General features: G+C 31.3%; 2 protein-coding genes across 2 annotated transcripts; both read right to left on the bottom strand.

The window, feature by feature from the left end:
- Nucleotides 1-243: 243 nt before the first annotated feature.
- Nucleotides 244-9,590, bottom strand: LOC139517230 (lysophospholipase-like protein 1). Its single transcript, XM_071308010.1, has 5 exons — nt 9,457-9,590; nt 8,296-8,395; nt 7,529-7,695; nt 5,731-5,846; nt 244-650 (listed from the first exon to the last, which is right to left on the bottom strand). The coding sequence occupies exons 1-5, from the start codon at nt 9,536-9,538 to the stop codon at nt 414-416; spliced, it is 702 nt and encodes a 233-aa protein (XP_071164111.1). The 5' UTR covers nt 9,539-9,590; the 3' UTR covers nt 244-413.
- A 1,999-nt stretch (nt 9,591-11,589) lies between these two features.
- On the bottom strand, nt 11,590-46,010 carry LOC139517231 (outer kinetochore KNL1 complex subunit KNL1-like). The gene is made up of 24 exons (XM_071308012.1): nt 45,935-46,010; nt 43,819-43,917; nt 42,793-42,840; nt 42,172-42,251; nt 41,385-41,437; nt 40,955-40,979; nt 39,804-39,847; nt 38,386-38,444; nt 33,814-34,046; nt 30,101-33,189; nt 28,113-28,333; nt 27,125-27,247; nt 26,661-26,770; nt 26,256-26,346; nt 25,290-25,406; nt 24,859-24,946; nt 24,156-24,269; nt 22,808-22,847; nt 20,627-20,767; nt 19,969-20,120; nt 15,137-15,243; nt 14,543-14,643; nt 14,115-14,237; nt 11,590-13,244 (listed from the first exon to the last, which is right to left on the bottom strand). The coding sequence occupies exons 2-24, from the start codon at nt 43,879-43,881 to the stop codon at nt 13,130-13,132; spliced, it is 5,337 nt and encodes a 1,778-aa protein (XP_071164113.1). The 5' UTR covers nt 43,882-43,917; nt 45,935-46,010; the 3' UTR covers nt 11,590-13,129.
- Between the last annotated feature and the right edge of the window lie 5,297 nt (nt 46,011-51,307).

Here is a 51,307-nt window from a genome sequence, read left to right on the forward strand (position 1 = left end):
TGGTCTCATTGGCAATCATACAACATCTTCTTAGTTTTATATGGAAATCGTGGAATTCATATTAGTGGTATATGTTCTTTATTTACAAATTATCTTATAAAATCAATTCAATTTTTTAATAAAATCCAATCACATTTTTGTATCACTTGTTTACTGTCTACGCTCTTAACCATAGCTCAAATTAAATTTAAAAAACTTATATTTGGTTTTGGTATTAAAGACTTTTAAAGAATAATACCATAAATGCTCTGATCATTTTTCTTTATTTCAGAGAGATAAGATTTTTTTTGTGCTCAACCTAACTACAACAAATTAAACCCATCTGTTATAATAAGGCTTAAAATCAATCACTCCTGCATAAAACATTCTCAATATATTTTACAGTACTTAAGACACAACACAATTAATTCATATCACAATTGACTTGAATTTTCTGGTATTAATTTCAAAATCCATTCTCTCAACATGCTGATTTCCTTAAAGTTCATTTCATGATAAAAATTAAATTTATGAAACTCTGTTGATATTCCAATGTCTTGTAACTGTTTGCTTGTATTCAGTCCCCATTCTGGTAAAACAAGTTGGTCCAGATCACCATGACAACAAAATAACTTGGGTAATTTTGATTTGTCACTTACAGTTTCTAATGCCTGAAAAGAAAATTTAGAGTCATGTGAGGGATAGCATTTTCTATCTTACAAATGTAATGTGTAACAACAAAATGTGTGTTACTGCTTGTTACACACATTCTACAACTTAGACTGTGTTCACATTGACCTAAACTTGGTGTTGTGGCAGTGTAACTCACACATAAACTAAACATAATTACGTTCCCATTCAGAACTTTAATTTCCCCCATGTATATTTAAACCAGATGCTCCGCAGGGCGCAGCTTTATACGACTGCAGAGGTTGAACCCTGAACGGTTGGGGCAAGCATGGACACAACATTCAAGCTGGATTCAGCTCTAAATTTGGATTGTGATTAAATAGAAGACACAGCATAGGTTTCTGACGCAGAATGAATGTGGTCTAATGAACTTAAAATATTTTTTTTGCCTTTGAGCAATTCACTATGCTGTTGAATATTAATCCTCTCAAAAAAATGTTTGAAGAAATTTTCTTTTTATTTATGAAATCTGAAATGAGAAAAATTTAACCCCCCACACCCATTTGTTTTCACATCCCCCTTTCCCTTTTTCCAAAACTGATCTCAATTCAAATTTCTAATGGAGTTTGCAACAATAACTACTCATTTAAATACATCATAAAATATTAAAATGTAAAATAAAGTGCTTGTTATCACTGAATGGTAAAGATTGTTTTAATTTATCAGTTGGTAGAAAAAGTGAATATACATTTTATATTGTATAAAACAATGATTTAAGTTGATTCAACTACTATTCTGGACAAAGAAAGATAACTCCAATTGAAATATTAATTATATATCTGTATTGTATAAAACAAAGATTTAAGTTGATTCAACTACTATTCTGGACAAAGAAAGATAACTCCAATTGAAATTGCAATTAGATATTTCTTGCTATTGTGCAATACCGAGTAATTGAAAATATTTGCTATTGCACAATACTGTGCAATTGAAGATTTCTTGCTATTGCGCAATACTGTGCAATTGAAAATTTCTTGCTATTGCACAATACTGTGCAATTGAAGATTTCTTGCTATTGGTGAATACTGTGCAATTGACAATTTCTTGCTATTGCACAAAACTTAATATAATAATTTTGGATCCTGATTTGAACCAACTTGAAAACTGGGCCCATAATCAAAAATCTAAGTACATGTTTAGATTCAGCAAATCAAAAAAGCCCAAGAATTCAATTTTTGTTAAAATCAAACTTAGTTTAATTTTGGACCCTTTGGACTTTAATGTAGACCAATTTGATAACGGGACCAAAAATTAAGAATCTACATACACAGTAAGATTTGGCATATCAAATAACCCCAATTATTCAATTTTTGATGAAATCAAACAAAGTTTAATTTTGGACCCCCAATTTGGACCAACTTGAAAACTGGGCCAATAATAAAAAATCTGAGTACATTTTTAGATTCAGCATATCAAAAAACCCCAAGGATTCAATTTTTGTTAAAATCAAACTAAGTTTAATTTTGGACCCTTTGGACCTTAATGTAGACCAATTTGAAAACGAGACCAAAAATTAAGAATCTACATACACAGTTAGATTCGGCATATCAAAGAACCCCAATTATTCAATTTTTGATGAAATCAAACAAAATTCAATTTTGGACCCTTTGGGCCCCTTATTCCTAAACTGTTGGGACCAAAACTCCCAAAATCAAACCCAACCTTCCCTTTATGGTCATAAACCTTGTGTTTAAATTTCATAGATTTCTATTTACTTATACTAAAGTTATTGTGCGAAAACCAAGAATAATGCTTATTTGGGCCCTTTTTGACCCCTAATTCCTAAACTGTAGGAACCAAAACTCCCAAAATCAATCCCAACCTTCCTTTTGTGGTCATAAACCTTGTGTCAAAATTTCATAGATTTCTATTCACTTAAACTAAAGTTATAGTGTGAAAACCAAGAATAATGCTTATTTGGGCCCTTTTTGGCCCCTAATTCCTAAACTGTAGGAACCAAAACTCCCAAAATCAATCCCAACCTTCCTTTTGTGGTCATAAACCTTGTGTTAAAATTTCATTGATTTCTATTCACTTTTACTAAAGTTAGAGTGCGAAAACTAAAAGTATTCGGACGACGACGCAAGACGACGCAGGACGACGACGCCAACGTGATAGCAATATACGACGAAAAATTAAAATTTTTGCGGTCGTATAAAAAGAACCGATTTTTATATAAAATTGATACTTATAACACTTATTAATAAAGTTCTTTACAGAAATATTTGTCTAAACTTGATATATTTATTTGTTATAAAAAATTTACGTAGCCTTATTAACCCCTTATCAAGACTCATCCATCATCTTTGCCGACAACATAATTCATTTGAAAAGGTCTTCCCGAATCGACTGGATGTACACACTGACAGAAATATTTGCCACTGATCTGTACTCAAACAACGATTCACTCATAAATGCATTACTGAACCAGATGCTCCGCAGGGCGCAGCTTTATACGACCGCAGAGGTTGAACCCTCAACGGTTGGGGCAAGTATGGACACAACATTCAAGCTGGATTCAGCTCTAAATTTGGATTGTGATTAAATAGTTGACACAGCATAGGTTTCTGACACAGAATGAATGTGGTCTAATGAACTTAAAAAAAAATTTTTGCCTTTGAGCAATTCACTATGCTGTTGAATATTAATCCTCTCAAAAAAATGTTTGAAAAAATTTCCTTTTATTTATGAAATCTGAAATGAAAAAAATTGATCCCCCAATTTTTTTTTCACATCCCCCTTTCCCTTATTTCAAAACTGATCTCAATTCAAATTTCTAATGAAGTTTGCAACAATAACTACTCATTTAAATACATCATAAAATATTAAAATGTAAAAAAGTGCTTGTTATCACTGAATGGTAAAGATTGTTTTAATCTATCAGTTGGTAGTAAAAGTGAATATACATTGTATATTGTATAAAACAATGTTTTAAGTTGATTCAACTACTATTCTGGACAAAGAAAGATAACTCCAATTGAAATCCAATTGGAATTTCTTGCTATTGCACAATATTGTGCAATTAGATATTTCTTGCTATTGTGCAATACTGTGCAATTGAAAATATTTGCTATTGCACAATACTGTGCAATTGAAGATTTCTTGCTATTGCACAATACTTAATATAATAATTTTGGATCCTGATTTGGACCAACTTGAAAACTGGGCCCATAATCAAAAATCTAAGTACATGTTTAGATTCAGCATATCAAAGAGGCCCAAGAATTCAATTTTTGTTAAAATCAAACTTAGTTTAATTTGGACCCTTTGGACTTTAATGTAGACCAATTTTAAAACTGGACCAAAAATTAAGAATCTACATACACAGTTAGATTTGGCATATCAAAGAACCCCAATTATTCAATTTTTGATGAAATCAAACAAAGTTTAATTTTGGACCCCGATTTGGACCAACTTGAAAACTGGGCCAATAATAAAAAATCTAAGTACATTTTTAGATTCAGCATATCAAAGAACCCCAAAGATTCAATTTTTGTTAAAATCAAACTAAGTTTAATTTTGGACCCTCTGGGCCCTTTATTCCTAAACTGTTGGGACCAAAACTCCCAAAATCAATACCAACCTTCCTTTTATGGTCATAAACCTTGTGTTTAAATTTCATAGATTTCTATTTACTTATACTAAAGTTATGGTGCGAAAACCAAGAAAAATGCTTATTTGGGTCCCTTTTTGGCCCCTAATTCCTAAACTGTTGGAACCTAAACTCCCAAAATCAATACCAACCTTCCTTTTGTGGTCATAAACATTGTGTTTAAATTTCATTGATTTCTATTGACTTAAAATAAAGTTATTGTGCGAAAACCAAGAATAATGCTTATTTGGGCCCTTTTTTGGCCCCTAATTCCTAAACTGGTATAACCAAAACTCCCAAAATCAATCCCAACCTTTCTTTTGTGGCATAAACCTTGTGTCAAAATTTCATAGATTTCTATTAACTTAAACTAAAGTTATAGTGCGAAAACCAAGAAAATGCTTATTTGGGCCCTTTTTGGCCCCTAATTCCTAAAATGTTGGGACCAAAACTCCCAAAATCAATCCCAACTTTCCTTTTGTGGTCATAAACCTTGTGTTAAAATTTCATAGACTTCTATTCACTTTTACTAAAGTTAGAGTGCGAAAACTAAAAGTATTCGGACGACGACGCCAACGTGATAGCAATATACGACGAAAAATTTTTCAAATTTTGCGGTCGTATAAAAAGGGTGAGGTCAGAATTTTTTCTTGCACGAAAGTTTATATTTAGTTGTTTTTTTCGATGGTACCGATTCAATATTTAACACTATAATGTATGGGGAAACTTTGGATTCAGAATATTTGTTCATTCTAATCATCTGCATGAAATTGTGGAAAAATCCATCCCCCCTTTTTTTTTAAAAGTCAAATGGTCGTTCCCTAACTGCTAGAAAAGTTGTTCGAAAATTTGGTTCTACGTAATGAACATTTAAATGACATATAGTTTACAAGTGTGAGCAAATCTAATGTACAGGTAGCTAAACAAGGTGTATAGATGTGAACAAATTTAATGTGAAACTAGTGTACATTACATTAAACCAAAGGTAAACATGTTTACTGTACACATCATTTGGTGCGAACACGGCCTTAGACTTCTTTCTAATGTGATCAGCTGCATGATCATTTTTAAAACAAAAATACAGAGTCTTCCCATAAAAAAGCAACATAAAAAATGTTTATCTTATAACTTCTCAGTCATAATAACTTTTTTGTAATAAGCCAATGAATATTTTACATTTGAGTTGTCTTTTTATTAAGATTTGTTTCTAAGTTTAATATAAGTGATATTGTTTATTTATATACCTATTTTGGTACTTCTTTTTACCAATTCTTCAAATTAGGACAGGTCCATAACAACATGCATGAGACCCAGGGAAATCAATTTGAAACCTTAACTATGGGTTCTTTGAATGTTTTGAACTTTTAAAATAAAAGTTTAATTTTATATTTGACATATATGTCTGACTTGAGTTTCGATGGGGATGCCATGAAGTGCTGTAAAAATTACATGCAGTTAGGGAAACACACCTTAAACACCGAGGATCCATTATTTAGAAAACTGGACAGAGCAAACACTCCTGGAACTTGTGGAAAATATCTGTATGCCATGTGATATGACATAGCACCTCCCATAGAAAATCCACCTAAAAGAATAAAGTTAGAAATCTGTATTTAGACCAGGATGTCAGTTAAATAATGCACTTTATACAATTGACATACCAATAGTACTATATATATCTCTTGTCTAAAATTTAGCCCAACAATGATAGATCTGAAAATTATTAGTAACAAACTTTTTTCTTTTCCTTATCAGGATTTTTATCCTATGCTTCTGTCTCAAGAACACTGTTATTTTGTAATGCATTTCTTGAAGACATAGAAATAAATAAATTTGGAAAGTTTATTAAAAGAATTTGCAAGTTATACTCTGTCCACAATAGGGACAATATTTGTAGACAACAAAAATCAAAGGACAATAACTGTGTCCTCAGACCGTCAGTGACATTGTGATATCTACTCCCTGTACTGGGGTCACTGACCTAGATAACTCGGCCAACTTAGTTATATAAGAACACATATTTCTGTCGTTAATAATGCTTTCCTCAATGACTATATTTAGGTGATGTAAAATGGCATCAAGATAGAGTATCTTACAAATCTGCTGTTTTTGTAAGTTGTGGGGATGGAAAATACATACTGTGCAGTCACATCAATTGTTCATTATATATCTTATATGTTTAAATATATGACAATTCTACCACTAACATTTTCCATATTTAAACAAAGGGATACATGAACCAAAGAAAGAAATTCAAATTCTTGTAAGGTTTTATGTAACATTCTATTACATGCAGATGTAAATGGTAAAATTATCCCATTTGATTTCTTTCACTAAGTACTTTAAGGGTGCAGTTAACAGGATTACTAAGCACTGCCTTCCCACAAAAACATTCTTTTGAATAACACAACAACATCTTAAATTCTTAAAAGGCTTTATTTGACATTTCTATTTTATATAAATAACAATGGTTGAACTTTGATATGTTTGTCTTTTAACTATTCCTTTAATAAAACTCTTTGAGTGTGCAGTTTACCTATATGCTAAGTTCCATCTACTCAGGTAGGAATACTATTGATTGATGGTTTGAAAACACAATAAACTAACAACAGCTGTATGGACTATTATTCTAAGCTCTGCCGACTCAAGTGGATTAACTATTGACAGTTCAAACACACTATAAGGCAACAGAAAGCTTCTTTTAAAATACTTTATTCTGGCTGTTTTCCAAAATAAAGCATATATTTCATTTATTTAATAAAGAAAGTTTTGTTGAGCTTTTGATTTTGCCGTTTCATTAGGGACATTCTGTTTTGATTTTCCTCAGAGTTCTCTGTATTTTTGTTATTTTACTTTTTGTTAATGTCTTGGTGGTGTTGTGGAAGCATTCATGCCTCAAACGCAGGAGGTGGTGGTTCAAATCCCAGTTGGGTCAAACCATAAGACTTAAAAATTGGTATTTGCTCTTCTTCACTAAGCAAGCAACATTGTATATGTGAAGTAGGACTCACAGTAAGACTGATTGGATCAGAGTGAGAACAATGTGCCCCAGTAGGGTAATATGTCATCCTGTGGAGTGTACCCTTATAAACTAACACTTTAAAAATCTGGCTTAGCAGGTTGGTCTAGTACTAAGTAGGGTCTATATTTTTATATTCATATCACATTATCATGTTCTCGTCCTAAATATGTATTTATTTTACCACCCATCAGTATCAATGAATATTCTTACAGAGAGTTTAATAATATACATGTAAGTCTTTTTACCTATAATAATTCTGGATAAAGGAATGCCACCATCTACTTCAGTCTGTATCAACTGAGATAAACTCTTAGCTGTTTCATCTAAAGTTTCATGTTCAGATACAAATGGTGAAATATTTTTCCTGTCAAACCATACATAGCTTTTCCCTCCATTATTAGGTGTGTAAGGTCTAGAAATGACAAAATATTGGTGAAAAAAATAATCTTGCAAATTTTCTAATTAACAATTGATTTTAAACTGAATTTTTTTGGCAAACGAATAGTTCAGTTAATTCCAATATTAAACGTTGGATGTGCTAAATATGAACCATTGCTCATTTTGGAAAGCTGTTACTGTAAATTCATTATTTGTGGGATACCAATTTTCACAGATTAATAGGATATTTATACAGGTCAACCACAAATTTAAGTTTTCAATAAAGCACTAGTTTTCTATAAGCTTTTTGTAAAATTATGAAATCAAATTACCTGGAAATGGTAATTTTCCTTAAACTACAAAGTAGATACCAACAAAAATAAATGAAACCACAGAAGTTGCTAAAATCTACATCATTTGGTCTCTGGTGGACAGTTATATCATTGATAATGATACCACATCTTCTTATTTCCACATTTATATAGTCAATGAAGTGCACTGACAAAAATTAACTTATACAGCTCGATCAAAATTCATAATGGTGCAACATTGTAACCTGCACTTTTGAGTGTTGTTAATAGGTTATGTTACTTTTTTTTATGTTTAACAACTGTCAAATTTTTATCAATATTACCTTAAAGGAGCAGTAGGAAAGATAACCTTTAAATGAGGGAATTTAAAGTCATCATCTAGAATTGACCTCAACCAGTCTTGTACTCCTATACCAGTGTCACCTGCAATAAAAGTTTGATATATAGATTATACTAAAAATGTGACTGGTTGTTGTTTATTTAAAGGTCAGAATGTATATTATATCTTTATTCATGCTAAATATGTATTCAGTATGTCAAAAAATTTATTATTGTATAATGTGTATTCAATCAACTAAAACTAATAGAAAGTAAGTTAAACTGTAAGCTATTGCTAACTTATGATACCCTTATAATTAGGAAGTTGATGAATGATGAATGTATAAAACACATTACATGGTATAATTTGATAAGAATAAGCTTGCTTCTAAATTTCAATATCTTATTTCCTATTCTTCCTACCAATATTGTAAACTTACTAATATAAACAAAATCTAGAGTTGTTTTTTTTTTTTGCAGAATTGTTTTTTTTGTTTTATTTAATAGTGTGTCTTGGTGTATTTCCAATAGAACTAGACAAACAGTAAAGGAGTAGGTCCAGTACGGGCCGATTTTGGTCTAAAATTTCAGGTTCATCTGACAAAAGATTTTGGACACTTTTTGAACAGTTAAGTGTCTATTTCAGTTAATTCAATTAGTTTATGTAAAATATTTTATCTGATTTAGTCATTATAAACGCTCCGATTTAAGCTTACTAGTACATATGAAAAATCTATCACATATGCCAAAAAATGTAAATTTTCAGATGGTTTTTGTCAAAAATGAAAGTGGCCGCATCCCTGTTCATCCTCAACCTTTGTATATGTTATGTATTATCATCAAATACAATTTGTATTTCAATATTAAGAATGAACACAAATGCGGCTACTTTCATTTAAGACGGAAGTTGGAACCGTCTAAAATTTACCTAAAATGCTAAAATTGTGAAGATTTTAGTAATTTAGCATGACTTGATGATGGTAATATCCGATATATGTGCATTGTATTGTCAAAAACTGCCCATATTTATGTAGCAGAATCATTCTTCTTTCCAATAAATAACTAACAGTTTATAGTAACAGTTTACATTTTAACAATTTTGTAAAACTGCTATATTTTGGGGTCAAAAGGGGATCTTACTGGACCTACTCCTTTGTATAACAAACCTGATCCATGTAGAAAGAAAACTGCTCCTTTACAAACATCTTTTGTTTGGGGAACAATTCTTGGCATTAATGATAATGCCATGTCCTAAAAATTGATGTGCTAGATTTTGACACCAGACTAGAGTTATCTCCCATCTATTCTTTTTGAATGCTCTCCCCTAGCAAAGTTCTAAATGTCAATTTATTTGAAACTGGATTATTTTCATTTTCATAGCATATAAATGTTATTCAATGATTACTATTATAGTTCCATTTCATTAACAAGAATGGCTTCACCCCAAATTGTTACTATTGACGAAATCATCTATATACAGATCTATTATTAATGTCTTTTATTCTGTGACATGCGTCCCCAACACCATAAAAAAAAAAAATATTTTGAGATAGAAATGCCAACACAATCTTACTTTAAGTAATGTTCTATTATGCTTATTTGCAGACCTATGATTTTGAAAAGGAGGGGGCCTACAGCTTGGCAATATATGATATGGGACATATAAAAAGTCCTGCAGTAAACATGAATGTAGCTACATAAGGGAGGAGTGACCAACCAGATTTGTGTTCCTAACACTTGCTGTATTATTGTTATAATAAATTGTTAAAAACAATCAATAATACCTTTACTACTGGTATTGAATCATCAAAATCCTTTCTGGAAATAGGAACAAACTGCAGCAGACATCTCAAGACTAAGTCACTATTTACTGGGAAAGGTGTTTTTTTTGCATTTTGTCATTTGTATGAAATCTAACGTAATAACATTATGCCACTATCTTCTAAATTCCATCCAAGAAAATTTTGATCTGATTAAAAATGTTGTCAAACAGTTGTTATAAAACACTACAAAGTTAAATATCATTTAGATTCTGAGAGTTCTAAGGAAAGCAATCTAACCAAGTGACTCATGCATGATATGTAGGTTATATTATTCCAGATGTTACTCAGTAGCAGTTTACTGTTCAAAGAGATTGTAGTTTTGAAATAGATTCAGATTCAAGTCATTGATTAGTTGCCCAATAAAGCAAATTAAACAATTGCATTGAAAAATTAAATTAATACATTAATTAGTTAATGTGAACCAAACACTAAGATTTCTTCAATAAACCTTGAGAAAACTATCATTAATATACATCTGAACAAGAATGTGTCCAAAGTACACGGATGCCCCACTTGCACTATCATTTTTCATGTTCAATGGACTGTGAAATTGGGTAAAAAATCTAATTTGGCATTAAAATTATAAATATCATTTGGAACATGTGTACTAAGTTTCAAGTTGATTGGACTTCAACTTCATCAAAAACTACCTTGACCAAAAACTTTAACCTGAAACTCCCACTTTTATTTATTATGTTCAGTGGACCGTGAAATTGGGGTCAAAAGACTAATTTGGCTTTAAAATTAAAAAGGTCATATCATAAGCAACAAGTGTACTAAGTTTCAAGTTGATTGGACTTCAGCTTCATCAAAAACTACCTTGACCAAAACCTTTAACCTGAACGGACGGACGCACAGACGGATGCACAGACGAACGGAGCCACAGACCAGAAAACATAATGCCCCTCTACTATCGTAGGTGGGGCATAAAAACTTAACATTATCAATAAACATGCACATGTTCATTTCACTTATTTGTTGAAAACAGTAGATATTGCACATCCTTACTAGAATATACAGCAATACTCTTTATAGATTATTAGGCGGTGTTAAACTAGCCTTTTAAATTGCAAACTGTATTGTATAGCAACCCATCCATTTGTTTCTTTGTTCCATGAAGAAATTGACAGCCTTGTATATGTTATCAACTCATTTATTTATACTGGTATTTTTATTCAGACACACTTGTAAGAAAGGTCACTTTTACCTATGATCCATTCAGAAAATTTGGCAGTTTGTTTTCTCTTTTCAAATCTTTCCCATTTTGTCATTCTGTTGCCTATTATAGCTAACTATACTATATGGATCTTTTCTGATTGTTGAAAGACATACAGTGACCTTTAATTGTACACATACTTGTCTTTTAGTCTTAAGGGATAGGTAACGTTGACAATCATACCACATCTACTCATTTTATAATGTATGGTAAGATTTACAAAGTTGTATACATATAGATTGTCTAATTAAAACTGAAGCTTTATTTTCTTTATAAGATTTATTTCAAATTTAGTCTTCAGGTCAAAATTTGACAAAAAAAGAAGATAAATTAAAAAGAATTATACATATTACAATATATGTATGCATTTCAAGACATGCTTTATATACTGCCATATAAAAACAAAAGCTCTATACATTTTTGAATATCAAACTTTACATAGATAGATTTTGATATCAATGATATAAAACTTTATTAAATGCACAACACAGAATAAAATATCTTAACATATCAATGTACTCCCTCATAACTTAAAAATCATTAACATAATTTCAAATCAGAAACTCTTATGAAAATGAAAAAATTGATTACAAAGCATTTACATTTTGCACTAAACATATTGGTCTTAAAATACATAGGATATAAGCAAGACTCAAAAAACCTTCAAAAGTATTTCTTAAATGGGTATTTACTGTGAAGTGTAACTTTAAACAAACCACTATTGTAAATGAATCAGATATTTCTCAAATCTATTTATCTCATCATGAAATAACATTATCATGGTAGCTATAAGACATATTTTTTTCTAAAAAAAAAATGTATTAGAGGAGATATATTTTTCATATTCAAATTAATGAAAAAGGACAGGGTAATAATTGTCTCCTCAGTTGCTCACTCCTAGTTACAAAAGGATGGTTTGATAAATATTATCTTTATTTTGGCAAAATGTTCAATTATGGAAAAGTGTACTGTAAATTCAGAAATTATTGTGTGTCGTTATAATTGCGATTTTTAAAGAACAGATAAATTTGGGAGATAAACTATTGTGATTTTATGAAAATCTGTATATACAGATATCAGAATGAGAGATCTTATTATTTCAATACTAAACCAGTCATACTATCTGCATGGGATAATGTATTCCAAACATATTAATTCATAAAAAAACTTTTTAGTATTATAAGTATGGAAAAGTGATCTCAAAACATTTTAATGTGAAACAAGACAGACGGATGAAGAACCAATGGACACACAGACAGAAAAACATAATGCCCCATGGTGGGGAATATGATTAAGTATGGAATAGTGTAATCAAATCATTTGATTTATAAGTATATACTCAAAAACATTTTAATAAAAAAAACTTGGAATGGTGTACTCAAAATGTGTTAATTTATTAAGTAAGGAATAGTGAACTCCAACATTTTGATTTATTAAGCATAGAATAATGTACTCAAAAAATCTGAATTTATTATAAAGTATGGAATAAGGTACTCAAAGCATTTAATACCATAAGAACGTAATAATGTACTCAAAAATTTGTAAGACTCATATTGAATTGTACACTTAAAAATTTGCACTCAAAAGCTTGTTCGACTTACAAAACACTACTATAAATAATCAATTCATACTGATACAAAAATATACTACAAATTCTAATTTAAAACCAAATATATTAGATTTGATCCACAAATTGGAACAATAATATCATATGAGCTTTCTATGTAGTAATTTATAGTTTCCTCTCAAAAACAGCTGCCCTTAAAATTGCACATTGAGGATATCTTTACTTGGCTGCTGTCATGAAAACTTGGTGCTATCAGGTAGAACATCAAGATCAACAGAATCACAAAGTTTAACAAGATAATTGTGTCCTCTAGACACACTACGCATCTGGTCCTGTACATCTTCTGCTCTGTAAAATAAAAAGAATGCATGTTTTACATAAGTGTGTACATGTATTGTTGTATACATACTTATTGTGTTGCTTTTTTTTTACAGGCACTCATAATAATATATCAAACAGTTTAATTTAAGGTTGTTCGTGTATTTTTTGCAAATATAATAATCACCTTATTTTATGTAACTTATAACTGGCTCCAATGCAACAACAAACAGATTTTTTTTTAGACTCATCTCCATTTTATACTTATTTGCATCTTATATACTTGTATTATTAAGTCCATACATTTATTATTCTTTGGTGTGTTACATTCAAAGTTGTATATATATTTATATATAAAATTGTTTCACCAGCCTTTTTAGAAATGTACTATGTCATTACTGACTTCTTTTTACCCAGACTAATGCATTATTGTGCTTGTCAAGTAAAAATTATTTTATTTCATAAAAACACTGATGTTTTTATCAATAGCAAGATAAGTTAGCCGGCCTTTTTAAATGCACTTTTCTACAATACTATACATTTGTTTTGTCTACTAATTTTTGAGACAATCCACCATTCGTTTGTATTTTGCACCTTGTTGGTATTCATCATGAGTGCATTCCTCAGGATATAAATATGTTTTTCATCTAACTAGTAAACTGTATAAGCAATTATGGTTAGATTATCCAAAAACATTCAAATTTTGTTTTTTAATTCATGAACTTGTATCTAAGTTAACTATGCCAGATGAGTTTTAGCATCACAGCCAACAACTTTGACATTTCTCAGTATGTATTTTCCATGCCTACTCTAGTATCTAAAATTTCAACCTACCACATATAGGATATTTATTCTACATTCAACAACAATAACAGATATATTATTACTACGAATATTTACCTTATTCTACCCATCTTTACAGTAACTTCATGCAATATGTTACAGCAAGCATCCTCCACACTAAATGTTAATTTAATATTAACTTTCCTTAAAGATTTAAGTGACCACTTCTCAACCACAATACTGAAAAACAGATATTTTAAAAATATTTAATTATGGCAATTCCTGAAATAACAAAAATGAGCAAATTATAACCTTATTCTTTATCAGTTATACAAATTTATGTTCTGTGGGTAAAATAAAAATTCAAATGATTTGTCAAAGAAAGGAGGCACAGACTCCCAGTCAGATCAGAAAATCACCTACACAGTATAACTTTACATAATTAAGTCAAATGCAGGTGGCACACCAATTAAAAAATCATTTCACAATAACAGAATGAAAACATTTATTTTTTCAATAAAATCACTGCAACATAAGATACTTACAAGTCGTTATATACTGTCACAATATAGTTTAAACTTAGAGACGTAATTTGTCGTTTTAGGCACCTAGCATTCAGAACAATCATGGACAGCTTCTGCAACAACTGAAAAAGAAACTACTTACAATTGTAAACATAATCTAGATTTTTCCATCGATATAAAGTTCACATAAAAGGTTATTAAGACAGTATGTTTTGTACCTTTATATCCGTTTCTTTAATTTCCTAGAAAATCTTTTATCCTCTCAACAAATTGTTAAATTTTCTGATTAAATAAGTTCTCTTATGGTTGTTGCTTGTCATCTATTACTCAGAAGAACAATTTATAAGAGTAAATCTAATATTATTGGCTGATCCATCATCATGAGACAAGGTTGCGACATTTCAGCTATTTGCTAGGTCATTGATAAATTTCAAAGGTTAAGAACATGTACATTTCACCCATGGCAACAGAGATATGTTATATCGTCAATAATATACAATTCACTAAAACATTTTCTTTTTATAACAATTCTCACAGTAAAAGATCCTTTTACTTTTCTAGACATTGATAAAAGCCAAAAAGTAAACTTTTGAAATAACGTTACTTTCACTTTACCTCTGGTAAATCTGATATATATCTGAAGGTTTGGTGTAAAGAATCTCCATTATTTATTTGTTGTAATATCATAGCCTGTATCAACTTCATGCAAGGACTGGCAGAATCTGAAAAAATATAAGGATAATCACCACCAAGCTTACATATATACCAAAAGCAAAATCAATTATTTTTTTAACTTTTCTGATATTTAAACAACCATGGTTCATTTACACTTAAAGGGTATTTGGCATGAAATAAGGTACTATCTAGGCAACAAAATTAATTATGAAGGTAGAATTCCAAAGTTAAGACCATTTGCAATTTATAGATGACTTTGTTTTTTGTGTTTTTGAATGCTGTGTCATTAAAATTGAGAAAGGAAATGGTGAATATGTCAAAGCGACAACCACCCGACCATAGAGCAAACAACAGCCGAAGGCAACCAATGGGTCTTCAATGTAGCGAGAATTCCCGCACCCGTAGGTGTCCTTCAGCTGGCCCCTAAAATATGCATAATAGTACAGTGATAATGGACGTCATACTAAACTCCGAATTATACACAAGAAACTAAAATTTAAAATCATACAAGACTAACAAAGGCCAGAGGCTCCTGACTTGGGACAGGCGCAAAATTGCGGCGGGGTTAAACATGTTTATGAGATCTCAACCCTCCCCCTATACCTCTAGCCAATGTAGAAAAGTAAAAGAATAACAATACGCACATTAAAATTCAGTTCAAGAGAAGTCCGAGTCTGATGTCAAAAGATGTAACAAAAGAAAATAAATAAAATGACAATAATACATAAATAACAACAGACTACTAGCAGTTAACTGACATGCCAGCTCCAGACCTCAATTAAACTGATTGAAAGATTATGTATTCATCATATGAATATCAGGTACAATCCCTCCCGTTAGGGGTTTAGTATCATACTATCATAAAATATATGAGAAGAACATAACCCGTGTCATGCCAACAACTGTTTTTTTAGAAATAAATGTGTTTAGTTCCGATGCAAAGACCCTATCAGTGAATCAATGTTAAATCCAAAATATGCAATCTTTAATGACCTGACAACAGTATCGTAACTATATCCCCTTTTAATAAGTCTATTTAAAGGTTTTGTTAGTTTCTGAGGAGAATACTGACATTTTTGTGCTTTATAAAGAATATTTCCATAAAATTTTGGATGTGAAATACCTGAACGTATAAGATGTCTGCATGTTGAGTTATATTTACGAATTATTTCCTTATACCGGTGATAAAATTTAGTAAATGTTTTGACCAGTTTGTGATATATATATTAGCATATATATATCCTTTCATTCACATCAACATTGAAATTACCTTGAAATCATTGGATCATTAATAGAGATAAACATGAAGGCTTCACAATTTTTTGACAATTAGATATTCAGATACACATACAATAGCATTCCAAGTATCAATGGTATATCATAAAACACCGACATTCTTCATAAATATGTCTCAGGGGTCACCACACTTCAAAATTGTAGGGAGAAGTCACTTCGCTTTGGCAGCCAAACAGGGAGAAGTGAAGACTCAACAGGGAGACTTCAGGGAGAAGTGAAGGCCCAACAGGGAGACTTCAGGGAAAATCCACAGATCGCGTTTATACTTTTTATGAATAAATTTTTTTAAGAATCTATACCTTTTTGTTACTTTTCTAATCATTTTTGCATGACAATTGCTAAGGAAGTACATTCTGTAAGTCCTAGTTTTCCCATGCTTTGTAGTCTGAAATACTTTTTTATTTATACCTATGCAAATTGTCAAAAAATATCATGACATAAGGACCATAAGTTAATGGCATAAGAGCTATGTTTATTCTGGTAGGTCTGAATGAATTGAAGATTTGACATGGATCAAATTATGCTGCATTTCAAAGATTTTAAAATTAAACCAAGTCCAAGAACCTTTTAAAACAAAAATAATAATCAATTAAGAAAAGTTAAAATACGGTTTCACTGAGAGAGCCGTGGCATAGTGGTTAGTGCATCCGACTACTAACACAAAGGTTCCTGGTTCGATTCCCGTTTGGGATGAAAATTTCAGGAACTCAATTTTCAGCTCTCCCTTTACACCATCTGCGAGTATGGTCTTGAGGAAACAATGATAGTCCGTCAGAAGGGGACGATAAATGGCTGACCCGTGTTAAGAGAGAGACATATCTCTTGCACGTTAAAGACACCCTTGTAGATTTCGAAAAAGAGTAGGCTAATGCCGCTACAAAGCAGCACTTGCACCCGCAAAGTGGAAAGGGATTAATATAAGTTGCAAAACTTGTTTCCCAATCCACTATAAATAAATATGTTTAAACTAAAACTGTCTTTCATAGCTTAAATTATGATTAAAAAATGTACTTGTTCTTAAAATAATATTTATTCAGAGAGAAATCTGTTTGACATGTGTTGAAAACGTAAAGTAAAACTGTTAATTTCAAATCATGAACATGTAAACGCACACGTTTGCAGTATTTTCATGGAAATGCCGATTTCCAAAGTCAAGTTGCTGTTAGAAATGTATGTAATTGAATCTAAAACACTTCACAAGTGTTTAAATATATATGACTAAATCACAAAAAGTAACATCGGAAAAGTCTGGAATTGAAAAGGTACTTGTAAATCAAAAACAAATACGATTCGATCCGCGTCAAAATTCTTACTTTATATTTTTCAAAAATATATGACTTTAGAAGTAAATATTGTCGTTCCTAATCAAATAAATGAGCAGATATTCATTGAAATATTGTTTAAAGGACCTTTAGCTGAAATAAAGCAAAGCACATGTATCAGTCTGTAAAACAAAATCCTGAAAGAAAAACCGACTACGTTTTGTAGTTTATAATCGTTGTGCTGGTTCCCAGCAGTGTACTAAACTACGTACGTAGTAATAATACAAGCGTATACCAGTTGATAATATTTCGTGTTTAAAAAGAAATCTGATTTTTTTTTAGGGGCATCACATATTGTCAGTAAATATAAGAAAATTAAAATTAAAAGTCCATATCAATATGGATAAGTTAAATGATGAGAGTTGAAAAGATAAAATGGCACCATCTACAATTTTCAATAACAAAGATGGTGGACAATAAACAACAAAATCGAGATTTTTCTTTTTTCTTGCTTTTAGTACAACTGGGCAAGCAATTTTTATCTTGAAGTATGATACTATCCCAGAGAAATCAGTTCTGAATTTGGGGAAAACATGCTTTGTATTTCAATACATAATGGTCGTTAACGTTTGAATCGAGAATTTCTCAGTAAACATGAGGCGACATTGGGGAATTTTACTGAAAATCGAGGGTGACATAAACTTCTCCCTGGAGCTTCTCTAGAGAGAAGTAGGAACCTAGAGCGACAAATCACTTAGCCTGGTGTGGTGACCCCTGTAGTCTAATCAGGAATCTTTAAATAAAAGTGTAAAAAAGCAGAAAGAACTGAATTTAACTAACCAGTATACTGTTTATATCTGGCATCAATATGTACAGATGCAACATTGGTGTACAGATGCAACATTGGTGCACCAACTACTTATGATCTATTGTAAGTACTTATACATTAACCCATCTAAAAATTTTAATTGATGCATGACAAACCAACAGACCGATGCCAGGGCCGTAAATTGTCTTCCCTATAAGGGGAGGCAGTTGAGGTGCGCCAAGCAGAGTTAGGCGAAAAATTTTGTGGACCTTTTTATGCAGAAAATGCAATGTACTTCCCCAGAATTCACCTCTTGTTAAATTTATGTAATATTTCAATAAATAAGCGCCTGGAATATATTGGAAATATTTATTATCCAAAGTTAGATAACGTGTGCGGTTAAAGTAAGATCTTTTTTATCCTTTGTCCTGCTTAATGACTATTCAAAAGCTATTATTACTAAGTTTTAGGGAACCAATATTGAGGTGCGCCAAGCAGAGCTAGGCGAAAAATTTTGTGGACCTTTTTATGCAGAAAATGCAATGTACTTCCCCAGAATTCACCTCTTGTTAAATTTATGTAATATTTCAATAAATAAGCGCCTGGAATATATTGGAAATATTTATTATCCAAAGTTAGATTACGTGTGCGGTTAAAGTAAGATCTTTTTTATCCTTTGTCCTGCTTAATGACTATTCAAAAGCTATTATTACTAAGTTTTAGGGAACCAATATGCGTACTTAAAATGAAATGCCCCCTGAAGTTGAATTTTTTTTTTTATGGTTTATAAGGTTTTTTGACTGTCCAAATGGAGCTATTTTACATCATTTCAGACACACAACTTTCAAACCTTAAAATGAAAATGCATACTTAACAAAACTTTAATTATCAAATTCAAATCATTATAGCATAACTCAGTTTGTTTACACTGAAAGTTTTATTCGGTTAGGCTTTGTCAAATGCTAAAGGAATTTTTCTGTGCCTGGTCGAATCCCATCTCTTTAGCACTTATATGCATTCAATATTGCAACATTGTGACTTCTATGTAGATGTATGTGTTGCATAGAGAGACTACACAATCTGCTTTCCGTCATTGTTCACCTGTTCCATGTTTTAATTGCGTGACATTGCTTTCCAATGCTTGCTCTATCGAATATTTTTACTCAACCTCCTTAATAAGCGTAAGAGTAACAACAAGTACTATTAAAATAAAGTATGATTTTAACCATTTGTTTGTTTTTCAGTGTTTTTTTCTACATTTTTTCTCTTTTTTTATCTCGGTTTGCAATAGGAGGCAACTGCCTACATGCTTCTATGTAATTTACGGCCCTGGATGCACAGACTGGAAAACATAATGACCCTTACTATCATTGGCGAAGAATAAAAATTAGAATAATAAAACTGACCTTGTAATAATGATTGCACATGGGCTGAAGCTATTTTTGATTGTCCATTATCTGGTTCTCTTTGTTTATTAATTGACAGTCGCAAGGTATCATCGTAAAATAAAAATGTAATGAAATCATCTTCATAACTTTCAATAATCCATTCTGTCAAACTGAAATAAATGTAAAAATTACCGGTATGATTTAAAATAAACAAGTGAATCTGTGAGCTACTGCTGTGAAGCTGCCTTCCTCAGAGTATGAGGTAAACAAGAAGTTGTTGAGTGATAAATCTGAAAACATTTCACACTGTATAGTAAAACCAAGCAAAACTGATTAAAAATACAAACTATTCAAATGAAATTCCTCATTTCTGTTGTGAGGACTTATCAATTTTATGTATTAAGTAAAATACTTTGAAGACCTGTTGGTGACCCTCTGCTGTTGTTTTTTATTTGGGCGGATTGTTGTCTCTTTGACACATTCCCCATTTCCATTCTCAATTTTATTTCAATTTTAAATTGTATCATGCTACATATTATTCATGCATTTTTTCCCCAAATATACCAAAAAAATTATGGTCTGATAAAACAGTACAATAAAATATCAATTTCTGCAATAGTCGAAAACATCCAAATTTGCAAGATATTTCTTAATAAAGTCATGTTAGTGTATTTACCTTTCAAGGGTATCAAATTTTTCCTCTAATTCTTGAATTTCCAGTTGTACCATTATATTGTCATCTGTCTCCTCTTCATTGTTTATAATTTCTTCTTCTCTCTGTAGTTTTGATTTTTCTGTCTGTAGGTTCAGTTTTTCTCTATTTAACATAAATTTCATGTTAGTCATTATATAACTATCAGATCAAATATCAAAATCTAATCACAAATCTTTAAATAACATTATCTATATATACATCTAGGAATATGTCAGAGACAACAACCTGGCCAAAGAGCAGATAACAGTCAAAAGCCACCAATAGGTCTTCAACCTAGGGGGGAAATCCTGCACACCCTTAGGTGGGCCTCAGCTAGCCCCTTAATAAAAAAAATTATGCTAGCATGTCAGAAACTCACCAATACCCAAATTAGGTATACTTGTATGATGACAATGAAGCAATTTTCGAATTTAATTTCCTCTTGTAAACCCTAAATACTGATATTTACATGCATATTGCAAAATCTTCCAAAACTTTAGACCATGTTGATATAAAATTTGAGATTAAATTTGCATTTTATCATCAAATGATAATCATGATAATGGATTGTAGATATTTTACAAGATTTTTGCTAAAAAATGTTTGAAAGAATATCATTTGTTGAATTTATGTGAATATGCAGAGGTCTCATATTTTGTCTTCAATTTAATTCTCACAAGTCGTTGAAACTAGTTGCTAACCATGTGAGACCCTCATGGGTATTTTAGTTCATTTATAGCGAACCCTATGATAGTTTTCCATAGATTCACCTGCAAGTTACCTGTCGACTTAAACTTTTGGCAGTTCTATTGTCCCATCTAACAAATACAACAGGTATTGTTCTCTGTATAGTTTATTCACCAGGACCTTTAAATTTCTTCCAAGAGAAAGCTATCACTCAATGATTAATTTACCTGAACAAAAAATTGAACTGTCAATGATGAAAAAATACTAATACCAATACTAAGTAAGGACTCACAAAACTGCATGTGGTGTTGTATTTATTCAATACCAAAAACTCGTTTTTAATGTGTTCAATATTAACAATGATTAATACTGATTTAAAAATTAAAAGTTGATTTTATATGATTATTTTTAAATTAAGGTCTTCATAAACATAGTCTATAAATTAACAACAACAAAAACATGCAAATTCATTGGAAAATACTAAAAAATGTGTCTAAAAATTAACTTTTTATTATTAAATTAGATTTTATATTGAACAGATTGAAAATATATTAATGATATATTGAATAAATACAATATTGCATAGAGTGGGGTGCTCATTTTCGCCACATCTTTCCATGTTTTCTACAGTTTATGTTCAGGTCTAAATGTTTTTGAAGTATACCGATATTTCTATATGAAGATAACTTCAAATGCAAAATATACTTAAGCTTGAAAACCGGTTTGTTTTCAGAAAATCATCTGAAAAGTTAGATTAAAGAGTGTTTGAAATTTCCGGATGTTTTGTCAATGGGGGACACATATTCGCCGTTTTTACACTTCTATTTAAAACCAAATAACCGCAGCTTTTAACAATTTTTATCAAATCAATTGCATAATAGATGAATAGCAGACATTTCAAAGGTATTTAAGAATTCAAAATTAGGGCATTCAGTCAAATATTTACTTAGAAATACTTCTTTGAAATCGTGTTTTTTATTCAGGAAATTGTCCGAAAATCGTTGTCCGTTTTTCGGTTATTTTCGGTAGGAGCCGCAATTTTGTCAGAGTTTAAAAAAATATCATATTTGTTATAAAAATATAATTTACGGGTACATTTCTACCATTTCAGCCATCCTTTGAAGTTTTTACACCTCAAAATCCTTAAACGGCGAAATTGTGTCCCCGGCGAAAAATGAGCACCCCACTCTACAGTTTATGTGCGTTTATAGAAGTATTTCAATAAAAAAAAGATAATTTTTTGGTCAGGTAAATTAATCAATGTGATATATTTCTCCTAGAAGAAATTTAAAGGTCCTGGTGAATAAACTATACAGAGAACAATACCTGTTGTATTTGTTCAATGGGACAATAGAACTTATAAAAGTTTAAATGGACAGGTAACTTGCAGGTGAATCTATGGAAAACTATCCTAGGGAATAACAAACCCCTAGTTTAACTAAGAGGGAGAAAAAAAAATAATTAAAATGTGTATACCTCTCTAGATCAACTTGAGTTTCCTTTAATCCTTCCATTTCTGAAATAAATTTAAAAATATTTTGAAAAGAAAACAATTGTTATTTTAGTAATTTAAAATGCAATCTGTTACGTACATTGTCAGTAAGATATGGTAGGCGACTTAAATTATGTTATAGTATGAGACTCCCTCTGAGTGTTGTAAATGTAATTTAAGTGTGAATACACAGAAATGTCTTATCCATATTTTGAATAAGAATAAGCTTCTTTTCCACCAGCAATACAGATTTAATTTGTTTGGTGTGAGTGTTGAAGACCGTACTTTGACCTGTAATGATTTCCTTTCATAAATTGCGACTTGAATGGATATTTGTTTTATACGCACTGATACCACATCTTCTTATATTTAATTTATAGATATGATTCTTAACTACTGCTTCTGATGAATGAAGGCACAAAACATGGAGAAAAGCTTACACTTAATATTTCTGTCAGATGATATGAAAATGGCAAAAAAGGTAGCTTTCACTTTTATATTGCTGAGGTTGAAGTTGAAGTTGATGTTTGATTTTTAATTTTCAAGTTCATCAAGTAGGTTGGAATTGACTGTTGAGAATTTCTCTGTTCAATTATAAGTAATGCCTGATTTAACAATTTTTGCTGTGTTTATATGTTTCATATTTCACCTTCTAAATAGCTATTTTCAAGGTGAAATTAATGTAAATGCCTATACTGTGGATTCATTTATTTTCGTGGATACCAATTTTCGTGGTTTGAGAAAAATTTACATGTTCGTGGATATTTAATTTCGTGGTTTTGTAAAGTCTGCATTCATTCCTGTAGAGAATTTGTAATTTGTTGAACATTTAAATTCGTGGTTCCCTGGAACCCACGAAATCCACGAAAATTGGTATCCAACGAATATTAATGAATCCACAGTAAATAAGAATTATGAATTTGTATGTCACACTGGTAATAAGAAGATAACTGTTAACATGTCACCCGTAGACTTAATTTGCCACCATCCAATCACCAATTGATGCCGTTGGAGCTAATAATACAAAATTGTTATTTCAATTCTAATGTATCTAACAACGTCAAATCATACATATAAGTCTGTCATAATTCGTCTACATTAGTGCATACGTTTTCATAGCAAAATGTATATTGATGCCATGAAATTTGGTGACGTTATCTAATCAAAAAGAACATTACAAACAGTGTTGCATTAGAAATCCATGTATAATTCATTTCTTGAAGTCTAACAACTATAACAGGATCACATCACTGTAGTTTTCATTACTCATCTAGCTTTTGGATAAAAAATGCAACAGGCCATTAATCAAAACTACATCCCTTCCAAACTTACCTTGTTCTTTTTGTTTAACTTCTTGATCTAATGAATTTAGATATTCTATGTCTTCTGGTTCTGGTAGAGGTTTCTGCTCTAATTCTAGGATCAATTTATCTAACTGATTTGAAACTGAAATATTAATAAACAAAGTTTAAAAACCAAATATGAATACATATGATGAACCAAACAGAACAAATATTTAGATACATACAAAGTTAGTCATGGTTACAGGCAACCAGATCAAACTTTGTACATTGAAAATACTTTGCTGTTTACATTCAGATTAGTATTTCTAGGGATTTCTTTATAGTTTCATTTAATCAGAAGAAAAACAACTCATTCATGACCCCATTGCTTCCTATATTAATTCCTGCAATTCCATGTCAAAACAATGCCATATCAAGGTGTGTTATGAAAAAAAATCACATCCCTCAATTGCATTTAAGAGAGGACAGAAGTATAAAACTAAATGAAGAATGCCCCTTATCAAGCCCTATATTAGTGGCCTCTATACCTTAAATTACAGAAGATTACAAAACTAGTAATAAAACATTGACAGAGAGGAAAACTCTTTTAGAAAAGTATGTCACAGTTGCAGGTGAAAATATCTTGTTCTAGATCAGAATTAAAACACAGTTAGAATCTTTATCAATGCCAACTATCTTTAACAAATGGTCAGACAACAAAAAATAAACTTCGAACTTATATTCATTTTTACCATTTGACAACACTGATAGCTCTTCTTGTATAGTATCACTAGCTTGAACCACTCCGTTTACTTCTTCACTCAATTTCTCACGTTTTTCCTGTAAATAATTAAAGTTGTAGTAACAAGAGGTGCGTAGTAGGAACATGAATTGTGCAACTGGATTTATTTAGACCATGAAAAATAACTTTAAAAGATCAATAGTTGTTTACTTTTTATATTTACGGGTAAACCATGGCTGGCAATGAAAACAATATTCTGCATTTCTCAATAAAAACAAATAAATAAAACATTTGAAAACACCCCTTTTTTCAAAAGATACTATGATTTAGAAATTTCAGGAAAATTATTAATCAGAGAAGCAGCAACAAAGCATTTCATCAAGAACAAATGTTTCATATAATTACAATACTAAAAGATTTCAAGCTATACTAAATAAATACCTTTATAACGTCATAAAATTGCTCATGGCAATGTAATTTCATATCTTTCCACTTCTTATCCACTTGTTTTGAACAATATTTTCTCATAACAGTTACTTTTTCTTTCATTTCATATTTCTGAAAGAAATAAAAGTAAGCTCTCACAAGACATGTTTTTAATAAGAAATGTCTAATATTTAGAACATTCAATTTAGTTGGACTTGATTTATAGATGTACAATATTGGAGGTTGCCAGGTAAGTTTCAGATTAGTTTCTTCTATTCAATATCATCATAAATCTACAAGAATCATTTGTTGCTGAGGTCTTGTCTGTAAGTGATATTCTTTAATTGACTGATTAATTGTTGGTGTTTATTACCACTTTCAGCTGACTTTGCAAATGATTTTCATTGTTATGGAGGAAGCTGGACAACATGGACAGAATATCTGGCCGTTAGCAGGTACATTTTGTAAATTGCAAACCTAGTTTAATTTAGATTTAAGTTGAATTTAAGCGGTTTTGGACATTTTGATGTTTTGCAAGAAGTGAAACCCTAACGCCAATATGAACATTTGAAGGGTGATATTCTGTAGATTTACAATACTTTTTAATTTTTAAATTCAAGTAGCCAAAACAGTGGCTTGGTTATACCTTCTCCATTGATATTTTTCAATCAATTAGTCATCCTTGTCATTCCCTGGCCTTTAGACTATTATTGTAAGTCAGTGTAAATTACCATACATATAACAAACTTCCAAATTTGTTTTTGTTTCCAGTATAAACGCTAATGTTTGCTGTCAACAACAATAAAATGTGTGAATTTGTTACTGGCTTTAAATTTGTGATGTTTTAAGTAAAAAAAGTATGTGTAAATAATAGTTATGAATCTGCTTAATCTTATGCCACATATTAAAGACCAATAATAGATTCAACAAATTTCTTCGGTCTGACAACTTGGTTACATTGTATAACGTTTTACTGTATACCTGTTCTTCTGATCCCTTCATACCCACATCAAACACTGCTGGCTGCTCCTCTTTAATAGTGTCAAGTAGTTCTTTTGTCTGTGGTTTTAACCTAAGGAATATATATATTCAACAATAGGTTTTGATACTTGAAATTAACATTGAAAGCTGCCAAAATAACTATGGCACTCAGAAAAATTTACATATGTTTCTTTCGATAATTCATAATCCCTTTTCTACTTCAAACAACCAAAATAATCCCAAATCCCTAGTTTAGCCAATGGACAATTAATTTAAATCCAGAAACAACAACATGAAAATCCCTAAAACCCATCTTATCCAACAGTCATTTGAGTATATCACCCATTCCATCAGGGGAGGTAAACTACAGTACTTAGATTGAAAGTCTATTATCATCTAACTTACACAGACAATTTCTCTTTAGCTTGTTCTATCACTGTATTGTATACACTGATGTATGGTTCATGGACATATTTTGCTTCAATCTGACCCCTGATGCTGTCTTTATCTACTTTCTACAAGTAAAAAAGCGTTAAATTATAAATAAGATTATAAGTCAAAATTAACATGATTATCTGTAGATCTTCAACATATATACTAATGGGGTTTTTTTCTGTTGTGCTAGAAGTTTTGGAATTCATGTACATATTTTTTTTATCATATATATACAGTATTTTAACTCTTAACTTTGGGATGAGAAAATCTACAGAATATTCAGCTAAATGATTAAAAATTGTAGAGCAGCATGCAGACCGATACATTGTGAAAGCTGTTACTGTTTTTAATTTTGAAAAGTCGACTTTAAAAAAAAACAAGACTTAGAAAATATAAAGAGATAGGTATCAGATTGGAATGGTCAAATGTCTTACTTTTAATGTGGCAATGCTCTGTCTTGCCATTTGACTCCTTTCTTTCAACCAAAATGGTACTATCACATTGATCCTCCTACAGAAATGTTCTACTGTCATGGAACCATCATCACTGTCATTCATCTACAAAATAGTAACAAATTATCATAGAACAAACAGGGTGAAACTTGTAAGAATATCAATCATATATCCTCTGACAAAGTCTAAATCAAACACTTTTTCATCACAGAAGACATGAAATAAATTCAGGTTGGCAATTATATAAACAAATTGCAGTGAATGAGTAACTTTGCAAAAGATCAAGACCTACAGATTTTAACGTTAAATATTCTCTATAAAAGTAATTCAGCTATTTTAATATACTAATGAAATTTATCTACCATTTTGAGTTCAAACACTGTGTGTGGAAGGTGCATTCAACTCCAAAATCTCAATTGACTAGGAATGTTAGTTTTTTATAAAGCCAATAGTGTTGAAAGTGGTATTAATCACCAACAATCAATCATCTTTTCTGTTGGTTTATTTTTTAGCTTTTGGTTGCTGTCTTATAGGTATATATTCCACATGTGTATTAAAGCTTTTGGTTGCTGTCTTATAGTTATATATTCCACATGTGTATTAAAGCTTTTGGTTGCTGTCTTATAGTTATATATTCCAAATGTGTATTAAAGCTTTTGGTTGCTGTCTTATAGGTATATATTCCACATGTGTATTAAAGCTTTTGGTTGCTGTCTTATAGATATATATTCCACATGTGTATTAAATCATATTGTTATAGAAAAAAACTATCTTCATGAGTAAAATATAAGTTCTATTCATAAGTTCTACCATAACACATAATGGCTGGGTGTCATGCTCTTTCAAAATTTAGTTCCATCAAGATATTACTTTGTACTGGTTACTTGAATTATTTCTAAAAATAATAAATAAACAGTGTATGAAAGTTTTAAACTATAGTGTAAGAAATGTATAGGACTAAAATATTGACCATAGATTGTTTAAGATAATCCTCCATATTTATCTCAATGATAGATCTTGACCCACTACTACATGTGAGATTAGAGTGGCTACTATCAGACTCTATGATAGCACCACTGCTAGAGGTCAGGTTCAGCTGGTAGTTTGTTGTTTCGGGTGGAACACTTGATATTGTAGTACTGGTCAACAGTTCAGCTGGCATATATATATCTGTTATTCCACCTGGTAACTCTGAAAATAGCAAAGAATTTTTGAATGAATAGAGTTATGTCTATCATGAAAGATTGTCTATTGTCTCAAGCTGCATTATGAGCAACCAGATCCCTTACCTAAATTTACTTTATATCTAGCTTTTGAAACAAATGGGTGTATGTGCTTGTCAATAATTCAAGAGCTTTAATATTAAAACAAGTAATAGATTTGAAATAATAAAATAGATCTTAAATAAGAAATGTGTCTGTCTTTCGTTAAGTTCTGTACTACATTTTTTAAAAGTAGTAAGCTTATTTGTATTAAATTTCCTGAAAACATTATTTTCAATCAGAGTTGAAATTAAAGCTTATAATAGATAAACAGTTGATTTCTTAAATGTTATGATATACATCTATATAAATTTAATTAAAAAAGAACACAAAATTCTTTTTAACAATGAACCAATGGCAATGCATTGCAATTCTTTTTAGAAATAGATATGTATCCCTTTGACACTATAAATATTTTTTGTATATAATTTGATTGGATAAGTTAACAAATCTTAACAACATTCTTGCCTTTACTAATGAGATGGTCAAAGTCTTCTAATCAATAACTAACATACTTTGTTTTTATTTCAATTATCTTATGTCTAATTAAGAAGGAAATTTACAATATTTAGCCCCAGGTTATAAATTGTACTCCAGTGGCAGTTAAATAATCTGTAATTGGGGTGGTTACCCAAACAAAAGGTTTAAATCATGCATGTCATAAAAATAAATTTTGATCTTAAAAATTACCTCAACTAATTAATTATTCTACTTTTTTTTTATATTTCCTTAAACATTATAATTAACTATATGCTAAAATATTTTTTTTAAGAGTAAAAACAAAAAAGCTAACCCTAGTCAGTAAGAAAGCTAAATTTTTGAAAAACAATTAGTTATGAATAAGTGATTATTGCAATATTAATACAAGGACATCTTTCATTTATGTTGAAAGTCAAAATTTCAAGATTTTTTAAATATTTCTAATCTTCATCATGAGATTTGATCTATAAAAAAAACCAGCTATTAACTTATGATTTAGAAACAATGCTTTGAATGATGCATTTGGTAAAGGTCTTAATTTCCACTATACAAATGTTGAGCAATATAATTGTGTTTTACTCATGTTATTTTTTGTTGAAATGTTGAAGTATGTAATTGACAGTAATCGAAAAGTAATGTAATTACTTTTGATAAAGTAATCGATTGTAAATCGATTGTAATCGATTACATACTAAAATTTAAGTAATCGATTATTTCATGTTATCGATTATTAATCGATTACATTTGTCAGTAATCGTGCCCATCCCTGTTCAACTCCATCAAAAACTACCTTGACCGAAAGCTTTAACCTGAAACTGGCATTTTATCATTTTCTATGTTCAGTGGACCGTAAAATTGGGGTAAAAACTCTTATTTGGCATTAAAATAAGAAAGATCATATCATAGGGAACATGTGTACTAAGTTTCAAGTTTATTGGACTTCAACTTCATCAAAAACTACCTTGACCAAAAACTTTAACCTGAAGCGGGACAGACAGACAGACGATGGAATGAACAGACGAGCGGACACACAGACCAGAAAACATAATACCCCTCTATTATCGTAGGTGGGGCATAAAAAAAATAAGGTTTCCCAAGCTTTTTTGCAAAATTGATGTTATTTGAGTACACAGTGCAATTCAGGTACATTGAAGTTAAACAGGCAATTCAGGTGTAAGTAAAAATAAAACTAAATATAAATTAGGTTAATAAATACCCAATGAATTGTCAGCCCTCCCATCACTTTTTGATCTTCCCCTTACTGTGATGTTGGTACTGGCTTCTAAGATTGGCAGGGGAGATTCTCCATTCTCAAAGTCTGGACCATTATGTGAAAATAACTCCTTTGAACAATGCATTGGTTGATGCTGACCCATTTCATGAGTTGTTTTATGTTCTGTTTGTGTAACACGTTCGGATATCTTTACAGTACTTCCTCTGAGAGGTGGTCTCACCTCAGAAGAAAAGTCTCTGGATGTCACAAACATTTTACCACTAGGAGTTCGTGTTTGTAAGCCCAAGCTCTTACATGCATTTTTGTCCATTCTTTCTATCATATCTGTTAAATTTAGATTGCCACCATTAAAGTCATTGTTAAAATTCTCTGCATTTTTCTTAACACTCTCTAGTTGTGCTTTATACTTAAAAAAGAAACCATCAGTTATATCTGGACTGGCACTTTCTCTTCTATTTTCAGTGTTATCTGAATTTTTATCATTTTCTCCATTCATATCCTTTCTCATTTTGTCAATCAAACTTGATATTCCTCCTTTTTTCTTATTTTTCCCAACATTTTTGTAGTTTTCAATCTCACTGGTTAAATTTACCTCAGGCTCTAACATATTCAAACCAGGTGAATGATTTTGACTAATTACTTCTATGTCTTGATGATATTTATTTTTAACAATGTCATTTTCTGTTAACGATTCTAACCTCTCTGCACCTGTATTTGTATATACCATTTCTTCACCATCTTTGAATTGCTCTGTCTTGTTTTGGGTTGTATCAGAGTCTGCTTCCGACAACCTTTTAATGACATCTGGCTGATTAGTATCTTTATCTTCACTATCAGGAGAACTACTAAGACCAACCTCTAATTTTCCTGTCATTGCTTGAGTTTGTTCCATATCATTATTATCTTTAAACAGCAATGTTTTATCCTTGGAAAGATGAGAACCCAACTCTAATTTTCCTGTCAATGCTTGAGTTTGATCCATTTCATTATTATCTTTAAACAGCAATGTTTTATCCTTCAAAAGATGAGAACCCATCTCTAATTTTCCTGTCAATGCTCGAGTTTGTTCCATTTCATTATTATCTTTAAACAGCAATGTTTTATCCTTCAAAAGATGAGAACCCATCTCTAATTTTCCTGTGAATGCTTGAGTTTGTTCCATTTCATTATTATCTTTGAACAGCAATGTTTTATCCTTAGAAAGATGAGAACCCATCTCTAATTTTCCTGTCAATGCTCGAGTTTGTTCCATTTCATTATTATCTTTAAACAGCAATGTTTTATCCTTCAAAAGATGAGAACCCATCTCTAATTTTCCTGTCAATGCTTGAGTTTGTTCCATTTCATTATCATCAGGAAAAATCACTGTTTTATTTTTCAGTCCCTCACTTAAATGCATTGATTTAGAACTCTGGCTCTTGGAATCTAGTTTGATTGTTGTATTTATTGGTCTGGTTTGCTCCATCTGATTTTCTTCATTAAATACTATGGTATTGTTCCCCACAGTGGGCGATTTATAATTTCTATTTACCACATCTCCATCAGCTTGATCCAATATGGTATTTCCTGTTGTAAGTGATGTTGTTTTAACACAAGACAGATATTCAACTTTAGATGTCAATGCACAGGTTTCTTCCATTCCATTGTTTTCTGTAAAGATGGTAGTTTTATTTTCTTTAACATATGACAGCTCGCTCAACTTTGATGTGACTGTGCATGTTTCTTCCATATAGTTTGTTTCATTGAATATTTTTGTTCTATTCTCTCTTTCTTGCTCTTTATCTGATTTTGTGATAATATCAATTTTGCCTGCAACAGTTCGCGTTTCTTCCATATCATTACTTTCATGGTACAACACTGTTTTATTGTCAAAGCTGACACCTCTTGATATATCTATATTTTTTGCCCTGTTGGGTAATTCAATTTTTTGTGCAAGTACATTTGTTTCTTCCATACTATTATCTGATATCTTTGTGTCTTCCTGTTTATTTGATTTACTCAGAACAGGAAGTTCTATTTTGTTTGTAAACACAGTTGTCTGTTCCATATCATTGCCATCTGGGAACAAACACGTTTTGTTCTTTTTATCAGTACCAAACGACTTTCGACATCCCACAGGATTGATACTAGTTAGTACATTAGTTTCTTCCATGTCATCATTCTTATACAAAACAGTTTTATTTTTTTCAAGAAGTTTACTTGAATGTACAAGATCAATTTTACCTGTAATAAGACCAGTTTCTTCCATTAAACTATTATCAGACAAAGTGGCTTTGGCTGTGCCAATAGTCTTGAGACATTCATTATAATTCAGTTTTCCTGTTAACATTTCAGTCTGTTCCATATCAAGTCCCCTGTCAAATATCTGGGTCTTTTCTGTCTCATCCTTAGCCATAATGTTTTCATTCCGCTTCACACTATCAAAGAGAAATGTATTTTTCGATTTCTGATTAGGCAGTGCATCAAAATTGATTTGGCTTCGTATAACCTCAGTGTCCTCCATATTGTTATCCTCCCCAAAAAACACTGTATGGTTGCCCATCTCATTGCCCTGCCCAAAAAACATTTTGTTGCTTCTTTCTGATGTCATCTTTGATTTCAAGAAGCTAGGTACTTTGACAGACTCTGAAAACAATGGTTCACTATTTTGAATACATTTTGTGAGAACCTCAGTCTCTTCCATGTCATTGCCATCAAACACAATTGTCCTTTCTTCATATTTATCTAGAGGTGACTCAGATGCTTTGAAGGTCAACTGTTTTAAGAATGATAATCCATCAACTTTAGAAACTGGTCTATCAGCCTCATCCAGTGGATTAAATGATTCTGATGTTATAGGTGTAAATGCTGATCTGTCGCTGATACTGGTGAGAGGTTTGCGTGATGTGACATTCGTGGTGAATGTTACAGAGGCTCCTGCTATTGTTGTCACACTCGTACTTAACGCTGTGTACTTGTTTATTGAAGTATTAATCAATGTATGGAAATCTGATTCTTGTTCCACTTTATACATGTTGTTGCTGTCAGGACTGGAAAACTTCTTTTCTGGTAAAAATAGCTTCTCTGAAATACTATTAAAGAAAAAAAACATATTTCAGTGCAATGTACATCTGATTGGACATAAAAAAAAAAGCAAAATGTTCATTTCAAGGATAGCTTTCACCATTTAAAATTAATGTTGCATGAAACGAAACAGAACATACTGATAGTTTACACAAATAAATACGGTTTACTTTTATAACAGTTGACTGATAAGTTTAAATATATATCTGTACAAATGTACCATTTTAATGGTGCAGCAGATAACTTGATCTTATCACTTTCCAATTATTTTCATAATCTCTGTCAATGCTTTGTCTCAATTGTTTAACTATTGACTGATGTATGAGGTTATCTTAAAGAAGTGATTAAAAATAAAATTATGATTAAGATTATGTATGTCAGGGATTAACTAAATCCTCCATATTGTTTTTGTCTAGGTTTTTTTTGTTGGTTTTCTGCAACTGTATTGTTCTTTTAACATACAGATTGCGTCAAACTCAGCCTTTGTATCTTATTGTTCACATGTTTTAGCTTTGTGTAATATTTATTGCATTGTATTTCTACCAGAAAATTCAGTTTTCACACTTTTGTCTGCTCAAATTTTAACATTTAAAGTTTTAGCGCCACTAATTATTTTATATGTGTATATTTACTTTTCCAAAACAGGTTTTCCTATGCTTGTTAGAAATGATTTGGCATCCAAATTATTAATGGAAAAAGATGCACCATAGTTGTCACCAAAGTCATCAACAAGAGGTTTTTCTACATTTGACTTTGACTTTTCAAAACAGTCTGTCATGTCCATATCATCAATTTGCAATATTGTGTGATTGGGACCACTCTGTATGAATGGAACATTCTCGTCTGATAACGGCAATTCTGATTCCTGTTAATGTAGAAAGATAGAAATAACAAGTGAAACTGCGAGCTACTGCTCACTGATGATACCCCTGCCGCAAGTGGATAATATTAATAGTGTAAAAATATGCAAGTGTTCGGTAAACAGGAAGTTGTCGAGTGATGAATCTGAAAACGCATCACACGGTATAGCTGACTTATATAAATCCTGAAACCAAATTTCAGAAATCCTTGTATTGTAGTTCCTGAGAAAAATGTGACGAAAATTTTCAACTTGGCTATCATGTGTAAAATCATACAAGTGTTCGGTAAACAGGAAGTTGTCAAGTGATCAATCTGAAAACGCATCACACGGTATAGCTGACTTAGATAAACCCTGAAACCAAATTTCAGAAATCCTTGTATTGTAGTTCCTGAGAAAAATGCGACGAAAGTTTCATGGGACGGACTGACTGACGGACGGACGGACGGACGGACTGACAGACAGAGGTAAAACAGTATACCCCCCCTTTTTTAAAGCGGGGTATAATGATCAATAAGTAAATGTCAACTGTACCCAGCCATAAAATTCAAAAACAATAACAAAAAGAAAATGAAGCATAAAATGTAGGTCATGTAGGTAAGAGTTAGAAAAAGTAGAGGCTCTAAAGAGCCTGTGTTGCTCACCTTGGTCTATGTGCATATCATAAACGAATAAAAATTTACAAAATTTATGAAAATTGTTAACAAGAGGCTGTCACAACGACAGCAAACCGGATTTATTAAAATTTATTTGTGTCCTGGCAATATCACAAAAACCATTACTGATGAATGGTGAAAGTGAAAATCGTCAATATCAAATTTGACCTCCATTTTGTCATCAGTATCAACATATTAAAATTTGAAAAGCTTAGATTGAATGGTTCATGAGTAAATGCAACAACGTGAATGGAAACGCCATTTTACGATCTTTCAAGAACCATAACTCCTGAACGATAAAAGTCAAAATCATCATTATTGAACTTGACCTCTATTTTGTCATCAGTAACAACATATTAAAATTTCAGAAGCTTTGGTTGAATGGTTCATGCATAAATGCATGGACACGACTGGAAACTCCATTTTTCAATCTTTCAAGAACCATAACTCTTGAACGGTAAAAGTCAAAATCGTCATTATTGATCTTGACCTCCATTCTGTCATCAGTAACAACATATTAAAATTTGGGAAGCTTTGGTAGAACAGTTCATGCATAAATGCACGGACACGACTGGAAACTGCATTTTTCAATCTTTCAAGAACCATAACTCCTGAACGGTAAAAGTCAAAATCGCCATTATTGAACTTGACCTTCGTATAGTTGTCAGTAAAAACATATTAAAATTTTAAAAGCTTTGGTTGAACGGTTCATGAGTTAATGCACGGACAACATTTGATTGCCGCCCGCCCGCCGTACATCCCCAAATCAATAACCTACATTTTTGTCACAAAAATCCGGTTAAAAATTGATTATAAAGGGCAATAACTCCTTAAGGGGTTAATTGATCATTTTGCTGTACATTATTGCTGTTTACAGTTTATCTCTATATATCATATACATTGTATATCAACATGCTATCAGCAAGCAAGACTCTTGTCATGGGATTGGACCCACCAAGACCTTGCTGAAAGAGGACCCTCAAACCTGAAACCATTAATTCCAAAACGAAAATGGGTTTTACACATAATTAAGAAAAATAATTGAAGTTTGTTCAGTTTGTTCAGTTAATTCAACTTGACAGTGACTTCTTCCCTATCATAGGCACACTTTTCAAGTCCTGCTTGAAGAAATAACTTGGAAATAACTATTCAAACTCAAAGATGCATATCAAAAGGTTAACAGATTTCATGTTACTTGCCTTGTCACAGGCAGTTCAACATCTAATATTAGAAATCTGTTTATAAACAAACGTCAACTTTCTTATCAGGATTATTCCAGTAATAAGAAGTAAAGTGTAAAGCATGCGCGTAGCTACGTTTACGTCAAAACGCCCGGGCGTACACTTGAATTTGGCAAAAAAAATAAAATCATCTCAATAAAATTAAAAGAATTAAATAATAGTACATCAACCTTCTATGTCTTTCTTTAATGGCTTGTAATTGCAAATAAAAGAGACAAACATTTTTATCATATGATATTTTTGTTCATTTTCTGTCAAAGTCTTAATATACCTTGAATTCTATACTCACTTTTCTTTTCTTTTTTTAAAGCAATTCATTAAGTGCTAAGATTTGATATGCGGTTTTCATTTTTTGTCGAGCCATTGCCATTTATGTTGCAAAAGCGAGACATTTCGATCCTAAATTTCGCCAGCGGTGACAATATTATAACTATGTACATTTAGGTTCAGTATGTTGTTAAAGTTTTAAAATATTCGTCAGAGTATAATGACGAAATTATATATGATGAGTTTTCCCGTAATTTATGGATAAAAGGAATTTCATTTTGCATTTACAGTCTGAGGTTAAAATGTGTTACATGTCAATTACTTTGTTAAACATTCGTCGAATTTAATGAAACTTTATTGAAGATTTTTTTATGGTTAATTTTTAAGGTAACACGATACCGAATGACTGATAAATTATTTTTCGCTTAGAGAAATCCAAGGCGAGAACCAGGGTTCCATAGAGAACCCTTTACAAATTTTAATATTTCACCTGAACAACTCATTTACGACATTTGCACATGAAAATGTGTTTTCGTTGATTGAGTGCTTTACCCCACGGCCCCCTAAGGCTTTAATCATATTTGAAAGTAACTGGTATAAGCCAATGACCGTCATTAAACTCCAAATAAACACAATAAATAGATAAAACATCAAAAAGAAACAATTTTTAATCTAAAGAATGTTGTTATTGATGAGTTTTCATTGACAGGAATGGTAATATGTCATTCTCGATAACGCATAAACTTCCGGAGGCTTCACCCCTGCTAATCTACTACCAACAGGTTCTTTGGCCTGGATCCGCTTGAGCCTTCAGGCCCCTCAACAAGGTTCGGGCGTACACGTAAAAATGACCTAGCTACACAACTGTAAAGGTAGGTGAACAGATGAGGCACTGTATATGACCTATCAAATCTTATCAATTTACAAGTTACTGTCATTTCAAAGAATCCATATTAAAAGTATGAATTGATCCTTTTCATGTCAAAGCCATATTCCTTTAATTTTACAATAATAACTTTGATATAAAATAAAATTGAGAATGGAAATGGGGAATGTGCCAAAGAGACAACAACCCGACCATAGAAAAACAAGAATGTGTCCTCAGTACACGAATGCCCCACTCGCACTATCATTTTCTATGTTCAGTGGACCGTGAAATTGGGGTAAAATCTCTAATTTGGCATTAAAATTAGAAAGATCATATCATAGGGAACATGTGTACCAAGTTTGAAGTCGATTGGACTTCAACTTCATCAAAAACTACCTCGACCAAAACTTTAACCTGAAGAGGGACAGACGGACGAACGAACGGACGGACGAACGAACAGACGGACGAACGGACGGACGAACGAACGGACGCACAGACCAAAAAACATAATGCCCCTCTACTATCGTAGGTGGGGCATAAAAACAACAGCAGAAGGTCACCAACAGGTCTTCAATGTAGCGAGAAATTCCAGCACCCGGAGGCGTCCTTCAACTGGCCCCTAAACAAATATATACTAGTTCAGTGATAATGAACGCCATACTAATTTCCAAATTATACACAAGAAACTAGCCTATATTTAACAAGTGTAGACATTAAAATTAGATTGAACAAGAATGTGTCCATAGTACACGGATGCCCCACTCGCACTATCATTTTCTATGTTCAGTGGACCGTGAAATTGGGGTCAAAATTATAATTTGGAATTATAATTAGAAAGATCATATCACAGGGAACCTGTGTACCAAGTTTCAAGTTGATGTAACTTTAACTTCATCAAAAACTACCTTGATCAAAAACTTTAACCTGAACTTCGCACTATCATTTTCTATGTTCAGTGGACCATGAAATTGGGGTCAAAACTATAATTTGGCATTAAAATTAGAAAGATCATATCATGGGGAACATGTGTACTAAGTTTCAAGTTGATTGAACTTCAACTTCTTCAAAAACTACCTTGACCAAAAACTTTAACCTGAAGCGAACGGACGCACAGACGGACGAACAAACGAACGAAGGCACAGACCAGAAAACATAATGCCCCTCTACTATCGTAGGTGGGGCATAAAAAAGACATATGAAGTCCCGTTTCAGGAAAACTTCAGCTTTTTTTAAATAAATTTTCTTTCAATATCAGCGCTATCTCTGAATCAAAACAAATCTTCTTCTTGTCACTGAATTATAAGTAAACTTACAATTTGTTCTTCAGAAGGCAAATTGTTCTGTATAGGTCCTGTTAACAACTTATCTAAACCTAAAATACATATCATTATAATATCAAATCAAATACAAAACATTATACTATCAAATAAAATACAAATCATTATACTATCAAATAAAACAATGAATGAATGTTTCATGCTTACAAAATACAGAAGCCCCTCTCTTAAAGCATTCAATCATAAAGGTTTTTTTTAACATACTTTGTCTTTCTTGAAACATTTATTAATGCATTATGGACATTTTGGAATTATAATAATCAGTCAGGGATATAACTCTATAGGATTATTACAGGAAATAACTTGCATGTGTTATTACAGATACTTTCATGAGGTGTCTACTCTTTATTCCTTAAATTTTCTAAATCTGTAATAACATATGTTTGTTATTTGTAAAATATTTTAATCTATAGTGGGCTCTAGGGAACTCTTAAGACTTTGCACAGAAACTAAATGCATAGCCTTGATAACTAATTTTTAAATTAGATTAATACATTTTTGATTAACCATGGTAAATCAATGAGACAAGGCTTTTTAGAGATAGACTTAGCTGTAATAAGAAGGCTTAGTTATTAAAGGAATGTAACCTATTATATGAGACACTTGGGGATTACTGGGAAGCTTGCACAGAACCTCATTACATGCTCTGGTCATTATTTCTTACAATGAATTAAAATAAATTGTAATTAAGCATGATGTATGTCTGAGCAAATGCTTTGGAGTAGCTGTGATAACACCCTTTAGTTATTACAGGCATATTTTTTCTGTAATAACATAGGTGTACTATGCATAATTGACAAACTATAAACTGTTATATCTTTCTGTAGTTAAGTATACATAAAGACAATAGTAATATCAATTGAACTTGTATACATTTTTACTAAACTAATGATGAATATTGTCCCTTTGAAACATATAACATACATATGTTATCACAGACACAGTTCTTTGATTTTGTAGTCCACAGTAACAAATGTATGTTATTTTCTGTAATAACCCTTTAGAGTTATATATCTGACTGATAATGAAATGTTTAATTGAAATTATGTTTGTATTAGTTAATCTTAACCTAAGACTGAGTGTTAATTATACAAGTAACACCATCATTGATAGGTTGGAATAGCTGTGTGAATAGCACCAACAGTTGCATATACTTCTTCATTTTGCAGACAGATAATCATTTTCATTTATGAATCACAAATTCAAGGTATCTCAATGCAAAGTCAGCTCTAGGTCTTTTGGATACAGTGCTAAACTCTGTTTGTTAAATGAATTGTGAATCCATACAAATGGATGTATAATGTATTAAAAGGTGTCATCTTTGATTACAGTTTGTAAAATAACAAGGATGTCTATTTTAAAAGAGGTTAGCCAATATCTCTAATAAACTTTACCTTGAATTTCACTTCTGCTGGTATGCTGTGGAACATCAGGCAGTCTGAAAACATCCATTAAATATAAAACAAATTATAGGCTTTGCTAACCATGGAGACAAATACACTTAAAATGACATGTTGACAATGTGTCTACCAGATTTTTTAGTGTTTGAATATGTTAAATATTTCATACTTCTAGTGAAGAAAAGTAGCTTATATTAGATTTAAGAAAGCAAAATTTCTCTGTCTAAAAACACAGTACTGTTTTCGTGACATTCAGCTTTTTTTAAAATTTGGAATCCTTTATGGTATTGGCTTTCAAGTTAAAATCAGTGTTTTTTTGCAGTTATGTCATTTCTAGAGTGTGTCAAGACCACACTCATTTTATTCAATAATATGGAACATGTGCCCTTTTTCTTGATTGGGCAACTAACATAAGATTGAACAGTTAAATCACAAAGGGTGTGTGGTGCATACTATTAATTTCCATTAAAACTATTGATTTCGTGGCTCTGAAATAGTGTCATGAATGTATATTGTATATTAAGAATTTGACATTAGTGATAATTCACCAGTTATTGCTGGTCTGCAATAGGGGTAATTCAAAGCTTGACATCTAGAATGGGTACTTGTTTATTATTGAGTTTTTTTACACCTAGCGTCCTTTGATCTGCATGTTTTATAGGATTACTGTATTGTTTATGTTTAATCTAGGTGAAAGGTGAGCACTTTAAGGGTAAAGATTGCTTTCATTTAGAATTTTGTGATTTTCAAAAATAAACATTAAATTGTATTTTGCTGAAGGCAAAAAACATTTTAGTTAGAGTTATCTTCCTTTGTTCATGATTGTACATTAGTAGTTGATTTTTTTTATACTTATCATGTAATTTTTAATAAAAGAATCTTTTCTTGACAAGTATGGTAATTCAAATACAAATCATACTGTAACTTAGATATTAAAGTACACAAAATGTATAACGTATCATCAATACATTGCATAACATGACTGGATAGGATCTATTTAAACATCACTTCACTGCACTAATATATTTGTTTGAACTATCAAAGGCAGTGACCAACATTGGAAGATATAGATATCAAGTAAATACCATAGGATTGCAGTTCATGCAATCTTTAACCAAAAACTAGCCTCATTGAGGTTAGCTTACCTCTCAAGTTCTGGACTAGAATCATCTGAAATATAACAAAAGAGGATTTTATTTAATTTTTTAAGGTTTGACTCCTTATTAGATGAAATATATTTAACACATCAGGAACAATTCAGTCACAAACATCTGCTTTTAGTTTTATTCTAACATCTGATAGACCTTAGGGTAGTTTTTCAATAAATTACAATATTAGTATATTGTCCAGATACTTTTTTAGTCCACTACATTCATCAAATAACTTGGTGTCTGGTTTCATTGTCCCAACTTAGTGAGAAAAATATAAGAAATGGACAGACTGCAGTCATTCTAGATGCTTAATCCCAAATATAACATAAATATTATAACCTATATGAACAATTTGAACTCACAATATATATACAATCTAAATGTATGCTAGTTTTAAGATGGATAATAATAATCTTAATAGTACCTTCAGATTCAGGGTCTGGTAGCCATCTATGGGGAGAGTCTCTTTGAAATTCTCTGAAAAATATGATATAACAGCTATGATTTTTGCCTTGTAACTACTTGAAAATCATCCCTTGGTACAATAGAAATATTTTTTTAATACATACCTCAAAAGTCACATTCTTTATGTTCCATGTGGTTGCCTTTTGACACATATTTGTTTTTTTTGTAAATTGTGTATAAATCAAGCCGTTGGTTCTCAATTGAATTGTTTTACATTTTGTAGCTTCCTATGTTATAGGGTTTTGAAGATTTTGAATGTCGAGAGTGACCTATAATTGTCTTTATCCACATCATTTGAACTCTGGTGTATCTCATTCTATGTTCAACAATTAGAATAGAATTGTGTCCAGTATAATTATTTGTTCTTTGAATTAATGTCTTTTCTACAACTTATCTTTTTGTCTGATGACATTCTTAAATAAACAGAGAGAACAACTGCATCTATCATTATGCTTAATTCAGAAGGTTTAATAAGAAACAATGTGTTCCTTTAGAGCTGTCACACCATATTATCTACTTATAATTTGATTATAGTAATGTCTCAAAAAAAGTTCAGAGATATCACTTTTCCTTGAATGCATTTTCATGATCTACTCATTTTGTTTTGGTGATAAATACAATCTAGTCACATGTTTTCTTCTAACAAGTCAGAGTCTAAGAACCGGGAAGTTAACTTTACATGGCCTAAATGAATAAGCCAAAAAATTAGTGTGAACTGATTTGGAACTTGGAGAAAATTAGCTTACTTTACTTGGTATGTTTCAGCAAAGCTTACTCTCCTTGATGATGAAATTCTTGCTTTTTTCCTTGGTATAACCTCTGTCACCTATAAAACAAATGTATGCAAAAATTATTGTTCATAATGAATATAAATGTGACTATAATTTCAAAGTTTTATTTAATACATGGAAAATGTAATAACTATTCCCTAAATAATTTTGTCAAGAGTTTGTACTATATATTCAGTTTTTGGAATTTTATCTTTTTTCTTAGTTTATTGAAAGGACTCTGACACAAAACTTTTTACAAATATCTAGTAGATCCATTGACTGTCTTCAAACAAGCCAGTTTCTCTGCTGCAATCTCATCAACAGGTGACAGGTGAGTTGTAGCTGAAAAACATCGTCCAGAACATGCAGGAAATATTGGCCACTGGACATTAAACAACCGAAAATCAATCATCCTATAGTTTGAAAGACCATTTATGTCTGTTTATCAATGGTGAACACTTATAGTGTCATGAATTATCTTTTTACACAACTGAGAAAAAACATCTCACTTGAGTAGCATGAGACGGAAATTATCATACAGAAAATCAAGGAATTTCTTTTGAAAATAACAATAAAGTTGTTATAAACATTACATACTGCCTGATTTGTATCAATATCTAACAGAGGATTTTTTGTCTTCAAGATCTGAAATAAAAAATCAAATTTTAAAGATTAAACTCCTATTTCACAGTGCAATCAAATAGATGTTTTCAGGAAAACATATTCTTTTTATAAGATTGAGAATGGAAATGTGGAATGTGTCAAAGAGACAACAACCCAACCAAAGAGCAGGAAACAGTCGAAGGCCACTAATGAGTCTTCAATGTAGCTAAAATCTCTATCTAGAAATGCATACCACATCTTTTTCATGTAGGAAAAGTTTTTTTCTCTTTACATTTTGTAAATAAAATCTACACTTGAATTTAGTGAACATTTTTGAATAAAAACTTTTTGTGTTCATTTTATTAGATATCAAGAAATTGTTACGAGTTTGTACAAATGTTTTGCTGAACACAGAAGCTGTTCATGTATACAAACTTTGCTTTTTTTTAACAGGCAAGTTTTTTTTCTTATAGTCTAGATCTGTGATCTAATCTCATGGTATAAAAATGATTTATGATAACAAATGATGAAGTGTTATCCATTGAAAGTACTCCATCAAAAAGTTCAATTTATATTATCTGTTTATACATGTATGTACAATAACATGTACATTGTACGTTTGGGATCCCGCTATTTACATATTTAACCCCACCACATGTTACATTTTGTATACATGTACATCTTTTGTTGTGTGTCCCAAGTCAGAAGCATCTAATTCAGTGGTTGTTTTTTGTTGATGTGTTACATATTTGTTTTTACATTTGTCATTTTAGGGGCCTTTTACAGCCGACTATGCAGTACAGGCTTTGCTTCTTGTTGAAGATTGAATAGTAACCTATAGTTGTTAATTACGTTTCATTTGGTCTCTTGTGAAAAGTTGTCTCATTGGCAATCACACCACATCTGTTTTTTTAATAAAAACTATCAAAAACTTTGATTGACATTCAATACGAATAGCACTGCAAATATAATTTGAGCTTATTTCTATACACTATTTAAGCAACATGTTGTGTGACTTACCGATGAAGATCTTCGTCCAGATCTCCTTCTTCTAAATCTATGATCTAACGTATCCTCTTCCATTTCTACTATCTAATACATAGTACAGTATTAATTCATCTGGTAAAAAAAGTTTCTAAAATTATATGATGTGTATTCCAAGAAAAAAAATGAAGGGTTAGACAGCACATTTTATTTCTTTCTGTGATCTAATAAAAAGGTGCAATTAGGGCTTCTGCAGCCAGTCACCATTATCCATTTTGTTAAAAAAAAAAATTGTTGCTTATAAAATTCATAATCATGATTATTAGTGAAATATATTGCTAAGAATTATAATAGGTTGATGCCATCCATCTTTTCCAGAATTTTCCAACATCCTTATCATGTAAAACTCTGATTGTTTACCTTAAAATCATGTATGTTTTTCGAAAAATTTACAGAAAATCACTTTTCAGCTGATTGAAAAAAGGTATAAATCAAGCATTTAGAAGCTTTTGATAATAAACTAATTAATAAAAGGTGTTTCTTGTACATGTATGGTCAAACTGCTTCATTTGTCACTAAACTTAGTAGTTTCACAACTATTATCTAATTGTGTAGTAGTGTATACTTTATATATATCTTTATTCTGTCAAACCTTTGCAATTACAATGGTATACAGACACTACATGACATCAATAATACAGACATAAATACATGAATACACAGAGCAAAATATGTACACTATTTACAATTATACTGATAGTATTTAGCCAGGAGGGCACACATGGGAATTTATAAATCTAATGAAAGTACACAGCTTTCTCAATTTAGATTTTATATTTAAATTCATAATTTTCTTAAACATAATTATATTTGGACGATTTACATATTTTTTATCAATACATTCGTTTCTTTTTTCTGACATCTCTGTGCACATCATAAAACTTTGAAATCAATTTAGTACTCTTGTTAAAATATGTGTTCATTTTATCAAATGTTTTCAAACATTGTGCTGGAAATGAAAACTGTTCTTTTTTTTAAAACGAAAACAAGTGCAAAATTTAGGAAAAAACTGTCAAAACCATAGAATTTGCATTAGTTCGCTGATTCTAAAAACATGATCCTGCAGCTTGTTAATTTTAACCTGTAAATATGAGGGTAGTAATGGGGGGACCTTCATAAAGAATAACGCCTTAACGGTTAAAATTCTTGCCAAATAATGTTAATGATAATTTTTGGTGCCTGACAATAAAAATTATGTACACTTTACCTCTGACTATCAAGATATTTTGATGAATCACAGCAAAATTTAAACTAATTAGACGCTAAAAGTAGCTGAAAAATAATGTTTGAAGCCTGTTAGTAAAGGGCCTAAACCTTATCATTATTTGAAAATCTGTCCCAGTTGACCCTAGAATCTGCCTTGCTTGAACTATTGACGTCATACAACTATCACTTTTCCATTGTGGCATCAGATATTTTGAATTATGACTTCAAAATTAATGGGAACCTTTATGATGGCAAACAAATAGCGATAAGGTGTATGCCTTTGGGATCCTGCCTTTGTGACAGGTTTTATAAGTGATTGAAATGCCTAAATTTCTCATGGTTTCAATTCACAAATTTAACTTGTCTGCATATTGCTTGATGTGCCAATATAGGATAAAGGTTATGGATAGATAAATTGTTTAATTATGATTTTTGCTAGTTAATGCCATGTGCAGATTCTTAATTGTAATAATCAAATATCTGATTTATCATTTGATAAATACTTTATACATGTCATATGGCCAAATATTAAATAGGTCACAAAAGTAAAACAGAAATCACAAATATATCCTTTTTATAGTTTTATGTACAGTTTTGTACCTTATAGTTTTATGTACAGTTTTGTGCCTTATAGTTTTATGTACAGTTTTGTACCTTATAGTTTTATGTACAGTTTTGTACCTTATAGTTTTATGTACAGTTTTGTGCCTTATAGTTTTATGTACAGTTTTGTACCTTATAGTGTTATGTACAGTTTTGTACCTTATAGTTTTATGTACAGTTTTGTACCTTAAATGTGGAACTATTTAGAAAAATTGAGTTAGTGTATGTTTCATTAGTTTCCTATTTGGTTTAAGATACAAACAAGCGATGTATTTCTATTTACCTGTTTATGTTGACTTTTGAAGTTCGGAATAACCCGCTCAAACAATAACGCCATCTAGGATTAAAAGGGACAAAACTCTTCGGTGCGTTCTGAAAATGACGTATAATTGACCTAAACTATGCACTGCTAGCTAATTTAAAAAACAATTAAACACATTTCCCATGAAGGATTTGTATCACTATACAAATCCTTGTTCCAATCAAGAAAGAGAAGTAACATTGAAGACATTCGAAAATATCAAATATTCCTTTACAAATATTTTTTCATACTTTGCCAAACCGTAGTATCTATTGATATAGATGTTCAAAAATATAATGAAAATAATAGGTCACAGCGCATTTTCTCAACCTACAGGTTGTGACAAAATGACACATTTTGTATAGATTATACAGGGAAAACACTATTTTGTGATTAGAAACTAAACTAAATGATAGAATTGTATTATAAATTACGAAAAGATAGCTTTCAGACAATGCTTTGAGAAAAACAAAAAAAGAAAGGGTCTCCGCACGTTTTTTTCCAGCTAAAATACATAATAGGAAAATTCCATGAAGATTCCTTCAGAAAATGAACTGTTTTCGAGTTACCCCTCTTAAAATGTCAATCAAAAAAACATTTCAAAACAACCAAAAATAATCGAAATTTATAAAAATATTAATATTTATAAGTCATATTCTTTTAAACTGGTTCTTTTAAATAAACATTTACATTATATATCTGCATTCCTGCATCAAATTTTGCTGACTTGATAGAAAATCTGGACCTTAGGTTCCCTGTTTTTTATAAACCAAGATGGCGAAAGACCTTATAGGGATACCCGATATAGAAAAAAATCGGCGGCCCCCAAACCCTGCCTCCCCTGAATTCGAACCCTAGTTACGGCCCTGTTCAATAATAATTACCACTCTTTGTTTCTAAAGCAGAACTATTATAAAGTCAACCTTTCCGAGTATTATGTCGATCCATTTGTTTACTGTACATACGGCATTTGTCGAACGGAGGTTTGGAGTTTGCATTTCTAAATGCAGTTGACAATAGAAAACATTGATTTAAAATATTTTTTTCTTGATAATAATATTGTTTCATCATTTTTCAAATTTATCTACTATGGAAAAATTATCTGCAACGAAAAATTGAATTTCTATGATTTTTTTAAAGCACCAACCCATAGTCAAAGATACACTGAATAACCACAATAGAAACAAAGGGGAGAAAGAAAAAAATATGAATGTTATTTTCAAATGGCCATTGACAATAGTAAACGCTGACTTAAAATTATTTTTTTTGAGAATCATATTTGGAAATCCTTCTAAAAGATCGCTTGCTATGGATTTTTTTTTATCACATTTAAGGTTAAAAAAGATGTATTAAAAATTATAACCAGGGTATAAGTGTTTCCCCGTTTACATCAATGATAACTATTTATAAGATTTACCAATGACATAGCACGTGCACTGATTAATGAAAAAAAATGTAAATGTCCTTCATTCTTGTGTATGGTACTGTTATACCACTGTCCCAGGTTAGGGAGGGTTGGGATCCTTCTAACATGTTTAACCCCGCCACATTATGTATGTATGTGCCTGTCTCAAGTCAGGATCCTGTAATTCAGTGGTTGTCGTTTGTTTATGTTTTACATATTTGTTTTTCGTTCAATTTTTGTACATATATATGGCCCCCGTTAGCTTTCTCTTTTGAATTGTTTTACATTATCATCTCGGGGCCTTTTTATAGCTGACTATGTGGTGTGGGCTTAAAGTTATTAATTTCTGTCCCGTTGTTTGGTCTCTTGTGGAGAGTTGTCTCATTGACAATCATAACACACCTTTTTTATATATTGCTTAACAAGGGTGTGGATACTTTACAACATTTCTGATACGAACCTCGGAATGAGGATACAACATTAAAACATTTTCGTTATAATTCACACGTGAACTTGCGCAAAAGCTGTGACTATTTTTGTCGCAAATGAAATACAATAAAATTGAGAGTGGAAATGGGGAATGCCGTGTCAAATAGACAACAACCCGACCATAGAGCAGATGTAACAAAAAATTGTTCCGACATTACATTTGTTCCGCAGGAACAAATTTCATAGGAAATATGTTCCACCGGAATTTATATCACAGAAAATATGTTCCACCGGAATTTATATCACAGAAAATATGTTCCATCGCTGTAAAATTTGTTCCGGAACTAATTTTATGACAAAATGTGAAATAAGTTCCGAAACAAAAATTATAGCTCCATGAATTTTGTTCCATTTAATATTAAAAATTTTAAAAAAAGTTTAAAAAAAGTTCCTGTGATCATGGTGATATTATTTTTTAAAGAAAATCTACATATTTCATAGAAACCAATGAATAAGTTCCGCTCAAACCTATTTTCACAGACAATAAGTATCTTGGCAACATATTGGATAGCCGAAAACATTTTCTTGTTACACTTAAATTATAATGCAAGCTAAGTGCTGTACTGAGTGTGCTTGGGATACATTTGCAATTGAATGCATGTTTTCCCGAATACACTTATGGCCCCATTTCCCATGTCATATCAGGAGACCTTAACATGGTTTGCTACCGAGAGTTAAAGTCATTCCTCAGTAAAGGACCTAAATATCGTCCCCCGTCAATCATTAATTGGAATGAGTGTCGTAATATCATCCACGACTCACTCCGAACTTACTGTTTGAAATGGGTAAAACGGGAAAAAGCTGACAAACAATCTTTGGACTCTTTTTTTAATTCAGTAATGAAGATAGTTGATATTCGTACACAACATTTTAAAGAACATTTTACTCTCAACAACAACCATGAAAACCCTATTTCGCGTATCAAACATAAACTAAAAGAACTAGCCAATGAATTTGTGTTTGTCCCGGCTGATAAAGCTGCTAATAATATCATTATTGTTTGACGTAAATTTTTTATTGAGGTTCTGCAAAAGGAAATCACGAATTCACCAGCATTCCAGCTGACTTCATTTTCAGAAAACGACAACTGTAACAAACACAAACTTTTAGCTACTTATTTACAAGCAGAACCAAATACAATGAAAGTCCCAACTATGTACTGGCTTCCGAAGCTACACAAAAAACTTACAAATATAGATTTATTTCATCTTCAAGCCATTGTTCCACTACTAAATTGTCTATTCTACTTACTAGTACACTTGGTACAATAAAAAACCTGATAATAAATTGTTCAAATAAGGCCTTTGAAAATGGTGGAATTAATTACTTTTTGAGTGTCAAAAACTCCTTGGAAGTACTTGATAAATTGCATGCATATATTGGCGATTTTGAATCTGTTCAAAGTATTGATTTTTCTACCCTATATACAACTTTGCCTCATATTTTTATTAAGAAAAAAATCACATGCCTAATTAACTGGGCATTTAAAACGTCAGAATGCGTGTACATATGTTCAAACTCTTTTAGGTCATTTTTTAGTAGCAATAAACAAAAGAACTATGTCAATTGGACATGCTTTGATACTATATCTTGCTTGAATTTTTACTTGCTTACATTTTTGTTCGCTTTGGAGATTCCGTATATGGCCAAGTTATTGGAATTCCAATGGGGACTAACTGTGCACCACTTATTGCGGACCTGTTTTTGTATTGTTATGAGTTACAATTTATGATTAAAATTAGCAAAGACCCATCGAAACAACATTTGATACAAAAATTTAACAATACTTTTAGATATTTGGATGATATAGTGGCTCTCAATAATGACGACTTCAGTATTTACACTCCCCATTTCCATTTTCAATTTTATACTAAAGAAATATCCTGTTGAACTTACTTTAAATAAAGCTATTACTAACAATGACCACTGCCCTTTCCCCGATCTTGATATCTATAGCGTTAACGGAAAGCTTTATACAAAATTTTACACCATCTTATGGTGTTAATATATCTCAACTTGTACGATTCGCTCGTGTATGTAACAACGTATTAGATTTTAGCGAGAGAAATTTATGTATTACTGAAAAATTATTACACCCGGGTTTTCGATATCACAAACTATTCAAAACATTTACTAAATTTTATCATCGGTATAAGGAAATAATTCGTAAATATAACTCAACATGCAAACATCTTATACGTTCAGGTATTTCACATCCAATCTTTTATGGTAATATTCTTTACAAAGCACAAAAATGTCAGTATTCAACTAAAAAACTTACAAAACCTTTAAACAGACTTATATTATTAAGTTAAGAAGGGATACAGTTACGATACTGTTGTCAGATCATTAAAGATTGCATATGTTGGCTTTAATCTTGTTTCACTTATAGGGTCTTTGCATCGGAACTAAACACATTTCCTTTTAAAAAAAACAGTTGTTGGCATGACACGGGTTATGTTCTTCTCATATTTTTTTATGATAGTATGATACTAAACCCCTAACGGGAGGGAGTGTACCTGATATTCATATGATGAAGACATAATCTTTCAATCAGTTTAATTGAAGTCTGGAGCTGGCATGTCAGTTAACTGCTAGTAGTCTGTTGTTATTTATGTATTATTGTCATTTTCTTTATTTTCTTTTGTTGCATCTTCTGACATCGGACTCGGACTTCTCTTGAACTGAATTTTAATGTGCGTATTGTTATGCGTTTAATTTTCTACATTGGCTAGAGGTATAGGGAGGGGGGTTGAGATCTCATAAACATGTTTGACCCCGCTGCAATTTTGCGCCTGTCCCAAGTCAGGAGCCTCTGGCCTTTGTTAGTCATGATGATTTTAATTTAAGTTTCTTGTGTATAATTAGTATGACGTCCATTATCACTGAACTAGTATATATATTTTTAAGGGCCAGCTGAAGGACGCCTCCGGGAGCGAAATTTTCTCGTTACATTGAAGACCCATTGGTGGCCTTCGGCTGTTGTCTGCTCTATGGTCGGGTTGTTGTCTCTTTGACACATTCCCCATTTCCTTTCTCAATTTTATTACTGTAATTTTAAGATGCAGACTCAGTAAGTAATAAAAGCAATCATAATGGTAATGTATCATAATTAGTATTTATGTTTTATGTAGTATTCCTCCTTTGTTTCTGTTAGCTGTCATGGTCTCGTGTTCTAGTCATACATGTGCTTAGGTCATGGCACAGTTTCATAAGAGTATGTTTTTTGATATAATTGATCAGTCACTTTGGCCTTTCACATAAGTAGATATATATGTTCATCTTTAACTATCCTTTTTTTTCTGAATAGGATTTTTTTTATTCTATTCTTTTCTGGCTCAAGAATGTCATTTTGATATTTTTTACGGAATATATAATTAACCATTTGCTATACTCCACAGGATCCGAATTGGATGATTTACACTTTTTACTTATTGTTTATTATTGATTTTTTACTTATT

This window comes from Mytilus edulis, chromosome 3 (genome assembly GCF_963676685.1).
Source record: "Mytilus edulis chromosome 3, xbMytEdul2.2, whole genome shotgun sequence".
NCBI classification, from domain to species: Eukaryota; Metazoa; Mollusca; class Bivalvia; order Mytilida; family Mytilidae; genus Mytilus; species Mytilus edulis.

What these genes read in the sequence shown, in the direction of transcription:
- LOC139517230 (XM_071308010.1), bottom strand. Translation starts at nt 9,538, where the DNA reads ATGGCATTATCATTAATGCCAAGAATTGTTCCCCAAACAAAAGATGTT. An exon ending in TTTCTTTCTACATGGATCAG is followed by an intron (nt 8,396 to 9,456) that starts GTTTGTTATACA and finishes CTTTTATTGCAG; the next exon opens with GTGACACTGGTATAGGAGTA. An exon ending in TTTCCTACTGCTCCTTTAAG is followed by an intron (nt 7,696 to 8,295) that starts GTAATATTGATA and finishes TGTCATTTCTAG; the next exon opens with ACCTTACACACCTAATAATG.
- LOC139517231 (XM_071308012.1), bottom strand. Translation starts at nt 43,881, where the DNA reads ATGGAAGAGGATACGTTAGATCATAGATTTAGAAGAAGGAGATCTGGA. An exon ending in AGAGCATTGCCACATTAAAA is followed by an intron (nt 26,771 to 27,124) that starts GTAAGACATTTG and finishes TTTTACTTGTAG; the next exon opens with AAAGTAGATAAAGACAGCAT. An exon ending in GCTATCAGTGTTGTCAAATG is followed by an intron (nt 24,270 to 24,858) that starts GTAAAAATGAAT and finishes TTAATATTTCAG; the next exon opens with TTTCAAATCAGTTAGATAAA.